The 72089-nt window shown below is 34.7% G+C and overlaps 2 protein-coding genes across 2 annotated transcripts; both read right to left on the reverse strand.

Annotated features, from left to right (window-relative positions):
• Positions 1-22852: 22852 nt before the first annotated feature.
• On the reverse strand, positions 22853-24346 carry LOC139863829 (transcription factor bHLH148-like). Its single transcript, XM_071852430.1, has 2 exons — positions 24228-24346; positions 22853-23831 (listed from the first exon to the last, which is right to left on the reverse strand). The coding sequence occupies exon 2, from the start codon at positions 23775-23777 to the stop codon at positions 23088-23090; it is 690 nt and encodes a 229-aa protein (XP_071708531.1). The 5' UTR covers positions 23778-23831; positions 24228-24346; the 3' UTR covers positions 22853-23087.
• A 2730-nt stretch (positions 24347-27076) lies between these two features.
• Positions 27077-27811, reverse strand: LOC139887950 (uncharacterized). Its single transcript, XM_071870998.1, has one exon. It carries the CDS (start codon positions 27809-27811, stop codon positions 27077-27079), a length of 735 nt encoding a protein of 244 aa, XP_071727099.1.
• Positions 27812-72089: the final 44278 nt, after the last annotated feature.

Here is a 72089-nt window from a genome sequence, read left to right on the forward strand (position 1 = left end):
AAACACTTAATCATGTAATTATCAACTTCATTTAATATATATAATTAATTATGGAAAAGTTCGGGTCACTACAGTATCTACCCGTTAAATAAATTTCGTCCCGAAATTTTAAGCTGTTGAAGGTGTTGACGAATCTTCTGGAAATAGGTGCGGGTATTTCTTCTTCATCTGATCTTCACGCTCCCAGGTGAACTCGGGTCCCCTACGAGCATTTCATTGAACCTTAACAATTGGTATCTTGTTTTGCTTAAGTCTTTTAACCTCACGATCCATTATTTCGACAGGTTCTTCGATGAATTGAAGTTTTTCGTTGATTTGGATTTCGTCTAACGGAATAGTGAGATCTTCTTTAGCAAAATATTTCTTCAAATTCGAGACGTGGAAAGTGTTATGTACAGCCGCGAGTTGTTGAGGTAACTCAAGTCGGTAAGCTACTGGTCCGACACGATCAATAATCTTGAATGGTCCAATATACCTTGGATTTATTTTCCCTCGTTTACCAAAAAGAACAACACCTTTCCAAGGTGCAACTTTAAGCATGACCATCCCTCCAATTTCGAATTCTATATCTTTTCTTTTAATGTCAGCGTAGCTCTTTTGTCGACTTTGGGCGGTTTTCAACCGTTGTTGAATTTGGATGATCTTCTCGGTAGTTTCTTGTATTATCTCCGGTCCCGTAATTTGTCTATCTCCCACTTCACTCCAAAAAATCGGAGACCTGCACTTTCTAGCATAGAGTGCTTCAAACGGCGCCATCTTAATGCTTGAATGGTAGCTGTTGTTGTAGGAAAATTCTGCTAATGGAAGGTGTCGATCCCAACTGTTTCCAAAATCAATAACACATGCTCGTAGCATGTCTTTAAGCATTTGTATCGTCCTTTCGCTCTGCCCATCATTTTGTAGATGATAGGCAGTACTCATGTCTAGACGAGTTCCTAATGCTTGCTGTAATGTCTGCCAGAATCTTGAAATAAATCTGCCATCCCTATCAGAGATAATAGAAATTGGTATTCCATGTCTGGAGATGACTTCCTTCAAATACAGTCGTGCTAACTTCTCCATCTTGTCATCTTTTCTTATTGGCAGGAAGTGTGCTGATTTGGTGAGACGATCAACTATTACCCAAATAGTATCAAAACCACTTGAAGTCCTTGGCAATTTAGTGATGAAATCCATGGTAATGTTTTTCCATTTCCATTCCGGGATTTCGGGTTGTTGAAGTAGACCTGATGGTTTCTGATGCTCCGCTTTGACCTTAGAACACGTCAAACATTCTCCTACGTATTTAGCAACATCGACTTTTATACCCGGCCACCAAAAATGTTTCTTGAGATCCTTGTACATCTTCCCCGTTCCAGGATGTATTGAGTATCTGGTTTTATGAGCTTCTCTAAGTACCATTTCTCTCATATCTCCAAATTTTGGTACCCAAATTCTTTCAGCCCTATACCGGGTTCCATCTTCCCAAATATTAAGATGCTTCTCCGATCCTTTGGGTATTTCATCCTTTAAATTTTCCTCTTTTAAAACTCCTTGTTGCGCCTCCTTTATTTGAGTAGTAAGGTTAGTGCAAATCATTATATTCATAGCTTTTACTCGAATGGGTTCTCTATCCTTTCTGCTCAAGGCGTCGGCTACCACATTTGCCTTCCTCGGGTGGTAACGAATCTCAAAGTCGTAATCATTCAACAATTCAATCCACCTGCGCTGCCTCATGTTCAGTTGTTTCTGATTAAATATGTGTTGAAGACTTTTGTGGTCGGTATATATAATACTTTTGACCCCATATAAGTAGTACCTCCAAGTCTTTAATGCAAAAATAACCACGCCTAATTCCAATTCATGCGTCGTATAATTCTGCTCGTGAATCTTAAATTGTCTAGACGCATAAGCAATTACTTTCGTTCGTTGCATTAATACACAATCGAGACCTTGCTTTAAGGCGTCACAATATATCACAAAATCATCATTCCCTTCAGGTAATGACAATATAGGTACCGTAGTTAACTTTTTCTTCAACAATTGAAACGCTTTCTCTTGTTCATCTTTCCATTCAAATTTCTTCCCTTTATGCGTTAATGCAGTCAAGGGTTTTGCTATTTTGGAAAAATCTTGGATGAATCTTCTGTAGTAACCAGCTAGTCCTAAAAATTGGCGTATATGTTTTGAAGTTTTCGGGGTTTCCCACTTTTCAACGGTTTCAATCTTTGCTGGATCTACCTGAATACCTTCTTTGTTCACTATGTGTCCGAGAAATTGAACTTCTTCCAACCAAAATGCACACTTTGAAAACTTAGCGTACAGTTTTTATTTCCTTAACAACGCTAGCACTTTTCTCAAATGTTCTTCGTGCTCTTGGTCATTCTTTGAGTAAATAAGTATGTCATCGATGAAAACAATGACAAACTTGTCAAGGTATAGTCCACACACTCGGTTCATGAGGTCCATGAACACAGCTGGTGCGTTAGTCAACCCAAATGGCATAACCATAAACTTGTAATGACCGTAACGAGTCCTAAAAGCAGTCTTTGGAATATCATCCTCCTTCACCCGCATTTGATGATACCCAGAACGTAAATCAATCTTTGAATAAACCGACGAGCCTTATAGTTGATCAAATAAGTCGTCGATTCTCGGTAGTGGGTAGCGGTTCTTGATGGTATGTTTGTTCAACTCTCGGTAATCGATACATAACCTAAATGTACCATCTTTCTTCTTGACAAACAAAACTGGAGCTCCCCACGGTGATGTGCTTGGTCGAATGAAACCACGCTCTAAAAGTTCTTGTAATTGGGAAGTTCCTTCATTTCGCTGGGTGCGAGTCTGTATGGAGCATGAGCTATTGGTGCAGCTCCCGGTATAAGGTCTATTTGAAATTCAACGGATCGGTGTGGAGGTAGTCCCGATAATTCTTTCAGAAATATATCGGGAAATTCTTTTGCGACGGGAACATCATTGATGTTCTTTTCTTTGGAATTGACTTTCTCGACGTGTGCTAGCACAGCATAGCAACCTTTTCTTATTAGTTTTTGTGCCTTCAGGTTACTAATAAGATTTAACTTCGCATTGCTCTTTTCTCCGTACACCATTAAGGGTTTTCCTTTTTCTCGTATAATGCAAATTGCATTTTTGTAACAAACGATCTCTGCTTTCACTTCTTTCAACCAGTCCATACCGATTATCACATCAAAACTCCCTAACTCTACCGGTATCAAGTCAATCTTAAATGTTTCGCTAACCAGTTTAATTTCTCGATTCCGACATATATTATCTGCTGTAATTAATTTACCGTTTGCTAATTAGAGTAAAAATTTATTATCCAAGGGCGTTGGTGAGCAACTTAGTTTAGCACAAAAATCTCTACTCATATAGCTTCTATCCGCACCCGAATCAAATAAAACATAAGCAGATTTATTGTCAATGAGAAACGTACCCATAACAAGCTCCGGGTCTTCCTGCGCTTCTGCCGTATTAATATTGAAAACTCTTCCGCGGCCCTGCCCATTAGTATTCCCCTGATTCGGGCAATTTCTACTAAAGTGGCCCGGTTTTCCACATCCAAAACAAACTATGGCGGTGTTATTTGTTCCGACATTATTTGTTCTTTTAGTTCTGTTATGCATTGGTCCGTAGATCTCGCACTTCTTCGCGCTATGATCATTTCTTTTACACCTGTTGCAAAATGTCGTGCAGACCCCCGGGTGATGCTCTTCACATCTTTGGCATGGCTGTTTTTGGTTTTTGTTGCCATTGTTGTTATTGAGATTGTTGTTGGGATTGTTATTGTTGTTGTTGTTGTTGTTATTGTTGTTGGGACGGTTATTGTAGTTTTTGTTGGGACGTTTGTTGAAGTTGTTGTTGCGATTGATGTTGCGGTTGTTGGGATAGTTATTGCGATTGTGGTTGTGATTGTTGTTGTTGTATTGGTGACTCTTGTCATTGGTTTCTTCCCACTTTCTCTTGACTTGTTTCATGTTAGCCTCTTCGGTCGACGGCTCTTTAATCCTTTCTTCGATCTGGTTCACTAATTTGTGAGCCATTCGACTTGCCTTTTGTATGGAGGCGGGCTCGTGTGAACTCACATCTTCTTGAATCCTTTCCGGTAACCCTTTTACAAATGCGTCGATCTTCTCTTCTTCGTCTTCGAACGTTCTGGGACACAATAGGCACAATTCTGTGAATCGTCATTCGTACGTGGTGATATCCAAACCTTGTGTTCGTAATCCTCTAAGCTCTACCTTGAGCTTATTGACCTCGTTTCTGGGACGATACTGCTCGTTCATCAATTGCTTGAATGCTGACCACGGTAGTGCGTAAGCTGCATCTTGTCCTACCTGTTCGAGATAGGTATTCCACCATGTTAATGCAGTACCTGTGAAGGTATACGTAGCGTACTTTACTTTGTATTTTTCAGTACATTTACTTATGGCAAACACCGATTCAACCTTCTCGGTCCACCGTTTCAATCCGATTGGACCTTCGGTTTCATCAAATTTCAAAGGTTTGCAGGCAGTGAATTCTTTGTAGGAGCATCCTACACGATTTCTTGTGGAATTAGTTCCACTACTAGAACCAGAGTTATTGTTGTTATTTTGCATTGCAGCTTGTACTGCGACTATGTTTGCAGCAAGAAAAACACGGAAGTCTTCCTCACTCATGTTCAAGTTCTGATGAGTCTTCGGTGCCATTTCCTTCAAAAATAGCCAAAAGAATTGAGTTAATCATATAGAATTTAAGAATAGTCAATAGTATTTCGTAGCATAATATGAACTTATTTATAAAAGCTTTTTCTTAATATTAGCATTTTATAATTTTAATTCGGGTAGTACCTACCCGTTAAGTTCATACTTAGTAGCTACTATACAATTCAACTACTACGCTTCTATATGAAAAACTTATTACAATAATATTTCGCGTTCGAACTTTTATACAATATTTTACAAACATACAATACCACTATTATACATATAGGATGAAATATAGCACATAATAACTTTGCTACTCGACAGCTATAAAGGCAATTCTAGTTTATACGCAAGTCGTTCAGTAAAAGAATTAAAGACACGTAATTCATAAGTCCAGAAACAAGTCATGCATTCTGGTTTTACTAAGACTATTTCCCATCCTTGGTTTTGTGGAAAATAACCGTTGTGACCATTGACCAGGCAGCATGTTGTAATTTCGTTAAAAGGACGAGGGTTACGTAATGCCCAACAGCCCCGTAACAATCTAAAAACCTTGTTTCTCACCTCAACTACTGAGTCCGTCACTTGTGGGAATGTTTTATTTAAAAGTTGCAACCCAATGTTCTTTTTCTCAATTTGATGAGAAGCGATCATTATTAACCCGTAAGCATAACATGCTTCTTTATGTTACATGTTAGAAGCTCTTTCTAAATATCAGAGTCCTATTTTGGGATATGTTGAGTCAAAGTAGGTTCGTAACCCGTAGCGTAAAATTGCATCTGGGTTTCCCGCACTAAATGCTTTAAAGAAAACTTGGCGTAACTTAAAGTCTCCTCAATGTGATATACCCCATCTTTCAAAGGAAAGCCTTTTATATATTAAGGCATGCCTGGAATGTCTTTCAAACGTTTGACAAACTAATTTTGCCGTAATTAATTGTGCCGATGAATTCTGCCTGACTTTAGACAAGATTTCATCAATCATATCTACTGGTAGGTTTTCTACAATTTTTGATTGTATATCCTTAACGTCCATTTTGTGTTTTTATACTGTAAAATAGACAAGGATTAGATTCGTAAAAGGTAATTAACAAACAATACAAGCAATTTTTACATAGAACATAAAAGTACAAGCACACTATAATACATATAATACACAACATGATTACAACCCTCTAATCTGAATCACTGGTTTCTTCTTCTTCGGACTTGGTTCGTTTTCCTAATTTTCTAGGGATATATGGTGTTCCTCTAATACGAGCCGTCGTTTTCCACAATGGTTTAGAAAAACCTGGTGGTTTAGAGGTTCCCGGGTTATTGTTACAATTTGGAAGATACGGATGTTGCCGATACATATAAAGTTCATCGGGGTTGGAATCAGGTTTCTCTATTTTTACACCTTTTCCCTTATTATTTTCTTTTGCTTTATTAAATTGGGTCGAGGTAATTTCTATAACATCATCGAAATCCTCATCGGGATCCGATTCATCGGAAAATTGGTAATCTTCCCAATATTTTACTTCTTCGGCGGAAACACCATTGACCATTATTAACTTTGGTCCGTTGGTTGAGGATTTTCTTTTATTTAATCGATTTACTGTAGGTATCAATATTTCTTCCTTCGGAACCTCTTCTTCTTCCGGTTCCTCTTCTTCCGGTTCCTCCTCTTCCGGTTCCTCTTCTTCTGATTCCTCCTCTTCCGGTTCCTCTTCGGGAATTTGTGAATCTTCCCAAAATATATTCGACTCTTCATTATTATTAGGTGAGTCGATGAGATTTGTACTAGAGGTAGACATCTATCACACAATATCAAACATGTTAAGAGATTAATATATCACATAATATTTACATGTTACAATTTGTAGTTTTCAACAAAAGTGTTAAGCAATCGTTTTTAAAGAAAACACGGTCGAAGTCTAGACTCACTAATGTATCCTAACAAACTCGATAAGACACACTAATGCAAATTTTTGGTTCTCTAATACCAACGCTCTGATACCAACTGAAATGTCCCGTTCATATTGATTATAAACGTTCCATATTAATTGATTTCGTTGCGAGGTTTTGACTTTTATATGAGACGTTTTTCAAAGACTGCATTCGATTTTAAAACAAAGCATAACCTTTAATTTATTTTTAAAGGTTTAAAAATGATAATAAAAAATATAGCGTTTTCACATGACCATTACATAATGGTTTACAATAATATTACACAATAACATATGTCTTTGAATGCAGTTTTCAAACAATATTATACAAGCATGGACTCCAAATCTTGTCCTTAATTTAGTATGCAACACCGGAAGCTCTTAACAATTACCTGAGAATAAACATGCTTAAAACGTCAACAAAAATGTTGGTGAGTTATAGGTTTAACCAATATATTTATCAATCGTAATAATAGACCACAAAATTTCATATTTTCATTTTTCATAAACATCATCCCATACATAGAGATAAAAATCATACATATGGTGAACACCTGGTAACCGACATTAACAAGATGCATATAAGAATATCCCTATCATTCTGGGACATCCATCGGACATGATATAAAAACTCGAAGTACTAAAGCATCCGCTACAACGGATGGGGTTTGTTGGGCCCAATAGATCTATCTTTAGGATTCGCGTCAATTAGTAGACTGTTTTACTAATTCTTAGGTTACCAAGCAAAAAGGGGCATATTCGGCTTCGATCATTCAACCACAGAAAGTAGTTTCATGTACTTGTATCTATTTCGTAAAACATTTATAAAGCTGCATGTATTCTCATCCCAAAAATATTAGATTTTTAAAAGTGGAACTATAACTCACTTTCACAGATTTTTACTTCGTCGGGAAGCAAGACTTGGCCACGGGTTGATTCACGAACCTATAACAAATATGTACATATATATCAAAGTATGATCAAAATATAATTACAACATTTTTTTATTACGTTTTAATGATTTGAGTGTGTTAAGTCAGCAGTCCTCGTTAGTAACCTACAACTAGTTGTTCACAGTTAGATGTACAGAAATAAAGCAATATATTTTATCTCGAATCAATCCACGACCTCGTGTATACAAGTCTCAGACTAGATCACAACTCAAAGTATATATAATATTTTGAAATCAACCTCAACCCTGTATAGCTAACTCCAACATTACTGCATATAGAGTGTCTATGGTTGTTCTGAAATATATATATATATATATATATATATATATATATATATATATATATATATATATATATATATATATATATATATATATATATATATATATATATATATATATATATATATATATATATATGATATGTCAAAACATTGTATTCGTGTCTATGGTATCCCAAGATTACATAATATATGATAAAATACATGTATAATACAATATGAGTTAGCTAGGATATGATTAATATAGATTTGTTACCAATTTTCACGTAGCTACAACAAGCAAAATTATCCAATCTTGTTTTACCCATAACATCTTCGTTTTAAATCCGGTTTGAGTGATTCAAGTTGCTATGGTTTCATATTGAACTTAAGTTTATGAATCTAAACATAAAAAGTATAATTTTATAGTCAGAAATATAGGTTACAAGTCATTTTTGTAAAGGTAGTCATTTCAGTCAAAAGAACGACGTCTAGATGACCATTTTGGAAAACATACTTCCACTTTGAGTTTAACCATGATTTTTGGATATAGTTTCATGTTCATAAGAAAAATAATTTTCCCAGAAGAACAACTTTTAAATTAAAGTTTATCATAGTTTTTAATTAACTAACCCAAAATAGCCCGCGGTGTTACTACGACGATGTATATCCGGTTTTACGGTGTTTTTCTTGTTTTCGGGTTTTAAATCATTAAGTTAGCATATCATATAGATATAAAACATGTGTTTAGTTGATTTTAAAAGTCAAGTTAGAAGGATTAACTTTTGTTTGCGAACAAGTTTAGAATTAACTAAACTATGTTCTAGTGATTACAAGTTTAAACCTTCGAATAAGGTAGTTTTATATATATGAATCGAATGATGTTATGAACATCATTACTACCTCGGGTTTTGTGGATAAACCTACTATAAATGAGAAAAATAAATCTAGCTTCAAAGGATCCTTGGATGGCTTGAAAGTTCTTGAAGTAGAATCATGACACGAAAACAAGTTCAAGTAAGATTTCCACTCGAAATAAGATTGTTAAAGTTATAGAAATTGAATCAAAGTTTGAATATGAGTATTACCTTGTATTAGAAAGATATCTTACTGTAAATAAGAAAGATTTCTTGAGGTTGGATGATCACTCAAAGTGGATTTTCAAGACTGGAAGTAAGCTAGCAAACTTGGAAGTGTTGTTGGTATGTTCTTGAGTAGTTATTTTATAACTTGGTTTATGTATGGATTTATGAACTAGATTGAGCTAGATTTTGTTGAAGATGATGAAGAACACTTAGAACAAAGGAAGAACACTTGAGAGAGAGTAATTTGATTCAAGAAAATTGAAATGAAAATGTGTTTGTGAGTACTCTAGTTCACGTGAATTAGGGGTTCCATATAGGCTCCATTAGTTTGTAATTTTGTGAGATATTTCATGCTAGATATTAAATGATGGTTCCCACATAGTTAGGTGACTCACATGGGCTGCTAAGAGCTGATAATTGGGGAGTATATACCAATAGTAAATACATTTAGAAGCTGTGTATTGCACGAGTACAAATACGAGTGCATACGAGTAGAATTGTTGATGAAAATTAATGAGGATGTAATTGTAAGAATTTTTGTTAAGTAGAAGTACTTTGATAAGTGTCTTGAAGTCTTTCAAAAGTGTATGAATACATATTAAAAAACTACATGTATATACATTTTAACTGAGTCGTTAAGTCATCGTTAGTCGTTACACGTAAGTGTTGTTTTGAAACCTTTAAGTTAACGATCTTGTTAAATGTTGTTAACCCATTGTTTATTATATCTAATGAGATATTAAATTATTACATTATCATGATATTATGATGTATTAATATATCTTAATATGATATATATACATTTAAATGTCGTTACAACGATAATCGTTACATATATGTCTCGTTTCGAAATCCTTAAGTTAGTAGTCTTGTTTTTACATATGTAGTTCATTGTTAATACACTTAATGATATTATTAATTATCATTTTTATCATGTTAAACATAGTGTTATCATATCTTAATTCAATACATATGTATTTATTTTAATTAAACGTTGTTATAACGATAATCGTTATATATATCGTTTCGAGTTTCTTTATTCAATAGTCTCATTTTTATGTATATAACTCATTGTTAAAATACCTAATGAGATACTTACTTATCATAATATCATGTTAACTATATATATATATATATATATATATATGTATATATATATATATATGCATATATATATATATATATATATATGTATATATATATATATGTATATATATATATGTGTATATATATATATGTATATATATATATGTATATATATATATATATATATATATATATATATATATATATATATATATATATATATATGTCATCATATATTTGTTCCAAGTTTTAACGTTCGTGAATCGCCGGTCAATCTTGGGTGGTCAATTGTCTACATGAAACTCATTTCAATTAATCAAGTTCTAACAAGTTTGATTGCTTAACATGTTGAAAACACTTAATCATGTAAATATCAACTTCATTTAATATATATAATCATGGAAAAGTTCGGGTCACTACATGTGCACCTCGCCAAAGGTGGTCAACCAAAATGCACAACCGTGCCAATTGAACTTATACACAAGTCCATCAAATCCACCTATATGTGAAGTGAGCTCTATAGCCGAGGATCACTTCACCCAACCCGCACCCATCATATACATACATATGCACATAGTATATTAACATATATATATATATGTCATCATATATTTGTTCCAAGTATATATATATACATATATATATATATATATATATATATATATATATATATATATATATATATATATATATATATATATATATATATATATCATCATATATTTGTTCCAAGTTTTAACGTTCGTGAATTGCCGGTCAATCTTGGGTGGTCAATTGTCTACATGAAACTCATTTCAATTAATCAAGTTCTAACAAGTTTGATTGCTTAACATGTTGAAAACACTTAATCATGTAAATATCAACTTCATTTAATATATATAATCATGGAAAAGTTCGGGTCACTACATGTGCACCTCGCCAAAGGTGGTCAACCAAAATGCACAACCGTGCCAATTGAACTTATACACAAATCCATCAAATCCACCTATATGTGAAGTGAGCTCTATAGCCGAGGATCACTTCACCCAACCCGCACCCATCATATACATACATATGCACATAGTATATTAACACTCACATTGAAGTCTTGATGGATGCAATATCACAAATCCGAAATCGCCAATGGAAAGTACCTATTCCATTCATCACATAACAAACAACACAATTAGGGTGGATTACAAACCAACCCAAATTGATACTTAGCGCAATTTCGACCCAATTGCACTTTCAAACACAATCCATGCCCAAACTTACCAATAATCACACTCTAGAGTGATAAGGGTTCCAATAACGCCAATCAAACCCAAACATAAGTGTTAAACACCAATCATTCCCAATTTGACACCTAAACCCTAATTTTGACCCATTTCAAAATTAGTCAACCCAAATACACCCAAATGGGTTCCAACACTTCTATAATCACTAACACTAGTGATTATACACCACTTACAAGCCTTAAACATGGTTAAATCATCAACCAACCCAAAACCCGCCAAGTATCAAATATAACTAGTTTCCATAAACCCACTTCATCATCTAAATGAGTTTTACAACTAACAAGCTCAAAACCCTAATATTGAATCTCAAATCAAACAATGAAACTCGGAGTTAGAACTTACCAATACCAACAAAATGATGCCGTTGATGAGTAGAATAACTTTAACACTTGAGACTTGACCCGAATCAAACTCCTTCTTCTCCAAATGGAGCGCTCTCTCTCTCTAAACTCTCTTCCTCTCTCCAGGGTTTGAAGATGAGAGTGTTTGTGTGTGAAAATGAAGATAAGATTGACCCATGAGTCAGTCTTATCGTTCCAAAACCGTCCATAGGTAAAATTATCAAACTACCCCTTTTTAAATTACAAAATAAAAAGTATGCTGAATCAGGGGTGTGCGCACCGCGCACACTATAATACGCGCCCCGTGCACTTTGGCGTAGTAGACAAGTTTGTTCCCCTCGTTCTTAGCTACGCGACGATACTAGTGGTAAGCTCTAACTTCGAATTTCGTTTTTATGTTCATCATTCAAATTTGGGGCTTTTGATTGTATGATTCATAGATGGAACCCATTTAGTTGTTAATTGAAGATTAACACCAAGATTCGGGCAGGTTTTGGGTTAGTTAATGATTTAACCATGTTTAAGACTTGAGAATGGTGTATAATCACTAGTATTAGTGATTATTGATGTATTGGAGACCTTTAGGGTTCTTGTGGTTGACTAATTTTGACTAGAGTCAAAGTTAGGATTTGTTGATGATTATGACCCGAATATTGATTCGATGAGGTTTATAAACTTAAAATGGATTAAGTTGATGTATAAAACCGAGTTAAACATGTGTTGGTGTCAAAACTTGTAAATGGTGAGATTTTGACTTTATGAGTCAAAATTAGGGTTTATGGGCGATTTTGAGAACGATAAGTGTTTAACACTTGTGTTTGAGTTTAATTGGCATGTTAGGACCATTTTCACTTGCGTTAGTGAATGTTGGTTAGTTTGGGCGCGGTTTGTGCTTGAAAGTGCATTTGGGTCGAAATTGCACTAAGTGTCAAATTGGGTTGGTTTGTAAATCCATCCTAATTGTGTTGTGGTATTTATGATAATGGATTAGGTACTTTCCATTGACGAGTTGCGGATTATTCGGTGGCATTCATCAAGGCGACAAGGTGAGTGTTAATATCCTATGTACATATGTATGTGTAGGATGGGTGCGGGTCGGGTGAAGTGGTTCTCGGTTATAGAGCTCACTTCACATATAGGTGGATTTAATGGAATTTTGTATGAGTCCAATTGGCACGGTTGTGCGTTTTGGTTGACCTCCTTTTGGCGAGGTGTACACTTGTGTGTACGTTATCACATGTATTGTGATATGGATTTGGATAACCTCGATGTGGTGGATTTTATAATCCTGTGACCGTGGGTTTTGTTATTGGAGAAGTGAATCGCGTGTAGTTCGGATTCACGATGACTCGTGTAGTTCGATCATCTTATTGAGGTAGTAATCTAGTGTGGTTTCGGATTACTAAGGCTCGTGTAGTTCGGCCAACCTCGATGTTGTCTTGTTGAATATAGTAATCTCATGTGGTTTCGGATTACTAAGGCTCGTGTAGTTCGGCCAATCTTCATTGTGGTGTTTGGTATTCGGTAATGGGTTAAGTGGTTAACCTTATTCGTTTATATATTGTTATATATATGGTATTCGGTAATGGGTTAAGTGGTTAACCTTATTCGTTTATATATTGTTATATATATATATATATATATATATATATATATATATATATATACACATATATGCATATACATATATACACACACACATATATATATATATATATATATATATATATATATATATATATATATTATTGTATTGTCGTGATGTAGCTAACCCTCTGGGTGTAGCTTCTTGGCGTTGTACACATCTTCGTTGGTGAACTTATGTTTGTTGATGCATTTTTAGCTTGTTGCTTAGTGATCGTACGGTATGCTTAGATTAGCTTGCCTTTATGCTTGGATGCTCCGGTATGCGGTATTTGTTTATTTATGTGGCGTGTCCATTTTATGCATATATATGTATGTAGTATATTTTCACTCACTAAGCGTTTTTCACTCACTAAGCGTTAGCTTACCCTCTCGTTGTTTACATTTTTATAGATTGCATGGAGACGATGGATCGGGTAAGCGTGGGGACTAGTGGACTTGCGTAGTTTGCTTTAGAGGATGTGCTTTTGGATCGATTAGGATTGGATAGCGTATCCCCAATCACCATGCTCGGTCTTTATTTTGTATTAAAAGTCTTGTGGTCGAAAACTTGTATTTGGTACTTTAAGGGGTAATTTGGGCATATGTGGGCTCGGTGTCGTAAAACCCTTTTTATTAATGGAACGTGTTAGTTTTACATATTTGAACATGTGGTTAAAAACGTTTTGTCTAATTTCATCGGGAAGTGGCCAAACATTTTCGCGTATTTAACCTTTTGGGACAGCAGCCTGTCCAGGCCATTTTGCGCGCCGCGCGAAGGCCTGGCGTGCCGCGCCATCAACTGATCAATGAATTTTTTTTTTATTTTGGTATTTTAAGCGGGTTGTTCGTGGTTTGGTTTGGGTTGTTACAAGTGGTATCAGAGCATGGTCTAAGGGATTTAGGTGACTTGAGATAGGTGCCTAGACTTAGACTTTAGTGTGTGCTTAATTTGTTGCGGGACTTGTAGGATTACGGGTTGGAATGGGTTATAGTTAGTGCCTTGTTTGTAGGTAGACTAACGTTTGTATTAGTAATGCGGATATTATTAATATGTTATTGTGTTGTGATGATAATTCTCGCGTGTGCTTATATCGCGTAGAATTTTGTTTGTGTTTGTTTATATCATCGAGCGAGGCGGTTGTTGTACTAACGAGTGGATACGGCGTGTGTGCATAATAAGGACTTGCAAACCTTATTACGAGTGTAAATCGTGTCTAACAAGTGATGTACGACGAGTGTTTAGCAAGATGGGGCGTTGTGGAGTGTGTGTTTTATACGTTCGTGATCTAATCGCTTTGCATTCCTTAAAATGGCGACAGGAAATGGGATCGAGATGAACGACGTGGATTTTAACGCTAGAGTTGCGGCCGCCGTTGTGGACCAAGTGGGTGCGTTACAAGAAGAAATGGATAGGAAGTATTCCGAATTTCGGGGTAGTAGTGGAATGGAGCGTTGTCTTAAGAGCTTCATGAGGACTAAACCCCCAATGTATGACGGGAAACCGGATCCTTTGGTAAGCACAACTTGGATCTCGGATGTCGAAGGGTGTTTTCGTACTATGGAATGCCCTCTCGAGAAGAGGACAAGACTCGCTACTAGTTTGTTGCGGGGTAGGGCGAAGGATTGGTTGGATGGTAAGATTGATCTTGTCGGTGGTGAACCGTTTATGGCATTATCATGGGACGAGTTTAAGAAGGAATTCTTCGAGGAGTTTCGAACTTCAGTCGATTTGTCGGAAATGCGTAATGAGTTGCGAAATTTGCAACAGGGTTCTATGGATTTGAATACTCTCAAGACGACCTTTATGGCGAAGGCTCGTTTTTGCCCGGAGTATTTGGGGAATGATCATTTGTTGATGCAAGATTTCTATCGGACTTTGAATGATGACTTGAAGAATAAAATTAGCCGGGGTCAAGAGAAATCGTTTGCGAAGTTATTCGCCTTGGCTAGAGGTTTCGAGTCGTATTCACGATCCAAGAAGAGTGAACCTGCAAGTGAGAGAAGGGTTGTTTCGTATGATGCTCCGAGTAAGAGGACTAAGGGTCCGAGTGTGAGCACGGGTGGTACACGGACGGGTATATCGGATTCTAGTGCGTCTAGATGTTACAATAGTGGCATGAGGGGTCACAAGTCTTGGGAATGTTTGGTACCAAAGGGTGATGGCATGGTGTGTTTCAATTGTCAAGAGGAAGGACATCGTAAGTCGGAATGTCCCAATTTAGCGGGGGCGGGTGCGGCAAGGAGACGTTAAGGTACGTTTCATTTTATTAAATATGTCCTATGATTATTTATTAAGTGCCGTTTGAATTTGAGTTGATTAAATACCTTGTGTTGTGCATATTGTTGTTATGGGTGACGTTCCTAATGGAAGTACCCTATGGTGACATTGATTGTCGGGTGAACGGTGTAAGACTTGGTGCAACCAAGCATTCCTTAGTATTTGGGAAATGTTTCTACCAAACCATGGAAATGGGTTTTGGTGTTTGATTGTTAAGCGCGTGTTCGCTTTCGTGTTGAAGTTGATGAACCATGAGGTTCGTCGGGTGGATTGGAACCCGAAAGAGATCGAGTGTTTGATCTCGATGTATATTGGTAAAGGAGTCTACGTGACGCGACATTAGGTGCCTCTTTTATACCTACTAGCGTGGTGTTCGACTCCGATTGTGTTGCAGTTACATCGTGCTTAGGGTACCGAAGTGAAACCCTTAGGTGCATGAGTGACTGGGTGAAATTTGACAAACCAAAGCAATTGGATGATTGCGAGGGTATGGTTTGTGTAATTTGCGGTACACTTTTCGTTCGAAGTGTTTAAGGATAGGTTAAGATCCTTGGTATGCTCAAGGTTGGAGCAAGATATGGTGATGGGTCGTGTGAACCCAATTGTTGGTAAAGTCTACCTTTGGTAGCATTGTACAGTTATATGAGTTGTGGATATGGAACGTAGTTCCAAGTGGGGGAGTTACACTCCCGCACGAGGATGCCTTAGGGTGAGATTTCGGATGACGTTTTTAGTAGATTCGAAAATTGTGTTGGGACCTAGTTTTGGTCGGTTTGTGGTAGAGTACAATTTCGGTTAAATTGTACTTATGATATTGGATTTGAATTATCACCGAGGTGGTAATGCGGTAAATCTCGTTGAGAGATAATGGACGTGGTTGACGAGCAAGGTGAAATCCCTCGGTTCAGGGATGTGCGTGATAGATTCTCTTTTAGAGAATTATTGTTTTGTGCCTATGTTTGATATAGGTGGTTCTTGCTCGATTGTATGGATGGCTAGTGGTATCCGTTAGGGTTCACTATAGTGTAGCAGAGAGCGATGTTGCACTACTCGTTGTTCGAGGCCAAAAGTGCGTATGTGATTGATGAAGCATGACCTTCGGGGTCCGCTGACTTCATTATCGGATTACTGATTGGTGGAGCATGACCTTCGGGGTCCGCTGACTTCATCATGAGGGTAGTGTTATAGTGGTGGAGCATGACCTTCGGGGTCCGCTGACTTCATCATGGGAGTACACGATTGGTGGAGCATGACCTTCGGGGTCCGCTGACTTCATCATGGGCGTAGTGTTATATCGGTGAAGCATGGCTTTCGGGGTCCGCTGACTTCATCCGGTGTTGAGATTGGTGAAGCATGACCTTTAGGGTCCGCTGACTTCATCATGGTAGTGGATCGCGTGTGGTTTCGGATTCACGATGACGCGTGTGGTTTCGATCATCTTATTGTGGAAGTGAATCTCGTGTAGTTCGGATTCACAAATGACTCGTGTGGTTTCGGTCATTGTATTGAGGAGTGAGTCTCGTGTAGTTCGGATTCACAAATGACTCGTGTAGTTCGGTCATTCCTCTGGGATAGTGACTCTCGTGTAGTTCGGATTCACTAAGGCTCGTGTAGTTCGGCCAATCCCGATTGTTGTTGAGGTGAAGGTAGTGAGTCGCGTGTGGTTTCGGATTCACTAAGGCGCGTGTTGTTTTCGGCCAGCCTTCGTGTTGTGTGATCTGTCGGTTGTTTTATACACCGATGGTGGGGTCGTAAGGACCATGTGTGATCTATCGGTTGTTTTATACACCGATGGTGGGGTCATGAGGGCCATGATGTTTGATCTATTGGGTGGTTTATACGTCAATGGTGGGGTCGTGAGGACCATGTTATAGGATTAGTGATACGATAGCCGTGTTTCGCTCACATGTTGGTTACGAGTGTGACGATAGTCGATTTCGTACACCTTGGGATTTGCGTTTCCATAGTCGTTTTGGGCGCTATCGGTTCTAGCCGTTGGATTATGGTGTTACGGTAGTTGCATATGGGTCGTATTGCGTACTACAAGGGATGTTTAGTGGTAAGTGTTAACCGTAAGGATTTACTTCTTCTCAGTCTTCGTCGGTTTAGATGGTAGACCTTAAGTTGGTATGTGGTTACTTTAGCATTGTACTTGGTAATGGTATGCTAATGTTGATATCTCGGTTAGAGATTGGATGACTTTTCCCGATGCGAGGGAATGAGCAGGGTTTTAGTGCTCGGATTTGTAGACTTGATAAATAGCGGGTGACGATTTAGTTGTTAAAAGTGATTCATGGGAAAGAATTGTCTAGGAAAGTTCGGATTGGGTTATGATTAAGGACCGTTGAGTGGGTCTGGATTGGTTAAGTGGTGAAGATCACGAGGACGTGATCGATTTTAAGTGGGGGAGAGTTGTAAGACCTGGATTCTGATTCAGCCCAGTCGCGCGCCGCGCGGGGTTATGGCGCGCCGCGCCATATGTCACTGGCAGACCCCTTTTGCTATTTTAGAGTTTTTAAAAGGGCATTTTGGTCTTTTCACATTTGAGCCAGATTTGTGGACTTAACCTCATCCACCCATTTCATTTATTCATTTCTTTTTCCTTTTCTTTTCATTTTCTCTCTAAAACTCAAACACCCCATTTGATTCTAAGGGATTTTTGGAAAGGAAGAAGCGGGTTTTGATCTTTGGCGTAGTAGACAAGTTTGTTCCCCTCGTTCTTAGCAACGCGGCGATACTAGTGGTAAGCTCTAACTCCGAATTTCGTTTTTGTGTTCATCATTCAAATTTGGGGCTTTTGATTGTATGATTCATAGATGGAACCCATTTAGTTGTTAATTGAAGATTAACACCAAGATTCGGGCGGGTTTTGGGTTGGTTAATGATTTAACCATGTTTAAGACTTGTGAATAGTGTATAATCACTAGTATTAGTGATTATTGATGTATTGGAGACCTTTAGGGTTCTTGTGGTTGACTAATTTTGACTAGAGTCAAAGTTAGGGTTTGTTGATGATTATGACCCGAATATTGATTCGATGAGGTTTATAAACTTAAAATGGATTAAGTTGATGTACAAAACCGAGTTAAACATGTGTTGGTGTCAAAACTTGTAAATGGTGAGATTTTGACTTTTTGAGTCAAAACTAGGGTTTATGGGCGATTTTGAGAACGATAAGTGTTTAACACTTTTGTTTGGGTTTAATTGGCATGTTAGGACCATTTTCACTTGCGTTAGTGAATGTTGGTTAGTTTGGGCGCGGTTTGTGCTTGAAAGTGCATTTGGGTCGAAATTGCACTAAGTGTCGAATTGGGTTGGTTTGTAAATCCATCCTAATTGTGTTGTGGTATTTATGATAATGGATTAGGTACTTTCCATTGACGAGTTAAGGATTATTCGGTGGCATTCATCAAGGCGACAAGGTGAGTGTTAATATCCTATGTACATATGTATGTGTAGGATGGGTGCGGGTCGGGTGAAGTGGTTCTCGGTTATAGAGCTCACTTCACATATAGGTGGATTTGATGGACTTTTGTATGAGTCCAATTGGCACGGTTGTGCGTTTTGGTTGACCTCCTTTTGGCGAGGTGTACACTTGTGTGTACGTTATCACATGTATTGTGATATGGATTTGGATAACCCCGATGTGGTGGATTTTATAATCCCGTGACCGTGGGTTTTGTTATTGGAGAAGTGAATCGCGTGTAGTTCGGATTCACGATGACTCGTGTAGTTCGGTCATCTTATTGAGGTAGTAATCTCGTGTGGTTTCGGATTACTAAGGCTCGTGTAGTTCGGCCAACCTCGATGTTGTCTTGTTGAAGATAGTAATCTCGTGTGGTTTCGGATTACTAAGGCTCGTGTAGTTCGGCCAATCTTCATTGTGGTGTTTGGTATTCGGTAATGGGTTAAGGGGTTAACCTTATTCGTTTATATATTGTTATATATATATATATATATATATATATATATATATATATATATATATATATATATATATATATTGTTGTATTGTCGTGATGTAGCTAACCCTCCGGGTGTAGCTTCTTGGCGTTGTTCACATCGTCGTTGGTGAACTTATGTTTGTTGATGCATTTTTAGCTTGTTGCTTAGTGATCGTACGGTATGCTTAGATTAGCTTGCCTTTATGCTTGGATGCTCCGGTATGCGGTATTTGTTTATTTATGTGGCGTGTCCATTTTATGCATATATATGTATGTAGTATATTTTCACTCACTAAGCGTTAGCTTACCCTCTCGGTGTTTACATTTTTATAGATTGCATGGAGACGATGGATCGGGTAAGCGTGGGGACTAGTGGACTTGCGTAGTTTTCTTTAGAGGATGTGCTTTTGGATCGATTAGGATTGGATAGCGTATCTCCAATCACCATGCTCGGTCTTTTTTTGTATTAAAAGTCTTGTGGTCGAAAACTTGTATTTGGTACTTTAAGGGGTAATTTGGGCATATGTGGGCCCGGTGTCGTAAAACCCTTTTTATTAATGGAACGTGTTAGTTTTACATATTTGAACATGTGGTTAAAAGCGTTTTGTCTAATTTCATCGGGAAGTGGCCAAACATTTTCGCGTATTTAACTTTTTGGGACAGCAGCCTGTCCAGGCCATTTTGCGCGCCGCGCGAAGGCCTGGCGCGCCGCGCCATCAACTGATCAATGAATTTTTTTTTTATTTTGGTATTTTAAGCGGGTTGTTCATGGTTTGGTTTGGGTTGTTACAGGAAGCCATCGTGATTTGACCGGATGCTATGCTCATCATTTACAACTATTTCATAGCAAGTTGAAAATGTTAAATTTGATGATCCAAGTATCTAGTAACTAAAACAAACGTAAATTAGGTAAGCAAATAATCAAAGTGACACCTGATATGTTCTCTAAGGCATGGAATATGAAAAATCCATGATAAAAATGACTTGTTCTTGTTATGTTCAGCTCCTTCACATAAAACATTACATATATGACAAATTTTTAGGCATATTTTTGTGAATATCCAATGAGACAAAAGTGAAACATATGCTTAGATGTGTCTTTGTCTATTACTTAGCCACTAGCCAGGTGGTGATTGTGGTAGTGATATATGGTTTAATTTTGTGAGAGTGACCCCAGTAATTAAGGGCAAAAGAACCCATAATAAGGCCACACACATTATTTTTAAGGGGCACATGATGCCCACACAACCGTACACCTTGGCCTCTCAATGCATTGTGGGGTTCATCAACAACCCACGTGAGCTTTATACTCCAAATATCTAGGCCCATATGAATTGTCTGTGTGAAATCAAAATTATCCAATTTTTTTTTTTTTTTACTATAAAAGCACCGGATAAAATGACTGTAAGTTGATATGTATGCATGTCATGTTACTAGTAGTTTAGGTAGAAACTACTCCGTAATTAAGTGTTAATGTCCTATGTATACATAATTAATGACACAAGATGAACAAATAAGATTGGATGATTGATGTATCATGAAATAAAAAAGTGTTATTTTTTATTAGAACGACAAAAACACGCTCATTTACAAAATAGTTCACTACAAAACTCGAATTTAAAATATCATAGTTGAGTTACTAGATATTTACTATTTACTAAACATAATTAAGTAGTTTATGTGTACAACTAAAGCTAACATATATGGGGTCATATATATTACTAGCTTTTTATATAGAAATAAAAAATCCATTGAAAAAACAAAAAGAAAAAAAGGAAGAAAACTGATAAATATTTTTAGAAACAGTAAAGATGAGAAGAAAGAAAAGATGCAGATGGTAATAAAAGGTCCATGAATACCACTACCCATATCTCTGACTAAGGAAACTTGGATTCATAGTCTCACAGACCATACATAAATGCTTCACGATCTATATTTTGCTACGAAACACCATCTGCACTCCTAACTACCATCCAAGAAACAAAACAAAACAAATTTTATTAACAAATCCATTTGCCTTTGTAAAAATTTACAAATCCATTTTCCTTTCGAAAATATTTTTAAATCCATTTATATCTCCTATCTTTATAATCAATCCTTCTATAATATCAGTGTATATACATGGCTGGAATCCAAGGGCGGATGTACCATAGTGTAGCACAAGCTACCACTGAAATACACAATGAAGTGAAATTTTTTTTTGACTTTTTTTGGATAGTGTAAACTTTTTTGAGTTTTTAACTAGTGACACCCGTGACTACGGTTCCTAGATCCGACAGTGCTGGAATCTAAAGATGTAATCTTTTTCATTTTCATTCATGTCCATATGAAAATGAAAAATGAAATTGAAATTAAAATGCAACAAACACACTAATAAACTTAATTAGTATTGTCGGGTTACACTAGTTAATTTGATGAATAACATGGATGACGACTAAGGAAGTCGAAGAATATTCCTACTCGGATTCGCAATCTTAGTAGACTCTTTTGAGTATTTGTGATTTTAGATTGGCGTTAGACGCGTTTGAGAGATTTACTTAGCCTTGATACATCTTGTTGCATGGAATTTATATGGAATTTATAGTAATCTAAATCTAATTGAGATATGGATATTTTGGATGTGATTTTTGAGGATTTTTTGTTTGGAGTTTTTTCAAAAAAAAATCTAATAACGAATCTAAAATCAAGTGTAACAGATATAAAAAGAAATTCAAAGCTAACTTAACAAGAAGCAAAAACTACATAGCCTAAATTACCGGTCTAGCCAACAGGGCAAAAAACTACACAACCTAAAGAATATCCGGGTGTTTTTTTTTTTTGAAATTTTAAGCTAAGTTGTCTAGTTTCGTTAAATTGCTTACATTTTTCTAGTCTTATATAACTGAATTTTTTTAATGATAACTCTAACGCTCGTCAATATGTACATAGAAATTATTTATTATTTTTAAAATGTCTTATATAACTGGATTTTTTTAATGATAACTCTAACGCTCGTCAATATGTACATAGCAATTATTTATTATTTTTAAAATGGTACTCCGTAACTAACAAGTTATGCGATACTTTAAAGCATGTTAACGACACTTTTGAAGTTGTAGAAAAATCCTATTCTATTTATATCATAATACTCTTACTAGGTAATAAAAAATATGAGATTTAATCTTCACTTAAAAGTATATATAATTAACATAATGAACAGATCGTGTAGAAGTGTAGACGTAACTTATGATACTCATTATACGCATGATTACTTTTGTATTTGTAGAATTTATAAACCAACAACAATCAAATACTTGCCAACAATTCAACAACGTTAAAATCAAAGCCTTTTCCAATACACATAATCATCCGATGCCATTTAATTTATTCATGTAACACTTCAAAAAAGTGATTTGTTGTTGTAAATAACATCTATCTATAGTCTATAATATTCCATAAGTAGTTTTTAACAAGTTCAATTATATACAAAACATTAACAATTTTAAAATAAAATAACAAATGAAAGAAGAGAATGTATTTGAACAGTGACGTACTCAGACGGTAAAAAGTTAAAAAGTAAAAAAAAAAAATTAAAATAAGATAAACAAAAGACACATCATTCAAACGCAAGAGTGACTGTATCAATATCATAAGTTCGGTGATGGCCGGCTAAAACTCAGCTGACTTAAATTCCCGGCAGCGGTGCCGGATATAGAACTAGAACCACCGGATAAAAGCTCAACAAGAGCAGCCATAGCTTTAACCTGCATCTCAAGAGCAGGTATATAATCACTTGCTTCTTCTAATACAACCGGTAACGGCTGTTTCCGGCAACCGGGAACTAAACCGCCTAAAACACGTGCTTTCCGTTGAACCGCCGGTAAATTCTTCGTTTTCAACCTCAATACACTAACTCTAGGTTTTTTCAACCGGCTGTTACCGGTTGCCGTTGCAATCACACCTCTCTGTCTTCTGTTACGCTTCATAAATTTCAATTTCAATTTATTCGTTAAAATCGCCCGGCTCCACCGCGTACGGCCTTTTGCTGTTACCGCAAGTACTCTGTCCGCCACGTCACGTACCGCGCGTCGAGATTTCACTCCGGTGCCTGTACGGACGTGACGAAGAGCTTGTAGTAACTTTGAACTGTAAATTTGTTGTTGAACTTCCGATTTCCATGGCGCGATTTGATGATCATTTTGATTATTGATTTGATCTCTATTCGAATTAGTACAATGCTTTTGAAGTTTCTTCCGTTTTCGTCGTTTTGATGAATCACGTGATGTATCACGTGGATTGCTTGTTACCGGATTCGGTATCAACGTTGACGACGCCATTAACAGAAATCGGTTACCTAATTTGTTATAATCAGATCGGATATCAATCAATTCCTGTATATTCAAATTAAATCATGTCAGAAACACGAATAATCAATCATTCGAATCATCAGCGAACATATAGATTCCTACCGCTTTATATGTATATATTTGTATATACGTATATAACATTAATCAATCAATTCACCTCTTATATATATCTCAAATATCTACCTCTAATATATCTATCTATAACTATACGCCTGTCAGTTAAGAACAACTCTTATATACATATAAATTGATATAATCAACATGTAGAATTTAATTATGTATGTAGAAGACGGAAATAATCAATTAATATCGGAAAATTGAATGGAACATCTTCAGATCCTAGCAAATCAAATTCAAAATTAAAAGACATGCACACAGAGGAATTGAGAAATTAAAAATAGAATTTGAAGAGAATATTACCTGGAATTGAAATTGAGTAGTGAAATGAATGGATTTAAGAATGAATTATACAGATGGAAGAAAGAGAGAGATACAAAGAGAAGGGGTTGTGGGATATAAAGGAAGCGGGTGAGTAGGATTTTCACATGGGAGCATGCCTTGGCCAGTTCTTTTAAAATCTAATTTTCATTTTTATTTTCATTTTCATTTTCATTTTCATTTTCATTTTTATTTGTATATTCAATATTCAATATTCAATTTATTTTATTGTTATTATTATTTTAAAATCTAATAATTGGCATGGAATATCGGGCGAAAACCCGAACCATATTACAGGGATCCGAACCTTAAACCATCTCAAGAGGCAGGGAGTCGAACCTAGTTCCTGAATATGGTCGGTAAAACCTCTCATGAGGCAACTCAGTTTATCGGAATAAATTCTACGAGTATTTGTAAGGAAAGGGGATTCGACTTCTTGAGATCTTTCCCCCAACACCTATGCATTGAGGTGAAACAATTTTATTATTTTATTTATTTATTTATTTATTTTTTTATACAAATGTTCAATTCAATTCAATTATACTCCTCCCACGTTCGTTGCTTTACGTAATGGGTCCCGTTTTCTTTTGTTTTTTATTGGTAGTGCTGGTATGGACCCCATTGACTATTAGGTTTGCCTAAACCTCATGTGGCTTCCTTTGATACCCCGCCAAAACGACCATTATCTTTATCGTTATACAATTATTATACAAACACACAATTATTGATAATTGTTTGTAAAACAAGCTCGATGAGTTTGGATAGTTTTGTGTAAAAGTTGAAATTCGAATAGTGTAGATCGGTTTTTTTAGATAAATTTAAGATTTGATTTAAGCAATGAGAGTATTTTGTTGTAAGATGTTTAAATGTTTTTGAATACTATGTGTATTTTAAAAAATTTCACATAAATAGAAGGAATGGAGACAATTCAAAGGGTAATATGGTGTTTAGAGGGATGTGGAAAAATATAACTGAATTAACAGACACACATGAAAACATTTTTATTTTCTTGACGCAAATGCTGAACTCCGTTATATATTACGGTAAATAATATTGGTTCATATCAATTCATAAATCATCACTCGATGTCTTAAAATCTTGGTTTAGTAAAATTATAGATAACGCTAAACGTTTAAATTCATCAACATTGCACTAAACTTGGCGCAGAACAGAAATCCGATCTGATCCGTTAGTCATGTAGTACAAGTGTACCATATTCGTAGTATGATCTCCAATAAGTAATACACAAAATTTGCATGTGAAACATGTTTGTTTTGAAAAAAAGCGAAAATTATTTGATAATAGTATGAACTTGTAAACTACCTTATATGCCCGATATACCCGATATAGAGTAACACATGTAACTAAAACACACTTTTATATATTTTTAGGGTAAATTATGTCGATAATTCTTGTGCTTTACATGATATTACATCAAGTGTCTTTATCTCTTGTAAATTACACCGATTGTCCCCGATTGATTTGGTTGTACACGTTGATCGTCCCTGTGATTTTTATGAAATTAAACAAATCATCACTTTCTTTTAAAAATTAAACTGGTCATTATTGAGTTATTTAAGAGTGTACTTTGATGATCAATGACTAATTCAAAATGTATTTTAATAAGAGGGACGATCAACAAACGTTTTAAGTAAACCAGAGACCATCAACGTACAATTGTAGCAGTGTTGCAAAAAACGGTCGTCACAACGGATGTTTCAATGAATTTGCTAGTGTACTGTCGCAACGGAACTAAACACGGGTAAAAACGTCAACGGTTAAACAACAGTTAACAATGGTAAAAAAAACTGTCAACAACGGTGTTAAAATGGTCAACAACGGTAAAAGTCGGCCGAGATGGAGTCAAGACGGATGTTAACTAAGGTTGACTTTTTTATATAATTCAAACATAAACGTTTCAAGCTGAAGGTAAAATGTATATATATATATATATATATATATATATATATATATATATATATATATATATATATATATATATAAATTTTTTTTTTTTTTTTTTTTTTTGTAAACAAGGAAACCCTCCTATGTACATTTTTTTGGGTAAAATGTATATTTAAAGTATTGAACATGTTTGAAATACTCTTTCTTAAATGTTTATGTTTAAAATATTTATTTTTGAAATATTATGTGCAATGTATTTGTTTTGAATTTGAAATTTTTATGTTTGAAATATATATAAAAAATCAATGTTAGTTAACATTCGTCTCGAAGCCGTCTTGATCGTTGCAACGCTCCAGGGTTCTGACTGTCTCGTCCCTTCTCTTATCTATTTTGAGATTGATTTTTAGGTAAGCCGTAGAGGTTCAATATAATTTTCAAAAGATAAAGATGATGATATAATTTTTTGAAAATCGATCAATATAACTGTTAAAAGATAAAAACATTTGATTAGGATAGTCGTTGTAATTCCCTCTATTATTTATTACCCCATAATAATTCAATATACGTAAATTGAATATCGAGAGACCAAATTGATGGTCACATGGATATTAGTTTATATATTAACCCAATCAATTGTAGCAATAGCTGTGGATCTCGATGATATCATATGAGACACAAAAGATGGGGGCTTCGGTCTCATCGCGTTCTTCTAACCTGTGAAAATGTAAATATTCTCATTCTGTTTTAAAATTACCATCTCACTTCTAATTTTGAAGTCTTTTCTTTTTTTCTTTTTTAAAAAGCAAATTATATTGATAACACGAATAATACAACGAATGTTACATCGGGGTTAGTACTATCCCCTTTCACGAATGAAACAGAAATTCTCAATGTGGTGCAAAGGTCGCACCCAAAGAGAACGAGAACTAAACTAGATCAAGATAAACAGAGGGATTGGTTAACCATACAAGCCAATCTAATGTTCTTCCTTTGAGTCGATGTGAAATCCATTCAAAAGACTTAACTTTGATTTCGTTGAAGGAAACCGGAACACCCCAACCTTTATTTTGAAAGACCGTCATGTTGCGATTCCTCCATATCGTATAAACACACACCCATTGGACGGCTTGCCACACCTTAAAACCACACGAAGCCGGAGTACCATCATGTGTTTTGCCACTACACAGCTCGTTGAAACAAGGATTAATCCCATCTAGCTTCCACCACCGATAAACCCGTGCCCAAACCTCCGCAGCATATTTATATTGCAAGAAAGTGTGCTCCACCGAATCGATATTATCGTCACAAATGGGGCACCTAACACTATTAAGATCACTGCTGCTTTTATCTAACTCGACTCGAACGGGTAGCCTTTTCTTTAAAAGACGCCACACTAATATCTCAATTTTTTTAGGAACCAAATTATTTCTCAACGTTTCAGGGGAAGCCAAACCCGCGGACTGTAGCAGCTTTTTATCAATCAGTGACGCAAGCTTCTTAACATTGAATTGTCCATTTGAAGCAAGCTCCCAACTCCACCTGTCCGATGTACTATTGCTGTGATGAAACCCTGCAGCAGCCGCTGAAATAATACTGATCAAGGATTGCAGCTCACCGTTGTTACGACCCAAAAGTTCTCTAGCCCAGGCCCACAAAAACATCAGCTCATTCGTTCGGATACCCGAGACCCTGTCTTTAATTGTCGCGTTCAGTATAGTCTCCAGCCTGAATAATCTTGGAAATAAGTTGCATAACTTGTCAGTCCCGCTGTAGTGACCCGAACTTTTCCATGTTATTATATATTAAATGAAATTGTTATTTACATGATTAAGTGTTTCCAACATGTTAAGCAATCAACCTTGTTAAGACTTGATTAATTGAAATAGGTTTCATATAGTCAATTGACCACCCCCAAGTTGACCGGTGATTCACGAACGTTTAAACTTGTAAAAACTATATGATGACATATATATGATTATATATATAGTTAACATGATATTATGATAAGTAAGTATCTCATTAGGTATTTTAACAATGAGTTATATACATAAAATTGAGTTTATTGAATTAAGAAACTCGAAACGATATATATAACGATTATCGTTATAACAACGTCTTACTAAATACATATGAATCATATTAAGATATTGATACACTATGTTTAATCATGATAAATGATAAGTAAACATGTCATTAAGTGTATTAACAATGAACTACATATGTAAAAACAAGACTACTAACTTAATGATTTCGAAACGAGACATATATGTAACGATTATCGTTGTAACAACATTTAACTGTATATATATCATACTAAGATATATTAATATATCATAATATCATGATAATGTAATAATTTAACATCTCTTTAGATATAATAAACAATGGGTTAACAACATTTAACAAGATCGTTAACCTAAAGGTTTCAAAACAACATTTACATGTAACGACTAACGATGACTTAACGACTCAGTTAAAATGTATATACATGTAGTGTTTTAATATGTATCCATACACTTTTGAAAGACTTCAAGACACTTTTCAAAATACTTCTACTTAACAAAAATGCTTACAATTACATCCTCGTTCAGTTTCATCAACAATTCTACTCGTACAATACACAGCTTTTAGATGTATGTACTATTGGTATATACACTCCAATGATCAGCTCTTAGCAGCCCATGTGAGTCACCTAACATATGTGGGAACCATCATTTGGCAACTAGCATGAAATATCTCATAAAATTACAAAAATATTAGTAATCATTCATGACTTATTTACATGTAAACAAAATTACACATCCTTTATATCTAATCCATATACCAACGACCAAAAACACCTACAAACACTTTCATTCTTCAATTTTCTTCATCTAATTGATCTCTCTCAAGTTCTATCATCAAGTTCTAAGTGTTCTTCATAAATTCTATAAGTTCTAGTTTCATAAAATCAAGAATACTTCCAAGTTTGCTAGCTTACTTCCAATCTTGTAAAGTGATCATCCAACCTCAAGAAATCTTTCTTATTTACAGTAAGATATCTTTCTAATACAAGGTAATACTCATATTCAAACTTTGATTCAATTTCTATAACTATAACAATCTTATTTCGAGTGGAAATCTTACTTGAACTTGTTTTCGTGTCATGATTCTGCTTCAAGAACTTTCAAGCCATCCAAGGATCCTTTGAAGCTAGATCTATTTTTCTCATTTCCAGTAGGTTTATCCACAAAACCTGAGGTAGTAATGATGTTCATAACATCATTCGATTCATATATATAAAACTACCTTATTCGAAGGTTTAAACTTGAAATCACTAGAACATAGTTTAGTTAATTCTAAACTTGTTCGCAAACAAAAGTTAATCCTTCTAACTTGACTTTTAAAATCAACTAAACACATTTTCTATATCTATATGATATGCTAACTTAATGATTTAAAACCTGGAATCACGAAAAACACCGTAAAACCGGACATACGCCGTCGTAGTAACACCGCGGGCTGTTTTGGGTTTGATAATTAAAAACTATGATAAACTTTGATTTAAAAGTTGTTCTTCTGAGAAAATGATTTTTCTTATGAACATGAAACTATATCCAAAAATCATGGTTAAACTCAAAGTGGAAGTATGTTTTTCAAAATGGTCATCAAGACGTCGTTCTTTCGACTGAAATGACTACCTCTTACAAAAATGACTTGTAACTTATATTTCTGACTATAAACCTATACTTTTTCTGTTTATATTCATAAAATAGAGTTCAATATGAAACCATAGCAATTTGATTCACTCAAAACGGATTTAAAACGAAGAAGTTATGGGTAAAAGAAGATTGGATAATTTTTCTTGTTGTAGCTACGTGAAAATTGGTAACAAATCTATATTAATCATATCCTAGCTAACTTATATTGTATTATATATGTATTCTAATATATTATGTAATCTTGGGATACCATAGACACGTATTCAAATGTTTTGACATAACATATCGACCCATATATATATATATTATTTGGAACAACCATAGACACTCTATATGCAGTATTGTTTGAGTTAGCTATACAGGGTTGAGGTTGATTCCAAAAATATATATACTTTGAGTTGTGATCTAGCCTGAGATGTGTATACACTGGGTCGTGGTTTGATTCAAGATAATATATATCAATTTATTTCTGTACATCTAACTCTGGACAACTAGTTGTAGGTTACTAACGAGGACAGCTGACTTAATAAACTTAAAACATTAAAATGTATTAAAAATGTTGTAAATATATCTTGAACATACTTTAATATATATGTACATATTTGTTATAGCTTCGTGAATCGACCAGTGGCCAAGTCTTACTTCCTGACGAAGTAAAAATCTGTGAAAGTGAGTTATAGTCTCACTTTTAAAATCTAATATTTTTTGGATGAGAATACATGCAGCTTTATAAATGTTTTACAAAATAGACACAAGTACATGAAATTACTTTCTATGGTTGAACGATCGAAGCCGAATATGCCCCTTTTAATTGGTAACCTAAGAATTAGTAAACCAGTCTACTAATTGACGCGAATCCTAAAGATAGATCTATTGGGCCCAACAAACCCCATCCGTTGTAGCGGATGCTTTAGTACTTCGATGTTGTTTTATCATGTCCGATGGATGTCCCGGAATGATAGGGGATATTCTTATATGCATCTTGTTAATGTCGGTTACCAGGTGTTCAAACTATATGAATTATTTTTATCTCTATGTATGGGATGTGTATTGAAATATGAAATCTTGTGGTCTATTATTATGATTTGATAATATATAGGTTAAACATATAACTCACCAACATTTTTATTGACGTTTTAAGCATGTTTATTCTCAGGTGATTATTAAGAGCTTTCGCTGTTGCATACTAAAATAAGGACAAGATTTGGAGTCCATGCTTGTATGATATTATGTAAAAACTGCATTCAAGAAACTTATTTTTGATGTAATATATTCTTATTGTAAACCATTATGTAATGGTCGTGTGTAAACGGTATATTTTAGATTATCATTATTTGATAATCTACGTAATGCTTTTTAAACCTTTATAGATAAAATAAAAGTTATGGTTGTTTTAAAAATGAATGCAGTCTTTGAAAAACGTCTCATATAGAGGTCAAAACCTCGCAACGAAATCAATTAATATGGAACGTTTATAATCAATATGAACGGGACATTTCAGTTGGTATCCGAGCGTTGGTCTTAGAGAACCAAAAATTTGTATTAGTGTGTCTTATCGAGTTTGTTAAGATACATTAGTGAGTCTGGACTTCGACCGTGTTTTCTTTAAAAATGATTGCTTAACACTTTTGTTGGAAACTATATATTATTAACATGTAAATATTATGTGATATATTAACCTCTTAATGTGTTTGATATTGTGTGATAGATGTCTACCACTAGTACAAATCCCATCGATTCACCTAATAATAATGAAGAGTCGAATATATTTTGGGAAGATTCACAAATTCCCGAAGAGGAATCGGAAGAAGAGGAACCGGAAGAGGAGGAACCGGAAGAGGAGGAACCGGAAGAAGAGGAGGTTCCGGAGGAAGAAATATTGATACCTATAGTAAATCGATTAAATAAAAGAAAATCCTCAACCAACGGACCAAAGTTAATAATGGTCAATGGTGTTTCCGCCGAGGAAGCAAAATATTGGGAAGATTATCAATTTTTCGATGAATCGGATCCCGATGAGGATTCCGATGATGTTATAGAAATTACCTCGACCCAATTTAATAAAGCGAAAGAAAATAATAAGGGAAAACGTATAAAAATAGAGAAACCCGATTCCAACCCCGATGAACTTTATATGTATCGGCAACATCCGTATTTCCTAAAATGTAACAATGACCCGAGAACCTCTAAACCACCAGGTTTTTCTAAACCATTGTGGAAAACGACGGATCGTATTAGAGGAACACCATATATTCCTAGAAAATTAGGAAAACGAACCAAGTCCAAAGAAGAAGAAACCAGTGATTCAGATTAGAGGGTTGTAATCATGTTGTGTATTATCTGTATTGTAGTGTGCTTGTACTTTTATGTTCTATGTAAAAATTGCTTGTATTGTTTGTTAATTATCTTTTACGAATCTAATCCTTGTCTATTTTACAGTATAAAAACAAAATGGACGTTAAGGGTAGATAATCGAATATTTTAAAAGATCTACCAGAGGATATGATTGAGGAAATCTTGTCTAGAGTCGGTCAGAATTCATCATCACATTTAGTTATAGAGAAATTAACTTGTCAAACATTTGAAAGACTTTCCAGAAATGCCTTAGTTTATAAAAGGCTTTCCTTTGATAGGTGGGGTATATCACATTGGAAAGACCGTAAGTTACGCCGTATTTTCTTTAAAGCGTTAAATGCGGGAAACCCAAATGCAATTTTACCTTACGGGTTAAGAACCTATTTTGACTCAACATATCCCAACATACGATTTCGTGAGTTAGAAAGAACTTCTAACATGCAACATAAAGAAGCATGTTATACTTACGGGTTAGTGATGTTCGCTTCTTACCAAAGTGATAAAAAGAACATCGGATTACAACTTTTAAATAAAACCTTCCCACAAGTGACGGATTCAGTAGTTGGGGTGAGAAACAAGGTTTTTAGATTATTACGGGGCTGTTGGACATTACGAAACCCTCGTCCTTTTGACGACATTACAACATGCTGCCTAGCCAATGGTCATAACGGTTACTTTCCACAAGATCAAGGATGGGAAGTCGTCTTAGTAAAACCTGAATGCATGACTTGTTTCTGGACTTATGAATTACGTGTCTTTATTTCTTTTGCTGAACAACTTGCGTATTAACTAGAATTGCCTTCATAGCTGCCGAGTAGCAAAGTTATTATTTGCTATATTTTATCCTATATGTATAATAGCAGTATTTTAAGTTTGTAAAATATTGTATAAAGTTTGAACGCGAAATATTATTGTAAAAAGTTTTTCATGTAGAATCGTAGTAGTTGAATTGTATAATAGCTACTAAGTATGAACTTAACGGGTAGGTACTACCCGAATTAAAACTATAAAATGCTAATATGAAGAAAAAGCTTTTATAAATAATTTCATATTATGCTATGAAATACTATTGACTAATCTTAAATTCTATTTGATTAACTCAATTCTTTTAGCTATTTTTGAAGAAAATGACACCGGCGACTCGTCCGAACTTGAACATGAGTGAGGAAGACTTCTGTGTTTTCCTTGCTGCGAACATAGCCGCAGTGCAGGCGGCGATGCAAACTAACAATAACTCTGGATCTAGCAGTGGAACTAATTCCGCAAGAAATCGTGTAGGATGCTCCTACAAAGAATTCACTGCCTGCAAACCTTTAGAATTTTATGGAACCGAAGGACCAATTAGATTGTAATGGTGGACCGAGAAGGTCGAATCGGTGTTTGCCATAAGTAAGTGTACTGAAGAGGATAAAGTTAAGTACGCTACGCATACCTTCACAGCAGTGTTGTAAATCTCCTTATTTCTCCCCGAGATCTCTCCGAGATCTCATTTTTGGAAAGCCGCCGAGACGAGATGTCCATCTCCCGAGATTTCTCGGTCAACGGGGTCACATTTGGTCAAAGCCACGATTTCTCAAAATTTCTCCCTTATTTCTCGAATTTTCTCATAAAATCTCATAAGTGGTCGGATTTTCTCGCTCATTTCTTGGATTTTCTTGTAAAATCTTATAAAAATGTATATAAATATACATATATTGATTTATTTGTATATATTTATATTTTAAAAACTAAAAAGTCAATGTAAGTCAACGTCCGAGATCTCCCCGAGATTTTTTTGAGATGCCGAGATCTCCTAAAAAATGTCCAAACGAGATCTCCCAGAGATCCGAGATCTCCAACCTTGCTTCACAGGTACGACGTTAACATGGTGAAATACCTATCTCGAGCAGGTAGGACAAGATGCTGCTTACGCACTACCATGGTCAGCATTCAAGCAATTAATGAACGAGCAGTATCGTCCCAGAAACGAGGTCAATAAGCTCAAGGTAGAGCTTAGAGGATTACAAACGCAAGGTTTTGATATCACCACGTACGAACGATGATTCACAGAATTGTGCCTATTATGTCCCAGAACGTTCGAAAACGAAGAAGAGAAGATCGGCGCATTTGTAAAAGGGTTACCGGAAAGAATTCAAGAAGATGTGAGTTCACACGAGCCCGCCTCCATACAAAAGGCTAGTCGAATGGCTCACAAATTAGTGAACCAGATCGAAGGAAGGATTAAAGAGCAGACGACCGAAGAGGCTAACATGAAACAAGTCAAGAGAAAGTGGGAAGAAACCAATGACAAGAGTCACCAATACAACAACAACAATCACAACCACAATCGCAATAACTATCCGAATAACCGCAACATCAATCGCAATAACATCTACAACAAACGTCCCAACAACAACTACAATAACCGTCCCAACAACAATAACAACAATAACAACATCATCAACAATAACAATCCCAACAACAATCCCAATAACAACAATGGCAACAAAAACCAAAAACAACCATGCCAAAGATGTGAAGAGCATCACCTGGGGTTCTGCATGACATTTTGCAACAGGTGTAAAAGAAATGGTCATAGCGCTAAGAAGTGCGAAATCTACGGACCAATGCATAACAGAACTAAAGGAATAAATAATTTCAGAACCAATAACACCGCCATAGTTTGTTTTGGATGTAGAAAACCGGGCCACTTTAATAGAAATTTCCTGAATCAGGGGAATACTAATGGGCAGGGCCGCGGAAGAGTTTTCAATATTAATACGGCAGAAGCGCAGGAAGACCCGGAGTTTGTTACGGGTACGTTTCTCATTAACAATAAATCTGCTTATGTTTTATTTGATTTGGGTGCAGATAGAAGCTATATGAGAAGAGATTTTTGTGCTAAACTAATTTGTTCACCGACGCCCTTGGATAATAAATTTTTACTCGAATTAGTAAACGGTAAATTAATTACAGCAGATAATATATGTCGGAATCGAGAAATTAAACTGGTTAGCGAAACATTTAAGATTGACTTGATACCAGTAGAGTTAGGGAGTTTTGATGTGATAATCGGTATGGACTGGTTGAAAGAAGTGAAAGTAGAGATCGTTTGTTACAAAAATGCAATTCGCGTTATACGAGAAAAAGGAAAACCCTTAATGGTGTACGGAGAAAAGAGCAACGCGAAGTTAAATCTTATTAGTAACCTGAAGGCACAAAAACTAACAAGAAAAGGTTGCTATGCTGTGCTAGCACACGTCGAGAAAATCAATTCTGAAGAAAAGAACATCAATGATGTTCCCGTCGCAAAAGAATTTTCTGATGTATTTCCGAAAGAATTACCAGGACTACCTCCACACCGGTCCATTGAATTTCAAATAGACCTTGTACCGGGAGCTGCACCAATAGCTCGTGCTCCATACAGACTCGTACCCAGTGAAATGAAGGAATTTCAGAGCCAATTACAAGAACTTTAAGAGCGTGGTTTCATTCGACCAAGCACGTCACCGTGGGGAGCTCCTGTTCTGTTTGTCAAGAAGAAATATGGTACATTCAGGTTGTGTATCGACTACCGAGAGTTGAACAAACTTACCATCAAGAACCGCTACCCACTACCGAGAATCGACGACTTATTTGATCAACTACAAGGCTCGTCGGTTTATTCGAAGATTGATTTACGTTCTGGGTATCATCAAATGCGGGTGAAGGAGGATGATATTCCAAAGACTTCTTTTAGGACGCGTTACGGTCATTACGAGTTTATGGTTATGCCCTTTGGGTTGACTAACGCACCAGCTGTGTTCATGGACCTCATGAACTGAGTGTGTGGACCATATCTTGACAAGTTTGTCATTGTTTTCATCGATGACATACTTATTTACTCGAAGAATGATCAAGAGCACGAAGAACATTTGAGAAAAGTGCTAGAGTTGTTGAGAGAAGAAAAACTGTACGCTAAGTTTTCAAAGTGTGCATTTTGGTTGGAAGAAGTTCAATTCCTCGGTCATATAGTGAACAAAGAAGGTATTCAGGTGGATTCAGCAAAGATTGAAACCGTTGATGTGACGATCGCTCCAAATCCATATGGACAATACGTCATTCATTGATTTCATTGCGAGGTATTTGACCTCTATATGATACGTTTTATAAACATTGCATTCTTTTGAAAAGGCACACCATAAATGAATATTTAAATCAAAGATTTTCGACATCTGATGATTTCTACATATAGACAATCACCGTAAATAATAGTTTACAATAGTACTTCCGTTGACAATGCAGTCAAAATAAGATACATGGTGATGATTTGGTGAATGCAACGTTTCCTTGAAAAGTATGTCATGTAAGACTCCATGCACATAGCTTGTCTAACATATAAGCAACAGCGGAAGACTTCTAGTAAACCTGAGAATAAACATGCTAACAAGTGTCAACACAAAGGTTGGTGAGTTCATAGTTTTATTGTTTCGTATAATCTGTATGTAAAGGTGAATCACAAGATTTTAGTTGTTTCATCCAGAAACGTTTATCAATAGATTTTATAAAAATGGATCACAAGATTTCAGTTGTTTCATCCAGAAACGTTTATCAATAGATTCTACATAACAGAGCACCCTGGTAACTAAACTTTAACGTTATAATGATAAATACCCCATTCGTTTTAATACACGCAAACCAACGTGTCCTAAACTCAAATAACACACGTCCGTTAAAAGGCTAGCGCTCTAGCTCGGACGGGGATGTCAAGCCCTATGGATCCATATACTATTATTCGCGCCCACCAGTCCACATCCTATGTACTGGCAGTTACTAGTTACCAAAGCTAAGGGATTTTCGGTTTAAATTCAGTGTAGAATTAAGTATGTACTTGTATCCATTGCGTTTAAAATAAATTGCATGTATTCTCAGCCCAAAAATGTATATTGCAAAAGCAATTAAAAAGGGAGCAAATGAAACTCACGCATATAAATATTGTATATCGGTTAACAAAGCAATTGCATGTATTCTCAGCCCAAAAATGTAGAGAGTAAAAGGGATCTTATGAAACTCACCTTAGCAGCATATAAAGTCGTTCACCAAAATGTGATCGAAACTCGGATTACCAAATAACCGTAGATCTCAACGTATCAGTATTGAGATTCAATATTGTAGAAAAGTACGTAGACGTAACGGAGATGATAAACACTAGGTTTGATTCATAAATATACCCCCCGAACATTACCCATAACCTCCTTGGCAATAACCCATAATTTCCTTAGCTCTAGCTTTCTTGTAAATTTATTTTAAAAGTGACACGCTCATAACCTCGTCGTAGTATTTTATGTATAATACTAATAATATTACTAATAATAATTAGATTAATAATAATATTAATCTTAATAATAATAATAATAATAATAATAATAATAATAATAATAATATTAAATAAAATAAATAAATATCTACGGAGTAATTAAAATAAGATCAGAAACAGAAATGATCGGGTATTTATAGTTGTGGCCTGTCCCTGGTGTCCATGCGATCGCATAGCTGGGAAGGCTATATCCCATGCGATCGCATGGGCCGGCTGTCCAGCACACAATCCTTTTGTTTTCTTGCTTGTCGACATATTTTAATATTAATATAATATATATAATTTATATAATTAATTATATATTATATTAAATTCATGTGCATAGTTGATTTGTAATTTTTGTCCCGAAAAGTCGTACGTCGTCACTCGACTTATGTCCCGGTTCCGGTTTTTCGAACGCCCTTTCGTACGCTGAGAAAACTAGTTCTTTTCGTTTCGTGACTCTTACATTTGTCAAAATATAGTCTTAAAACATCCATAAACTATACCACTGTAGCAAAGTTACTGTAGCAAAGTCAATTTTTACTGTAGCAATTCACCGTAGCAAAGTCAATTTTTACTGTAGCAATTTCATTGTAGCAAATAGTGATTTTCGAAAACACTGTAGCATTTTGGGTACTGTAGCAATTTGAAAATACTGTAGTAAATTAGTGTTTTACTGGTTCGTCTTAAATGCTTTAGTTAACTTATCTAAATATCAATCGAATCAATAAACGAATGTTACTATCGTTTACTAAATAACTTGAAATTATATATATGTATATATCTTTTTAATATACATAAATCAATTTTTAAATACACATTGGAAGTTATTTATAAATAAATTTTAATAATAAATATTTCAACTTATCATATATATTCAAATAGATATTTAAACCAATAAGTTTAATGTACGGTATCAAATAATTAATACATTGTTACCTTTTCAAGTTATAGTATATATGTATCTATTTACATATAATTGTTCGCGAATCGTCGAAAACAACCGAAGGGTATTTAAATATATAAAAGTAGTTCAAAAATTTTGAGATTCAGTTTTACAGACTTTGCTTATCGTGTCGGAAATGTTAATCATACAAAGATTAAGTTTAAATTTGGTCAGAAATTTCCGGGTCATCACAGTTGAAAAGTGGGAAACCTGGAAAACTCCGAAACACATACACCAATTTTTAGGGCTAGCTGGTTATTACAGGAGATTCATCCAAGATTTTTCCAAAATAGCAAAACCCTTGACTGCATTAACGCATAAAGGGAGGAAATTTGAATGGAAGGATGAACAAGAAAAAGTGTTTCAATTGTTAAAGAAAAAGTTAACTACGGCACCTATATTGTCATTACCTGAAGGAAATGATGATTTTGTGATATATTGTGACTGCTCAAAGCAAGGTCTCGGTTGTGTATTAATGCAACGAACGAAAGTAATTGCTTATGCGACTAGACAATTGAAGATTCACGAGAAGAATTATACGATGCATGATTTGGAATTAAGCGCGGTTGTTTTTGTATTAAAGACTTGGAGGCACTACTTATATGGGGTCAAAAGTATTATATATACCGACCACAAAAGTCTTCAACACATATTTAACTAGAAACAACTGAACATGAGGCAGCGCAGGTGGATTGAATTGTTGAATGATTATGACTTTGAGATTCGTTACCACCCGGGGAAGGCGAATGTGGTAGCCGACGCATTGAGTAGAAAGGACAGAGAACCCATTCGAGTAAAAGCTATGAATATAATGATTCACAATAACCTTACTACTCAAATAAAGGAAGCGTAACAAGGAGTTTTAAAAGAGGGAAATTTAAAGGATGAAATACCCAAAGGATCGGAGAAGCATCTTAATATTCAAGAATACGGAACCCGGTATAGGGCTGAAAGGATTTGGGTACCAAAATTTGGAGATATGAGAGAAATGGTACTTAGAGAAGCTCATAAAACCAGATACTCAATACATCCTGGAACGGGGAAGATGTACAAGGATCTCAAGAAATATTTTTGGTGGCCGGGTATGATAGCCGATGTTGCTAAATGCGTAGGAGAATGTTTGACATGTTCTAAGGTCAAAGCTGAGCATCAGAAACCATCAGGTCTACTTCAACAACCCAAAATTCCGGAATGGAAATGGGAAAACATTACCATGGATTTCATCACTAAATTGCCAAGGACTGCAAGTGGTTTGATACTATTTGGGTAATAGTTGATCATCTCACCAAATCAGCACACTTCCTGCCAATAAGAAAAGATGACAAGATGGAGAAGTTAGCACGATTGTATTTGAAGGAAGTCATCTCCAGACATGGAATACCAATCTCTATTATCTCTGATAGGGATGACAGATTTATTTCAAGATTCTGGCAGACATTACAGCAAGCATTAGGAACTCGTCTAGACATGAGTACTGCTTATCATCTATAAACTGATGGGCAGAGCGAAAGTACGATACAAACGCTTAAAGACATGCTACGAGCATGTGTTATTGATTTAGGAAATAGTTGGGATCGACACCTTCCGTTAGCAGAATTTTCCTACAACAATAGTTACCATTCAATCATTGAGATGGCGCCGTTTGAAGCACTCTATGGTAGAAAGAACAGGTCTATGATTTATTGGAGTGAAGTGGGGGATAGACAGATTACGAGTCCGGAGATAATACAAGAAACTACAGAGAAGATCTTCCAAATTCAACAACGGTTGAAAACCGCCCAAAGTCGACAAAAGAGCTACACTGACATTAAAAGAAAATATATAGAATTCAAAATTAGAGAGATGGTCATGCTTAAAGTTGCACCTTGGAAAGGTGTTGTTCGATTTGGTAAATGAGGGAAATTAAATCCAAGGTATATTGGACCATTCAAGATTATTGATCGTGTCGGAGCAGTAGCTTACCGACTTGAGTTACCTCAACAACTCGCGGCTGTACATAACACTTTCCACGTCTCGAATTTGAAGAAATGTTTTGCTAAAGAAGAACTCACTATTCCATTAGACGAAATCCAAATCAATGAAAAATTTCAATTCATCGAAGAACCCGTCGAAATAATGGATCGTGAGGTTAAAAGACTTAAGCAAAACAAGATACCAATTGTTAAGGTTCGATGGAATGCTCGTAGAGGACATGAGTTCACTTGGGAATGAGAAGATTAGATGAAAAAGAAATACCCGCACCTATTTCCAGAAGATACATCAACACCTCCAACTGCTTAAAATTTCGAGACGAAATTTATTTAACGGGTAGGTACTGTAGTGACCTGAACTTTTCCATGTTATTATATATTAAATGAAATTGTTATTTACATGATTAAGTGTTTCTAACATGTTAAGCAATCAAACTTGTTAAGACTTGATTAATTGAAATAGGTTTCATATAGTCAATTGACCACCCAAGTTGACCGGTGATTCACGAACGTTAAAACTTGTAACATGATATTATGATAAGTAAGTATCTCATTAGGTATTTTAACAATGAGTTATATATATAAAATTGAGTTTATTGAATTAAGAAACTCGAAACGATATATATAACGATTATCGTTATAACAACGTCTTACTAAATACATATGAATCATATTAAGATATTGATACACTATGTTTAATCATTATAAATGATAAGTAAATATGTCATTAAGTGTATTAACAATGAACTACATATGTAAAAACAAGACTACTAACTTAATGATTTCGAAACGAGACATATATGTAACAATTATCGTTGTAACAACATTTAACTGTATATATATCATACTAAGATATATTAATATATCATAATATCATGATAATGTAATAATTTAACATCTCTTTAGATATAATAAACAATGGGTTAACAACATTTAACAAGATCGTTAACCTAAAGGTTTCAAAACAACATTTACATGTAACGACTAACGATTACTTAACGACTCAGTTAAAATGTATATATATGTAGTGTTTTAATATATATTCATACACTTTTGAAAGACTTAAATACACTTATCAAAATACTTCTACTTAACAAAAATGCTTACAATTACATCCTCGTTCAGTTTCATCAACAATTCTACTCGTATGCACCCGTATTCGTACTCGTACAATACACAGCTTTTAGATGTATGTACTATTGGTATATACACTCCAATGATCAGCTTTTAGCAGTACATGTGAGTCACCGAACACATGTGGGAACCATCATTTGGCAACTAGCATGAAATATCTCATAAAATTACAAAAATATTAGTAATCATTCATGACTTATTTACATGTAAACAAAATTACACATCCTTTATATCTAATCCATATACCAACGACCAAAAACACCTACAAACACTTTAATTCTTCAATTTTATTCATCTAATTGATCTCTCTCAAGTTCTATCTTCAAGTTCTAAGTGTTCTTCATAAATTCTATAAGTTCTAGTTTCATAAAATCAAGAATACTTCTAAGTTTGCTAGCTTACTTCGAATCTTGTAAAGTTATCATCCAACCTCAAGAAATCTTTCTTATTTATAGTAAGATATCTTTCTAATACAAGGTAATACACCTATTCAAACTTTGATTCAATTTCTATAACTATAACAATCTTATTTCGAGTGGAAATCTTACTTGAACTTGTTTTCGTGTCATGATTCTGCTTCAAGAACTTTCAAGCCATCCAAGGATCCTTTGAAGCTAGATCTATTTTTCTCATTTCCGGTAGGTTTATCCACAAAACCTGAGGTAGTAATGATGTTCATAACATCATTCGATTCATATATATAAAACTACCTTATTCGAAGGTTTAAACTTGAAATCACTAGAACATAGTTTAGTTAATTCTAAACTTGTTCGCAAACAAAAGTTAATCCTTCTAATTTGACTTTTAAAATCAACTAAACACATGTTCTATATCTATATGATATGCTTACTTAATGATTTAAAACCTGGAATCACGAAAAACACCGTAAAACCGGACATACGCCGTCGTAGTAACACCGCGGGCTGTTTTGGGTTTGATAATTAAAAACTATGATAAACTTTGATTTAAAAGTTGTTCTTCTGGGAAAATGATTTTTCTTATGAACATGAAACTATATCCAAAAATCATGGTTAAACTCAAAGTGGAAGTATGTTTTTCAAAATGGTCATCAAGACGTCGTTCTTTCGACTGAAATGACTACCTCTTACAAAAACGACTTGTAACTTATATTTCTGACTATAAACCTATACTTCTTTTGTTTAGATTCATAAAATAGAGTTCAATATGAAACCATAGCAATTTGATTCACTCAAAACGGATTTAAAACGAAGAAGTTATGGGTAAAAGAAGATTGGATAATTTTTCTTGCTGTAGCTACGTGAAAATTGGTAACAAATCTATATTAATCATATCATAGCTAAATTATATTGTATTATACATGTTAATATATTATGTAATCTTGGGATACCATAGACACGTATTCAAATGTTTTGACATATCATATTGATCCATATATATATATATTATTTGGAACAACCATAGACACTCTATATGCAGTATTGTTTGAGTTAGCTATACAGGGTTGAGGTTGATTCCAAAAATATATATACTTTGAGTTGTGATCTAGCCTGAGACGTGTATACACTGGGTCGTGGTTTGATTCAAGATAATATATATCAATTTATTTCTGTACATCTAACTCTAGACAACTAGTTGTAGGTTACTAACGAGGACAGCTGACTTAATAAACTTAAAACATTAAAATGTATTAAAAATGTTGTAAATATATTTTGAACATACTTTGATATATATGTACATATTTGTTATAGCTTCGTGAATCGACCAGTGGCCAAGTCTTATTTCCTGACGAAGTAAAAATCTGTGAAAGTGAGTTATAGTCTCACTTTTAAAACTAATATTTTTTGGATGAGAATACATGCAGCTTTATAAATGTTTTACAAAATAGACACAAGTACATGAAACTACTTTCTATGGTTGAACGATCGAAGCCGAATATGCCCCTTTTACTTGGTAACCTAAGAATTAGTAAACCAGTCTACTAATTGACGCGAATCCTAAAGATAGATCTATTGGGCCCAACAAACCCCATCCGTTGTAGCGGATGCTTTAGTACTTCGATGTTGTTTTATCATGTCCGATGGATGTCCCGGAATGATAGGGGATATTCTTATATGCATCTTGTTAATGTCGGTTACCAGGTGTTCAAACTATATGAATTATTTTTATCTCTATGTATGGGATGTGTATTGAAATATGAAATCTTGTGGTCTATTATTATGATTTGATAATATATAGGTTAAACCTATAACTCACCAACATTTTTGTTGACGTTTTAAGCATGTTTATTCTCAGGTGATTATTAAGAGCTTCCACTGTTGCATACTAAAATAAGGACAAGATTTGGAGTCCATGCTTGTATGATATTATGTAAAAACTGCATTCAAGAAACTTATTTTTGATGTAATATATTCTTATTGTAACCATTATGTAATGGTCGTGTGTAAACGGTATATTTTAGATTATCATTATTTGATAATCTACGTAATGCTTTTTAAACCTTTATAGATAAAATAAAGGTTATGGTTGTTTTAAAAATGAATGCAGTTTTTGAAAAACGTCTCATATAGAGGTCAAAAACTCGCAACGAAATCAATTAATATGGAATGTTTATAATCAATATGAACGGGACATTTCACCCGCACCAATGCTCGCGCCAAAAAAGTGTAGACCCGCCATCACCTATTGCTTTCTTGACGAATATCTGAAAGGAATCTGTAATTCATCGATATGAAACCCCGCACGAATAATATTATTCCAAATGCCTACGGTTGGGATGCGAGCAAGCTCACGCCCCTCCTGAAGGCCACCGTCAATTCCATAAATGCTACGAATAAGTTTAACCCATAGACAATTGGATTCGGCTTCGATATTAAACCTCCACCACCACTTGCCTAGAAGGGCTAAATTTTTTCCCTTAAGTTAACCAATGTTTAACCCCCCCCCCCCCCCCCCCCCCCCCCCCGCCCCATATTTAGAAAGAGTACAATCCCATTTAACCCAAGACATTTTAGAACCCGAAGTGTCCCCACCCCAAAAAAAAGTTCTTCTTACACACTCATGATATTTATGCACACAAGGTGGAGCACTGTAGATGGAGAAGAAGTACAACGGTAGACTATTAAGGACCGACTTAATGAGGACAAGTCTTCCACCATACGACATCGAACGCATTTTTCAAACCGAGAGACGAGATTTGAACTTTTCAATAACCGGATTCCAATCATCTAATTTCTTCATCTTCGCGCCAATGGGAAGACCTAAATATACAAAAGGGAGTTTCCCCGCCCGACATCCCATTTGAGAAGCTAAGTTTTCAACCTCATCATGCCCGACCCCATAGAGACAACTCTTATTGAAATTGACTTTAACACCCGAGGAGAGTTCGAAGCACTTAAGAATGTAGATAAGGTTACGCGCGTTTGATCTAGACCATTCACAAAAAAAGATGGTATATCCGCATACTGAAGATGTGAAATTAGGACTTTGTCGGAACCTACTTCCACACCCTTGAAAAGACCCTTATCCACCGCTGCTTTTGATAAAATGTTAAGACCCTCTGCCGCGATTATGAAAAGAAAGGAGGATAGCGGGTCACCTTGCCGGACGCCCTACCCATAGAGAACTCACGTGTTGGGACCCATTAATGAGGATCGAGATCGTAGCCGTGCTAAGACAAGATAAAATCCATTTACACCATTTTTCCCGAAACCCATACTCCTCATGACCTCAATAAGAAAGTCCAAGTTTAAGCTATCGAAAGCTTTCTCGAAATCCACTTTAAAGATGATCCCTTTCTGCCGAGAAGATTTTAAAAACTCTAGCGTTTTGTTTGCAATGAGCACCCCATCCAAGATGAACCTTTGTTTAAGAAACGCACTCTGCTCTGAACCAATAAACTTAGGGATTACCTTCCTTAGTCTCAAGGAGAGCAATTTTGCAACGATTTTGTAGTAACTCCCAATAAGACTAATAGGCCGATAATCACTAAGACCAAGTGAATCTGCCTTTTTCGGGATCAATGTGACAAAAGAAGCGTTGCATTCGCGAGAGAATTCACCCTTTTCCCAAAACCATGTGACTGCCTCAATAACATCAACCCGAATGATATCCCAAAATTTCTTGAAAAAACGAATGTTAAAACCATCCGGCCCGGGAGCTTTCGATGAACCACAATCACCAATCTCCTCTAAGATCTCTGCTTCAGTTATAGGAACTTCCAGGCTAGCTGCTTCCTCGGTAGATAATGTTGGCTAGCTTAGGTCTTCGAGGCTCGGCCTTTCAAACATGTTGTTTTCGAAAACCCCTTTATAATGATTATATGCTGCTTCTTTTATGTCCAAAGGATTTTCATTCCACACCCCATCAATGTTTAACCCTCGAATGTTGTCTTTGTTATGTCTCATTTTAATCACCGAATGAAAGAACTTCGAGTTTTCATCACCCTCGGTTACCCATTTTACCCGTGCCTTTTGCTTTAGCATGTTCGTTTTTGTTCTCTCTTTTTGTAACCAATCCTTCCTTGCATTGACCCATTGCTTGACCTCCTCCGTATTCAAAGGACCTGATTCTGCCTTAATTTCTAGTTTAAGCGCGATATCCTTGTGAAACTCTATCTCACTATCAATGTTGCCAAACCTTGTTTTACTTTTCATTAAGAGCCTGCTTAGTCTTTTTAAGCTTGTTCCTAAGTAAGCAATCTTTCCTGTACCCCCCCTTCATAATCTTCATTCCATATACCCTTAATAAATTCGGCTACCCCCTCCATTTCCAACCATTCATCAAAAACCTTGATAGGTTTCGACCCGAAATTTTGGTCATCATCTTTTAGCACAATAAGACAATGGTCTTAGTGTTTCCTTTTTGAGAGCTATCATAGATAAATTCTTCCACAACTCAAAGAAACTAGCATTCATTAGAAACCTATCAATTTTACTAAACTTAAAACCAACATCACTTACTCGTGTGATTTTCCTTCCACCTAAGGGGATATCAATCAGCTCGCAATTGTCTATGAACTCGTTGAATTGCTTAGCCCGAATTTCTATGAAGTTACAGCTCGATATATCCCCCTCTTCGCGTACCTCGTTGAAATCCCCACCAATGACCCATGGATCATTCCCATCCCCAACAATCTCAGTGAGCTTGTCCCAACATATCCTTTTGTTCGCATCACTATGTGGACCGTAAATGTTGATGATATTGCAACCCGAACCTGAGCTTTTCCAAACACCTCGAACCCCAATGCAAAAGTCAAACACAAAAGAGTCAGTGGCATCAAAAATTTTAGAATCCCAGATAATTATCAGCCCACCCGATTTACCCACTTTAGGTTTCTGAATAAATTCACAGTCACATGAACATAAAAATGGATATCGACATTTTACACAAAAATGATTTCGTACGTTTATTTAACCATTGGACTTTATCCCACGCTTCACCAACCAACGGTAATTTAAAAAAAAAACTTGAAACCTATTATGAGTATATATACTTTTATTTTTCTAAAACATTTTACGATATAATGATTCCCATTATTTTAACCTTTTAACAAAATGATTCTTAATTATATTTAGTTTTGGAAAACAAAATTATCATATTTATTTGATTTATTTTCAAACGTACAAAACGTTTTTAGTTTAAAAAGAACTTTATCATTAAAATATTTTATAAGATAATTTGTTTATTTTGAAAGAACTGAATTAAAGCTTTGTACTATAAATTTGCAAATATTTTTATTGTTTCAAAAAGGTAAAAGTATCACTAAATAATAATTTCGAAAAGATTTTAAATCATATAATAAACTTTGAAATATAATTATTTTTGAAAAAATAAATATTATATTATTAAATAAATATTTTAATAATATGTACAAATTTATAATTTTTAAATAAAGATATATATATATATATATATATATATATATATATATATATATATATATATATATATATATATATATATATATATGTTTTACAAAGTGATTAAATATAATATTAACTAGATATAAAACATTTTAGTTTCAAAGAATACTATCATATATATATATATATATATATATATATATATATATATATACATATATATATATATATATATATATATATATATATATATATATACCTTTATCAATAATTAGACTTAAATTGCCAATAAACTATATCACACTAAATGTAACTTGAACGTTCGAGTGTTTTGGTCATTTGCTTCATTAAATCATCGTCTTGTTATATATATATATATATATATATATATATATATATATATATATATATATATATATATATATATATATATATGTGTATATATATATATATATGTGTGTATATATATATATATGTATATATATATATATATATGTATATATATATATATATATATATATGTGTATATATATATATATATGTATATATATATATATATATATGTATATATATATATATATATGTGTATATATATATATATATGTATATATATATATATATATATGTGTATATATATATATATATGTATATATATATATATATGTATATATATATATATATATATATATATATGTATATATATATATGTATATATATATATATATATATATATATATATATATATATATATATATATATATATATATATAATAAGACGATGATTTAATGAAGCAAATGACCAAAACACTCGAACGTTCAAGTTACATTTAGTGTGATATAGTTTATTGGCAATTTAAGTCTAATTATTGATAAAGGTACAGATCACGAAATGTAAAGTGCTAGTTTTCTAAGCGTACGAAACGTCGTTCAAAAAACCGGAACTGGGACATTAGTCGAGTGACAACATACGAGTCATTGGAACAAATGTTACAAGTTAACTATGCACGTGAATATAATATATTCTATAATTAATAATATAAATTAAATATATATTAAATATATATATATATATAACCGTCGGCAGGATAAAACAAACTCGATGGTGAGCTGTTCAGGATCAGGCCGCGATCGCGAGCCATTTCACCTTGACTACTCCGCGATCGCGGAGTTTAGGGGTCCAGGTCTTGGGCTATAAAGCTCGAACGCATTTTTCGATTCATTCATTCATTTATCTTTCGATCACTCTCTATATATTATTATTATTATTATTATTTATTATTATTATTATTATTATTATTATTATTACTATTACTATTATTATTATTATTATTATTATTATTATTATTATTATTATTAATATTATTATTAATCTTATTATTATTAGTAGTAGTAGTAGTATTATTAGTATTATACATAAAATACTACGACAGAGTGATGTTCGGGTTATTTCAAACGGGTTTTTCATGCGGGTTAAGCTAAGGAAATTATGGGTTATAGCTAAGCAGGTTATGGGTATGGTTCGGGGGTATAGCTCGTGAGGCCAACCTAGCGTTTATCGTTCCGTTGCGTCTACATACCTTCCTGCAATATTGAATCACAATATTGATACGTTCGTGAATCCGAGGCCAACCCCCTGCACTTGTTCAGTGTCGTCATTTGCATTATTGCTACGAAATACAGTGAACTTTTAGACGTTTCTCATCAATAATTTGAACCACTTTAATTGTACTTTGTACTTTTGAGCTTTTTGGTTGTTTGCGTCTTCAATTAGTCGAATCTGTCTTTTGTCATCACCTTTTATTATTTAAACAAATATCACTTGTAAATAGAACAATTGCAACTAAAAGCTTGTCTTTCTTGAGGGATAATGCTATGAAATATATGTTCGTTTTTAGCATTATCAAATATTCCCACACTTGAGCGTTGCTTGTCCTCAAGCAATATAGTCTTGAAATAAAAATACTAGAATCACTTCTTTATTCTTCACACTTTGTACATCAGTGATTTTTATACGGCGGTATGAACAATGGTAGTAACGATGTGGTTTACAGTCCCACATGACTATGAAAATTTAGATCCTTTAGAAAATTGAATCTTTATGAAAACATTTGATCTTTTGAAATTTCAATCTAGCTTTTACCCTAGATAAGTTTTCCGGAATAACCCTTCACCGGTGTTTGCAAATTGTTTTTGTGGGTTTGGTAGGTTTCAGATTTGAAAATTTTAGCTCAAAACTTGCGGTTTTGTGTCACCCACTTGCTAACCTTGTATTGGGAAAGCAACATGTCCAGTTTACTTGCTCCGTATATTACCTTTCGGTAAACTACCGTCCGGTTGTAAAGGAAAGCGTTGAACAAGCAACTGTTGAGGCAATGTCCCGTGACATGCTTTTAATTATAGTCTATATCGTGTCGAATGCAATTACTATCCTTTGTAGGAGCAATAGTAAAGATCACCCTATAGTTTTTTGGTCTGGCACAAGGTCCTGTCTTTGACCATACTGTGCAATCACTGTTCTTACAGTTGACACCCGATTTAGTTCAGGTGACCTAATGAATTCCAGGTGAATTCCTAGGATTTTACGTTCAATGGTAATGAAGGCAATGAAAATGGGTTTTCAGAAAACAAATCGGTTTGTAATTTTGATCAAAATATTTTCTCGTTCAAGCTCGAGTTTAGATATCATCGAATTCCATGAGTTTGTAATTCTCAATCTTTAAAAGTCAATCTCAAGGATTGAGTAATATCAGTCTTAAAAGCTGATTTTTGATCTTTAAGGAGATTATCCTTTCTGGGGATCTGATTCATTAGTCTTATAAGCTAATTTGCTCGGTGCCCCCCATTATACGAGACAGATCCTCTCATGGTTAGGATAAGTCTGACCACTTGGCGACCCTATTTGATGATGAGGTCCGTGAATTTCCAGCTAATTTTCGAGAAAATTTTTCAAGGTTTTTCGTAGACTCTACAACTGGTCTGGACGACAACTTCCTGACATAAATCAAGAAGTGCGTGTCTTTTTCGAAAGACTTTACTTCCTTTTAATGATGAAATTGATTCATCATGTAGATCCATCTTTCTTTCAAATATATTACAATTTACCGGGTAAAACGGTTAATTTTTTCCAAAACAAAAGTATCTTAAATTATTTGTACAAAAATATGTGATATATGTTCTAAATAACTTGGTAAATTTTTTCCCACACTTGGCTTTTATTTTCCTTTCTTTGCCTTTTTATTGTCCTCTATTCCATTTTAAATGAATTCTAACATTTTGGGTTGTTTATCAATTTATGTCCTTTCCGAGGTAACAATAATTTCGGTGTTAACACCTAGTTTTATCGTTCATAAATATGTATAAACATGATTTTGAGTTCATTTAATTGAAAATTTTAAATTTTTTTACTAGAATTGGGTAGTCAGTAAATAAGACTAGGGCTGTTCTTTATTATCAGAGAGCACTAGATTCTAATACAACTACTGCGTTACTAGTATTCTTAATGGTAACCAAGTGTTTAAATTAAAATTTTAAAAATCCGAAAGAATTTAACCCCTTCCTGCAAGAAATCAGTAACAATTTAAATTATCGAGGGTGATTATAGTAGAAAAATGATTAAATTTTACCAAAGTTTCCAAACATATTGGCGTTTTTTTGTTGAATGATAAATGGTGCACATCATTTGTTCATTCCGTCTTGTTGTTACATCACATTTGTTTTTCGTTTTGTCGTCAAAATTAGTAGCTTTTGCTGAACTTAATGCCAGTCTTTGAAAATGCGCTGTTTTACCCTGTTCTGTACAATTGATAATATACATACATACAAATAATAACAAGCATGGTAATTTGAAATGGGACTTAACATCCCACTTTCAAATTAAATATGAAATATTAGTACAATATAATAAAAATATTAAACATTACATTAAAAATATCACAATATTATATGTTTTAAACATAAGTAAATAGAAATAATAAAAGATAAAAATCACCAACTGGAACTATATCAATCTGGATAGGGGTTCCAGTTCATTTCATCGGGCGGGTTCCATGGTTGGTTATAGGTGTACTGATAGGCCTGGTTAGGGTCGTAGAGAGTAAATGGTGGTCGCATATCGGGTTGATGTGGAGGATAGTAAGCAGGTCAGGTTGGTACGTAGTTATTTGGTACCTGAGGTGATAGCTGGCTCATGATCTGATGCTGATGATAGTGCCATCTATCATGTTGTCGTTGCCTAGAATGCTCGTATACATTCTCGGCTTGCCACCGCTCATACCGACTATGTCTATCCTGGTTTGTCATTTCTACCTCATCTATACGCTGGTAGACGTCAGTCATAGCCTCCCTAATGACATCCCTAATGTCATCCGGTTCCTCCATTTCCTCATCTGAACCTCTCTCTACCTGTAGATGACGGCCATCATATGGTATTGCCTGATTGCGTTTGCTCTTTAATACCTTAGCACCCTGATAGACCTTCAATCCTAAAGGATCAACCTGTTCCCTACACACCATCAGTGGACCCCCTTGGTCCCTATCTACACCCAAATACTCTCCAATGAGAGTAACAAAAATACCTCCTCCTATTATTCCCCTGTCCTGTATTCCTGCTAATACTTTGGACAGATAAAAACCAACACAGTAGGGGATATTAACAAAGCTTCTAGTGTTTCGAATACACTTAAGGTAAAATAAGTCGTGTAAGGTCATCTTTTCCTTGTTTTTACCTCTTTGTGTAATCGAATTAGCTAAAAATCTATGTATAATACGTAGCTCTGCTTTGTTAATATCTAAGTAGGAGTGTCTTCCTCCTAGCGAAAAAACATTATAATTTAACATACGCCTCCAGATGGCGTTTGCGTCAAAATTCCTATCTGCCTGCTCCCCATGATAAATCAAATTTGTACAATCGGGTAGTAGTAATTCACCAGGAGTGTAAATCTGTAAAGCCCGTGCCATGTCCAACATGGACATCCTGTACATCCTACGGCCAAGTAAAAATCTAAGAAAACTTCTATCATCTAACCTATCTACATCCGCATTAAGTGAAACAGTACTCATAAGCTCAATGCACCACTCTTTATATACATGCCTACGAATGGTGAATAAACGTTCCCAATCGGGAAAAGAAGAGCTGCCATACCTTTGGATCAGATGTTGCCTAACTGAGTTAACTAGTTGGACCCTTTCCAAAGGCTCTCAATCGATTACCCTCGGCACTTCTACATTTTTCGGTATCAGTTTAAATTTGTTACTTTGATACGTCGGGTAATCTCTACAACTTCGATCAAATCTCAAATTAGGATGCAACTGTTCTTCATGAATCGTTGGGTGTGCTATTATCGGATGAATCGGAAATTGTACGTAGGCATTAACATATTCTTGCTGCGGATCATAATATGGTACGTGTTGATCAGGTTGTTGTTGTTCCTGTTGTTGCTCCTGTTCAGGTTCTGGTTCATATTGTAGCTCATATTGCATTTCTGGTTCAGGTTCTAGAGCAGGTTGTTTAGATGATGATGATGCACCATCAGTATCGGTATTTCTCTACAAAACACATTAAACACAAAATTTGTGCATCCAAATATGCATTAGTGTTAGCAAAATAACAACTTGAAACAATTACAATAACATGTTCAATCAAAATTAAACTTATACACATTTTCACAATTTTAATAATTCTCCACTTTTCCAAATAAGCATATATGAAAATGTTTACAAAGTTCATAAGTATTCAACTCAAATAACATGTTAAAATAACCATTACTAGCAATTAAACAAGTTTCAAATGACATTTACATCAATTTAATCAAGTTCATGAATTTTAGACCTAAAAATTCCACTTTAATTCTCAAAAATCATATTTAGGATCAAAGTTTGGATCATTTAGCTACCTAAACATGTTACATTACTTAATTTAGCAATAATTCATGACAAAAATCGGCCATAACCTGTTTATATCAAAAAGTCCCAAATTGCTCAAGAACACAAACCCTAGATTTCTAAAATTTTTGAAGTTTTTGGCTTCAATTCATGTTAAATAGCATCAATCTAGGTTATACATGCATAATATACTAACAATTTAACTCTAATTACACTAGAAATTGACAAAATCAAATTAGGTAAAATATTGATAATTATCACAAAAACTAAGAAATTTAAGAGTTTAGGGGTGTAATTTTTACCTTCTTGCTAAAAAATCTGAACCTAGGCATGATTGTAGCGAAGTTTTGTGAGAAATTTGGAGTAATTTGGTGAAAAAATGGTGATTTGAGGAGCGTATGTGTGTGTATGCTCGTATATATGTGTGTGTTGTGTTATGAAGACAGAGAGCAGTCGCTGGGTTTTTGATACCTGACAAGCATTTGGTCTCCATGCGAACGCATGGATTCCAAGTGCAAACCCCATGGGATCGCATGGGGTGCAGGTTTTTTTTTTTGTTTTAATAAAAACCTTTACTTAATAAAACATAAATTAATAAATTTTAAAAATTTGTTTCTTTTAAGATTGAGGGCGTTTCGGATCGTTGTCCTAGTCCGTCTCTCAACAAAGTTTTAAAATTTGTTACTTTTTAAGCGTCGTTTTAAAAGCAAAGATTTTTGAATTTTTTAATATTTTTGGCATACTTTAATTCAATAAGATTAAAAATAATGATAATAAAAGTTCTCGTCCCGCCCTCGGGTAAAGCAATTTCGGTTCAACGACCTAGTTTTCAACTCACGACGAATTTTTAGATATCAAATTTTTAACTTAATGAAATAAAGTACATTTTGTTTTTAAATTCACACCAAACTTAAATTTAAAATGCATAAAATTAAAAATTTATATTATTAATATTTTTATACATACAAACTTATATTATTAATTTTTAAAATATTTACAAACTTAAATATATTGATTTTAAAAAGTTTACAATATTAATTTAATATTTATATATTAATTTTATAAACATGGTAAAAAATAAAATTAAAAATCTTTTTGGTCTTTTATCCCACTTTAATCAATCAAATATTATCAAAAATATACGCCCCTCTTTTCGGTAAAGTAATTTCGGTTCTATAACCTATTTTTACTCCTGACGAATTTTTGAAATATTTTGGGTTGATTGATTAAAAATATTTATACCTTAAGAATAAACAGTAAATTTCGCAGTGATGTAATAAATTTTTGTATGATATCAATAATTTTGGTTATGCGTACCTAATTTTATTGAATACTAATTTAATACTTTATAGCGAACGATTCAGCGTTTATTATCAAAAGGTTAAAAGCAATAAAAATAAAAATAAAAACTTTACATACTTACCTGTGAGAAAGAATTCTCAGAGACCTGCTTTAGCTGACTCATAGGAGAGTCGTGTGATTTGATTTTCCATAGCTACGTAAGCGTAACCTCGATTCTTCAATATCTTTTCTTCTAAACATATAAACGGTCCTTCTCTGCGTAGAGTAACAAATTCAGTATTTGAATATGTTTGATTATTTGAACATTTACCTTCGTGTGACCATTTTCCGCATTTATAACATCTTTCAAGGTGTCGTGCTCTTCTTTTTGTTGCGGATTTTGATTTGCCTTTACCAAAATGTATCTTATGATGATCTTTTCTGAGTTCTTTTCTTACTCCGTCCATTTTTTCTCTTATGAATGATACCAGTTCACTCGGAAATGTGTCATTATTACGTTTAGTAATCATAGCGTGTAGCATTAGACCATGGTTCAGATCAAAGGAATTCTTCATCTCGGAAAACCTAAAAAAATAAAAATTCAGAATGGAGGGAGAAGACTAGTTCTTTAGGGTCTGCTAGGGAAAGACCATTTGGATTCCATCTCGGAAACTACACGAAAACAGAATATCTAACTCTAACAGAAATATATATTATCCTTAAAAGACTTGATTCTCCCCACACTTAGTTAGCTGTGGTTTCGAAATTGTGATTAACTTCGTTTTCAATTGGACTATCAACAACTTGTATATCTCTGACTTTTACTTTAAGCCAATTGTTGATTTCCTCTGTAACTTTCACAAATTCAACTAACATTGCCTTTTCTTTAGGCGACAAATTGGATACTAATCGATTACATAACTTAAAGTTCCCCTTAATCCTAGCATCTTGAATCCGTTTATAAAGTTTCTTCGTTGAACTGTTAAAAACGGGTTCATCTAATTTCGTATTAACAACGGGGTTCTTTATTATTAGGTCATCATTGGTTGTTGCTTCATCTTCCCCACACTTAGGCATTTTTATTGGTTCAACAATTTTGGTTGGTGGAGATCTAAATTTTCGGTTCACAGAGGTGATCAATTTGTCACCATCCCTAAGTGTCATTCTACCTTCTCTTACATCAATGAATGCCTCGGTGGTTGCTAAAAATGGGCGACCTAAAATTAGAGAAATATCAAGGTCTTCCTCCATATTAATAACTATGAAATTTTCAACAAAGGTCAAACTTCCCACTTTAACAAGTAAATTATTTGCTATTCCAACCGGGTGTTTAATGGTTTGATCAAATAATTGAACACCTATTCTGGTTGGTCTTAATTTACCCACACCTAATCTTTTATATAAGGAAAGAGGCATAACATTTGCACTTGCTCCTAAATCTGCGAGTCCATTATACATAGCATAATCATTAAGCAAGCAAGAAATGATAAATTCACCTGGGTCTCCTACTTTAGTAAGTAGAGTTGGTTTGTTACCCTTTTCCAAGTGATCTTTTATTGGTTCTTTCACTTCTACTTGAACTTCTTGTTCACATTTTTCTTCGTTTCTTGGAATGGGAGGTTTGTATAAGAATTCTTCTTCATCACTCTAATTTGAAGCTTCTCCGTCTTCTAATTTTGATTTTTCATATGTTGTTGATAGCATATTTATGTTTTCATTCTGAGAGTTTTCTTGGGTGGTGAAATTATGATTGACTTCATTGTCAACTTCCATCGGACCATGTATGTAATGTTTAACTCTGTGACCATTAACCTTAAATTCAATTCCATTTGAATTTATTAACTCTATTGTTCCGTATGGGAAAACTCTTTTAACTATGAATGGTCCAGACCATCTTGATTTCAATTTTCCAGGAAATAGCTTGAATCGTGAATTGAAAAGAAGAACTCTGTCTCCTTCTTTAAATTCTTTTGAACTTCTGATTCTTTTATCATGTCATTTCTTCGTTCTTTCTTTATAGATTAACGAATTTTCATACGCTTCATGTCTTAATTCTTCTAATTCATTTAGTTGACTTAACCGTAGACGTCCAGCTTCATGTAAATCAAAATTACATGTCTTCAAAGCCCAAAATGCTTTGTGTTCAATTTCTACTGGAAGATGACATGCTTTTCCGTAAACGAGTTTAAAAGGTGTGGTGCCAATTGGAGTTTTGTAGGCTGTTCTAAAATCCCAGAGTGCATCCTCCAATTTCATGGACCATTCCTTCGGATTTGATCCTACGGTTTTCTCTAGAATACGTTTTAAAGCTCGGTTGGTATTTTCAACTTGTCCACTTGTATGTGGATGATAAGCGGTTGAGATTTTATGAGTTACTCCATATCTTTTGAGAACTTTCTCAAGTTGATTATTACAAAAATGAGTACCCCGATCACTTATTAAAGCTTTCGGTGTTCCGAACCTTGCAAAAAGACGTTTTAAGAAGTTGACTACAACTCGTGCATCATTAGTTGGGAGTGCTTGTGCTTCCGCCCATTTAGATACATAATCAATGGCAACGAGAATGTAGAGATTATTATGAGATTTTGGAAATGGACCCATAAAGTCAATACCCCAAACGTCAAATACTTCACATACTTGAATGATATTTTGTGGCATTTCATCACGTTGACTTATTTTTCCGGCCCTTTGACAAACATCACAGGATTTTCAAAGAAGGTGTACGTCTTTGAAAATTGTAGGCCAATAGAATCCAGCATCGTAAACTTTTCTTGCTGTGAGTTGAGGCCCATAATGCCCTCCTGTTGGTCCTGTGTGACAATGGTTTAAGATTTGACTAGCTTCATCTTCGAATACGCATCGGCGTATTATTCCATCGGGACAACTTTTAAACAAATGTGGATCTTCCCAGAAATAGTGTTTTATATCACTAAAGAATTTCTTTCGTTTTTGGTACCACAACCCTTTTTCAAGGAATCCACATACTAAGTAGTTTGCATAGTCTGCAAATCATGGAATTTCACTATAATCGATCTTCAAAAGATATTCATCAGGAAAGTTGTCTTGTATGGCCGATTCATTTAGAACTTCTAATTCAGGATTTTCAAGACGAGAAAGATGATCAGCGGTGAGATTTTCTGCTCCCTTTTTGTCTCGAATTTCAATATCGAACTCTTGTAAGAGTAAGATCCAATGGATTAATCGTGGTTTAGCATCTTGTTTCGAAAATAGATATCTAAGAGCAGAATGGTCGGTATAGACTACCGTTTTAGCTAGAACGAGATATGAACGAAATTTTTCAAAAGCAAAGACAATAGCAAGGAGTTCTTTTTCAGTAGTTGTGTAATTCGTTTGTGCTCCTTGTAAGGTCTTACTAGCGTAATAGATAGGTTGAAATTGTTTTTCAATCCTTTGTCCTAAAACGGCTCCCATTGCAAAATCACTTGCATCGCACATGTAGTGACCCGAACTTTTCCATGTTTATATATATTAATTGAGATTGATATTTACATGATTAAATGTTTCCAACATGTTAAGCAATCAAACTTGTTAAGACTTGATTAATTGAAATAGGTTTCATATAGACAATTGACCACCCAAGTTGACCGGTGATTCACGAACGTTAAAACTTGTAAAAAACTATATGATGACATATATATGGTTATATGTATAGTTAACATGATATTATGATAAGTAAACATATCATTAATTATATTAACAATGAACTACATATGTAAAAACAAGACTACTAACTTAATGATTTTGAAACGAGACATATATGTAACGTTTATCGTTGTAACGACATTTAATGTATATATATCATATTAAGAGATATTCGTACATCATAATATCATGATAATATAATAATTTAAAATCTCTTTTGATATTATAAACATTGGGTTAACAACATTTAACAAGATCGTTAACCTAAAGGTTTCAAAACAACACTTACATGTAACGACTAACGATGACTTAACGACTCAGTTAAAATGTATATACATGTAGTGTTTTAATATGTATTTATACACTTTTGAAAGACTTCAATACACTTATCAAAATACTTCTACTTAACAAAAATGCTTACAATTACATTCTCGTTCAGTTTCATCAACAATTCTACTCGTATGCACCCGTATTCGTACTCGTACAATACACAGCTTTTAGATGTATGTACTATTGGTATATACACTCCAATGATCAGCTCTTAGCAGCCCATGTGAGTCACCTAACACATGTGGGAACCATCATTTGGCAACTAGCATGAAATATCTCATAAGATTACAAAAATATGAGTAATCATTCATGACTTATTTACATGAAAACAAAATTACATATCCTTTATATCTAATCCATACACCAACGACCAAAAACACCTACAAACACTTTCATTCTTCAATTTTCTTCATCTAATTGAACTCTCTCAAGTTCTATCTTCAAGTTCTAAGTGTTCTTCATAAATTCCAAAAGTTCTAGTTTCATAAAATCAAGAATACTTTCAAGTTTGCTAGCTCACTTCCAATCTTGTAAGGTGATCATCCAACCTCAAGAAATCTTTGTTTCTTACAGTAGGTTATCATTCTAATACAAGGTAATAATCATATTCAAACTTTGGTTCAATTTCTATAACTATAACAATCTTATTTCAAGTGATGATCTTACTTGAACTTGTTTTCGTGTCATGATTTTGCTTCAAGAACTTTGAGCCATCCAAGGATCCATTGAAGCTAGATCCATTTTTCTCTTTTCCAGTAGGTTCATCCAAGGAACTTAAGGTAGTAATGATGTTCATAACATCATTCGATTCATACATATAAAGCTATCTTATTCGAAGGTTTAAACTTGTAATCACTAGAACATAGTTTAGTTAATTCTAAACTTGTTCGCAAACAAAAGTTAATCCTTCTAACTTGACTTTTAAAATCAACTAAACACATGTTCTATATCTATATGATATGCTAACTTAATGATTTAAAACCTGGAAACACGAAAAACACCGTAAAACCGGATTTACGCCGTCATAGTAACACCGCGGGCTATTTTGGGTTAGTTAATTAAAAACTATGATAAACTTTGATTTAAAAGTTGTTATTCTGAGAAAATAATTTTTATTATGAACATGAAACTATATCCAAAAATTATGGTTAAACTCAAAGTGGAAGTATGTTTTCTAAAATGGTCATCTAGACGTCGTTCTTTCGACTGAAATGACTACCTTTACAAAAACGACTTGTAACTTATTTTTCCGACTAGAAACCTATACTTTTTTTGTTTAGATTCATAAAATAGAGTTCAATATGAAACCATAGCAATTTGATTCACTCAAAACGGATTTAAAATGAAGAAGTTATGGGTAAAACAAGATTGGATAATTTTTCTCATTTTAGCTACGTGAAAATTGGTAACAAATCTATTCCAACCATAACTTAATCAACTTGTATTATATATTATGTAATCTTGAGATACCATAGACACGTATACAATGTTTCGACCTATCATGTCGACACATCTATATATATTTCGGAACAACCATAGACACTCTATATGTGAATGTTGGAGTTAGCTATACAGGGTTGAGGTTGATTCCAAAATATATATAGTTTGAGTTGTGATCAATACTGAGATACGTATACACTGGGTCGTGGATTGATTCAAGATAATATTTATCGATTTATTTCTGTACATCTAACTGTGGACAACTAGTTGTAGGTTACTAACGAGGACAGCTGACTTAATAAACTTAAAACATCAAAATATATTAAAAGTGTTGTAAATATATTTTGAACATACTTTGATATATATGTATATATTGTTATAGGTTCGTGAATCAACCAGTGGCCAAGTCTTACTTCCCGACGAAGTAAAAATCTGTGAAAGTGAGTTATAGTCCCACTTTTAAAATCTAATATTTTTGGGATGAGAATACATGCAGGTTTTATAAATGATTTACAAAATAGACACAAGTACGTGAAACTACATTCTATGGTTGAATTATCGAAATCGAATATGCCCCTTTTTATTAAGTCTGGTAATCTAAGAATTAGGGAACAGACACCCTAATTGACGCGAATCCTAAAGATAGATCTATTGGGCCTAACAAACCCCATCCAAAGTACCGGATGCTTTAGTACTTCGAAATTTATATCATATCCGAAGGGTGTCCCGGAATGATGGGGATATTCTTATATATGCATCTTGTTATTGTCGGTTACCAGGTGTTCACCATATGAATGATTTTTATCTCTATGTATGGGATGTGTATTGAAATATGAAATCTTGTGGTCTATTGTTACGATTTGATATATATAGGTTAAACCTATAACTCACCAACATTTTTGTTGACGTTTTAAGCATGTTTATTCTCAGGTGATTATTAAGAGCTTCCGCTGTCGCATACTTAAATAAGGACAAGATTTGGAGTCCATGCTTGTATGATATTGTGTAAAAACTGCATTCAAGGAACTTATTTTGTTGTAACATATTTGTATTGTAAACCATTATGTAATGGTCGTGTGTAAACAGGATATTTTAGATTATCATTATTTGATAATCTACGTAAAGCTTTTTAAACCTTTATTGATGAAATAAAGGTTATGGTTTGTTTAAAAATGAATGCAGTCTTTGAAAAACGTCTCATATAGAGGTCAAAACCTCGCAACGAAATCAATTAATATGGAACGTTTTTAATCAATAAGAACGGGACATTTCAGTTGGTATCAGAGCGTTGGTCTTAGAGAACCAGAAAATTTGCATTAGTGTGTCTTATCGAGTTTGTTAGGATGCATTAGTGAGTCTGGACTTCGACCGTGTTTTCTTTAAAAATGATTGCTTAACATTTTTGTTGGAAACTATATATTTTTAACATATGAATATTATGTGATATATTAATCTCTTAACGTGTTTGATATTATGTGATAGATGTCTACCTCTAGAACAAGTCCCATTGACTCACCTAATAATAATGAAGAGTCAAATGTAAATTGGAATGATTTGTGGACTGATTCACAAGTTCCCGAAGAGGAACCGGAAGAAGAGTCGGAACCGGAAGAAGAATCGGAACCAGAAGAAGAATCGGAACCGGATGAAGAAATAGAACCGGTGGGGGAAATAATAAAACGGTTAAGTAAAAGAAAATCCTCAACCAACCGACCAAAGTTAATTATGGTCAATGGTGTTTCCGCCAAGGAAGCAAAATATTGGGAGGATTACCAATTCTCCGATGAATCGGATTCCGACGAGAATTCCGATGATGTTATAGAAATTACCCCAACTGAATTTAAAAAGGCAAAAGAAAATAATAAGGGAAAGGGCATAAAAATAGAGAAATCTAATTCCAACCCCGATGAACTTTATATGTATCGTCAACCCCCGAAGTCCTTAAGTTGTAACAATGACCCGAGAACCTCTAAACCACCAGGTTTTTCTAAACCAATGTGGACAACGACGGCTTGTATTAGGGGAACATCATATATCCCTAGAAACTTGGCAAAACGAACCAAAACCGAAGAAGAAGAAACGAGCGAGTCGGAATAAGATAGTTGTATTCGTGTGGTGTAATATATGGAATATAGTGTTCTTATGCTTTATGATATATGTAAAAATTGCTTGTATTAATAAGTATTTTTTTATGAATCTAACTCTTGTCTATTTTACAGTTTAAAAACACAAAATGGATAGACAACCCAATATTTTAAGAGACCTACCCGGAGACATGATTGATGAAATCTTGTCTAGAGTCGGCCAGAATTCTTCGGCACAACTATTTAAGGCGAGATCAGTTTGTAAGACATTCGAAGAACGTTCCAAGAATGTCTTGGTTTATAAGAGACTTTCGTTTGAAAGATGGGGGATATCACATTGGGAAACCCATAAGTTACGATGTGTTTACTTTGACGCATATATTGCGGGGAACCCAAATGCTATTTTACGCAACGGGTTAAGAAATTATTTTGACTCAATATATCCGAATATTGGACTTCGTGATTTAGAAAAAGCGGCTAACATGCAACATAAAGAAGCATGTTATGCTTACGGATTAGTAATGTTCGCTTCTCACCAAAGTGAGAACAAGAACATCGGGCTACAACTATTAAACAAAACGTTTCCACAAGTGACGGAGTCGGTAATTGGGGTAAGAAATGAGGTTTTTAGATTATTACGGGACTGTTGGACATTACGTAACCCTCATCCCTTTGATGACGTTACAACACGCTGTCTTATCAACGGCCATAACGGTTATGTTGCACAAGACCAAGGATGGGAAGTAGTCCTAGTAAAACCAGAATGCATGACTTGTTTCTGGACGTATGAATTACGTGTCTTTATTGCCTTTGCTGAACGACTTGTGTACTAGCTAGAATTGTCTTCACAACTATCTTGTATCAAAGTTATTGTGTGCTATATTTCATGCTTTATGTAAAATAAGCGGTATTGTAAGTTTGTAAAATATTGTATAAAAGTTTGAACGCGAAATATTATTATAATCAGTTTTTCATATAGAATTGTAGTAGTTGAATTGTATATTAGCTACTAAGTATGAACTTAACGGGTAGGTACTACCCGAATTTAAACTTATAAAACGCTAATATGAAGAAAAAGCTTTTATAAATGAGTTCATATTATGCTACGAAATACTATTAACTACTCTTAATATTTTGTATGATTAACTTGTTCCATTTAACTATTTTGAAGGAAATGGCACCGACTACTCGACACACCGTGAATATGAATGAAGAGGAATTCCGTACTTTTCTAGCTTCAAACATAGCCGCAGTACAGGCTGCGCTACATACCAACAATAACCTTGGATCTAGCAGTACAGGAAATCGTGTAGGATGCACCTACAAAGAATTCACTGCCTGCAAACCTTTGGAATTTGATGGAACCGAAGGACCGATCGGATTGAAACGGTGGACCGAGAAGGTTGAATCGGTGTTTGCCATAAGTAAGTGTACTGAAGAGGACAAAGTGAAGTACGATACGCATACCTTCACAGGTTCTGCGTTAACATGGTGGAATACCTATCTAGAGCAAGTGGGACAAGATGATGCGTACGCACTACCGTGGTCAGCATTCAAGCACTTGATGAACGAGAAGTACCGTCCCAGAACCGAGGTCAATAAGCTCAAGACAGAACTTAGAGGGTTACGAACCCAAGGATTTGATATTACCACGTACGAAAGACGATTCACAGAATTGTGCCTATTGTGTCCGGGAGCATTCGAAGATGAGGAAGAGAAGATCGACGCGTTTGTGAAAGGATTACCGGAAAGAATCCAAGAAGATATAAGTTCACACGAGCCCGCCTCCATACAACAGGCATGTAGAATGGCTCACAAACTAGTGAACCAGATTGAAGAAAGAATTAAAGAACAGACTGCTGAAGAGGCCAATGTGAAGCAAGTCAAAAGAAAGTGGGAGGAAAACGGTGATAAGAATCACCAATACAACAACAACAGCAATTACAACAATAATCGCAACAATTATCCCAACAATCGCAACATCAATCGCAACTACAACAAACGGCCCAACAACAACAACAACAACAACAACAGCAACTACAACAATCATCCCAACAACAATAATAACCGCAACAACAACAACAATCAGAAGCAACTATGCCAAAGGTGTGAAAAGAATCACTCGGGGTTCTGCACCAAATTTTGCAACAAGTGTAAAAGAAATGGTCATAGCGTGGCGAAGTGTGAGGTCTACGGACCAGGGGTTAATAGAACGAAAGGAACAAATGGTGTCGGAACGAGTAATGGCGGAGCAAGTAGTGTCGGAGCAAGTTATGCCAATGTAGTTTGTTATAAATGTGGAAAACCAGGCCACATTATTAGAAATTGCCCGAACCAGGAGAACACGAATGGACAAGGCCGCGGAAGAGTTTTCAATATTAATGCGGCAGAGGCACAGGAAGACCCGGAGCTTGTTACGGGTACGTTTCTTATTGACAATAAATCTGCTTACGTTTTATTTGATTCGGGTGCGGATAGAAGCTATATGAGTAGAGATTTTTGTGCTAAATTAAGTTGTCCATTGACGCCTTTGGATAGTAAATTTTTACTCGAATTAGCAAATGGTAAATTAATTTCAGCAGATAATATATGTCGGAATCGAGAAATTAAACTGGTTAGCGAAACATTTAAGATTGATTTGATACCAGTAGAGTTAGGGAGTTTTGATGTGATAATCGGTATGGACTGGTTGAAAGAAGTGAAAGCGGAGATCGTTTGTTACAAAAATGCAATTCGCATTATACGAGAAAAAGGAAAACCCTTAATGGTGTACGGAGAAAAGGGCAACACGAAGCTACATCTTATTAGTAATTTGAAGGCACAAAAACTAATAAGAAAAGGTTGCTATGCTGTTCTAGCACACGTCGAGAAAGTACAAACTGAAGAAAAGAGCATCAATGATGTTCCCATTGCAAAAGAATTTCCCGATGTATTTCCGAAAGAATTACCGGGATTACCCCCACATCGATCCGTTGAATTTCAAATAGATCTTGTACCAGGAGCTGCACCAATAGCTCGTGCTCCTTACAGACTCGCACCCAGCGAGATGAAAGAACTGCAAAGCCAATTACAAGAACTTTTAGAGCGTGGTTTCATTCGACCAAGCACATCACCGTGGGGAGCTCCTGTTTTGTTTGTCAAGAAGAAAGATGGTACATTCAGGTTGTGTATCGACTACCGAGAGTTGAACAAACTTACCATCAAGAACCGCTACCCACTACCGAGAATCGACGACTTATTTGATCAACTACAAGGCTCGTCTGTTTATTCAAAGATTGACTTACGTTCCGGGTATCATCAAATGCGGGTGAAAGAAGATGATATTCCAAAGACTGCTTTCAGAAAACGTTACGGTCATTACGAGTTTATGGTCATGCCGTTTGGTTTAACTAATGCACCAGCTGTGTTCATGGACCTTATGAACCGAGTGTGTGGACCATACCTTGACAAGTTTGTCATTGTTTTCATTGATGACATACTTATTTACTCAATGAATGACCAAGAACACGGTGAACATTTGAGAAAGGTGTTAGAAGTATTGAGGAAGGAAGAATTGTACGCTAAGTTTTCAAAGTGTGCATTTTGGTTGGAAGAAGTTCAATTCCTCGGTCACATAGTGAATAAAGAAGGTATTAAGGTGGATCCGGCAAAGATAGAAACTGTTGAAAAGTGGGAAACCCCGAAAACTCCGAAACACATACGCCAGTTTTTAGGACTAGCTGGTTACTACAGAAGGTTCATCCAAGACTTTTCCAGAATAGCAAAACCCTTGACTGCATTAACGCATAAAGGGAAGAAATTTGAATGGAATGATGAACAAGAGAAAGCGTTTCAGTTATTGAAGAAAAAGCTAACTACGGCACCTATATTGTCATTGCCTGAAGGGAATGATGATTTTGTGATTTATTGTGACGCATCAAAGCAAGGTCTCGGTTGTGTATTAATGCAACGAACGAAGGTGATTGCTTATGCGTCTAGACAATTGAAGATTCACGAACAAAATTATACGACGCATGATTTGGAATTAGGCGCGGTTGTTTTTGCATTAAAGACTTGGAGGCACTACTTATATGGGGTCAAAAGTATTATATATACCGACCACAAAAGTCTTCAACACATATTTAATCAGAAACAACTGAATATGAGGCAGCGTAGGTGGATTGAATTATTGAATGATTACGATTTTGAGATTCATTACCACCCGGGGAAGGCAAATGTGGTAGCCGATGCCTTGAGCAGGAAGGATAGAGAACCCATTCGAGTAAAATCTATGAATATAATGATTCATAATAACATTACTACTCAAATAAAGGAGGCGCAACAAGGAGTTTTAAAAGAGGGAAATTTAAAGGATGAAATACCCAAAGGATCGGAGAAGCATCTTAATATTCGGGAAGACGGAACCCGGTATAGGGCTGAAAGGATTTGGGTACCAAAATTTGGAGATATGAGAGAAATGGTACTTAGAGAAGCTCATAAAACCAGATACTCAATACATCTTGGAACGGGGAAGATGTACAAGGATCTCAAGAAACATTTTTGGTGGCCGGGTATGAAAGCCGATGTTGCTAAATACGTAGGAGAATGTTTGACGTGTTCTAAGGTCAAAGCTGAGCATCAGAAACCATCAGGTCTACTTCAACAACCCGAAATCCCGGAATGGAAATGGGAAAACATTACCATGGATTTCATCACTAAATTGCCAAGGACTGCAAGTGGTTTTGATACTATTTGGGTAATAGTTGATCGTCTCACCAAATCAGCACACTTCCTACCAATAAGAGAAGATGACAAGATGGAGAAGTTAGCACGACTGTATTTGAAGGAAGTCGTCTCCAGACATGGAATACCAATCTCTATTATCTCTGATAGGGATGGCAGATTTATTTCAAGATTCTGGCAGACATTACAGCAAGCATTAGGAACTCGTCTAGACATGAGTACTGCCTATCATCCACAAACTGATGGGCAGAGCGAAAGGACGATACAAACGCTTGAAGACATGCTACGAGCATGTGTTATTGATTTCGGAAACAGTTGGGATCGACATCTACCGTTAGCAGAATTTTCCTACAACAACAGCTACCATTCAAGCATTGAGATGGCGCCGTTTGAAGCACTTTATGGTAGAAAGTGCAGGTCTCCGATTTGTTGGAGTGAGGTGGGGGATAGACAGATTACGGGTCCGGAGATTATACAAGAAACTACCGAGAAGATCATCCAAATTCAACAACGGTTGAAAACCGCCCAAAGTCGACAAAAGAGCTACGCTGACATTAAAAGAAAAGATATAGAATTTGAAATTGGAGAGATGGTCATGCTTAAAGTTTCACCTTGGAAAGGCGTTGTTCGATTTGGTAAACGAGGGAAATTAAATCCAAGGTATATTGGACCATTCAAGATTATTGATCGTGTCGGACCAGTAGCTTACCGACTTGAGTTACCTCAACAACTCGCGGCTGTACATAACACTTTCCACGTCTCGAATTTGAAGAAATGTTTTGCTAAAGAAGATCTCACTATTCCGTTAGATGAAATCCAAATCAACGAAAAACTTCAATTCATCGAAGAACCCGTCGAAATAATGGATCGTGAGGTTAAAAGACTTAAGCAAAACAAGATACCAATTGTTAAGGTTCGATGGAATGCTCGTAGAGGACCCGAGTTCACCTGGGAGCGTGAAGATCAGATGAAGAAGAAATACCCGCATCTATTTCCAGAAGATTCGTCAACACCTTCAACAGCTTAAAATTTCGGGACGAAATTTATTTAACGGGTAGGTACTGTAGTGACCCGAACTTTTCCATGTTTATATATATTAATTGAGATTGATATTTACATGATTAAATGTTTCCAACATGTTAAGCAATCAAACTTGTTAAGACTTGATTAATTGAAATAGGTTTCATATAGACAATTGACCACCCAAGTTGACCGGTGATTCACGAACGTTAAAACTTTTAAAAAACTATATGATGACATATATATGGTTATATGTATAGTTAACATGATATTATGATAAGTAAACATATCATTAATTATATTAACAATGAACTACATATGTAAAAACAAGACTACTAACTTAATGATTTTGAAACGAGACATATATGTAACGTTTATCGTTGTAACGACATTTAATGTATATATATCATATTAAGAGATATTCGTACATCATAATATCATGATAATATAATAATTTAAAATCTCTTTTGATATTATAAACATTGGGTTAACAACATTTAACAAGATCGTTAACCTAAAGGTTTCAAAACAACACTTACATGTAACGACTAACGATGACTTAACGACTCAGTTAAAATGTATATACATGTAGTGTTTTAATATGTATTTATACACTTTTGAAAGACTTCAATACACTTATCAAAATACTTCTACTTAACAAAAATGCTTACAATTACATTCTCGTTCAGTTTCATCAACAATTCTACTCGTATGCACCCGTATTCGTACTCGTACAATACACAGCTTTTAGATGTATGTACTATTGGTATATACACTCCAATGATCAGCTCTTAGCAGCCCATGTGAGTCACCTAACACATGTGGGAACCATCATTTGGCAACTAGCATGAAATATCTCATAAGATTACAAAAATATGAGTAATCATTCATGACTTATTTACATGAAAACAAAATTACATATCCTTTATATCTAATCCATACACCAACGACCAAAAACACCTACAAACACTTTCATTCTTCAATTTTCTTCATCTAATTGAACTCTCTCAAGTTCTATCTTCAAGTTCTAAGTGTTCTTCATAAATTCCAAAAGTTCTAGTTTCATAAAATCAAGAATACTTTCAAGTTTGCTAGCTCACTTCCAATCTTGTAAGGTGATCATCCAACCTCAAGAAATCTTTGTTTCTTACAGTAGGTTATCATTCTAATACAAGGTAATAATCATATTCAAACTTTGGTTCAATTTCTATAACTATAACAATCTTATTTCAAGTGATGATCTTACTTGAACTTGTTTTCGTGTCATGATTTTGCTTCAAGAACTTTGAGCCATCCAAGGATCCATTGAAGCTAGATCCATTTTTCTCTTTTCCAGTAGGTTCATCCAAGGAACTTAAGGTAGTAATGATGTTCATAACATCATTCGATTCATACATATAAAGCTATCTTATTCGAAGGTTTAAACTTGTAATCACTAGAACATAGTTTAGTTAATTCTAAACTTGTTCGCAAACAAAAGTTAATCCTTCTAACTTGACTTTTAAAATCAACTAAACACATGTTCTATATCTATATGATATGCTAACTTAATGATTTAAAACCTGGAAACACGAAAAACACCGTAAAACCGGATTTACGCCGTCATAGTAACACCGCGGGCTATTTTGGGTTAGTTAATTAAAAACTATGATAAACTTTGATTTAAAAGTTGTTATTCTGAGAAAATGATTTTTATTATGAACATGAAACTATATCCAAAAATTATGGTTAAACTCAAAGTGGAAGTATGTTTTCTAAAATGGTCATCTAGACGTCGTTCTTTCGACTGAAATGACTACCTTTACAAAAACGAATTGTAACTTATTTTTCCGACTAGAAACCTATACTTTTTTTGTTTAGATTCATAAAATAGAGTTCAATATGAAACCATAGCAATTTGATTCACTCAAAACGGATTTAAAATGAAGAAGTTATGGGTAAAACAAGATTGGATAATTTTTCTCATTTTAGCTACGTGAAAATTGGTAACAAATCTATTCCAACCATAACTTAATCAACTTGTATTATATATTATGTAATCTTGAGATACCATAGACACGTATACAATGTTTCGACCTATCATGTCGACACATCTATATATATTTCGGAACAACCATAGACACTCTATATGTGAATGTTGGAGTTAGCTATACAGGGTTGAGGTTGATTCCAAAATATATATAGTTTGAGTTGTGATCAATACTGAGATACGTATACACTGGGTCGTGGATTGATTCAAGATAATATTTATCGATTTATTTCTGTACATCTAACTGTGGACAACTAGTTGTAGGTTACTAACGAGGACAGCTGACTTAATAAACTTAAAACATCAAAATATATTAAAAGTGTTGTAAATATATTTTGAACATACTTTGATATATATGTATATATTGTTATAGGTTCGTGAATCAACCAGTGGCCAAGTCTTACTTCCCGACGAAGTAAAAATCTGTGAAAGTGAGTTATAGTCCCACTTTTAAAATCTAATATTTTTGGGATGAGAATACATGCAGGTTTTATAAATGATTTACAAAATAGACACAAGTACGTGAAACTACATTCTATGGTTGAATTATCGAAATCGAATATGCCCCTTTTTATTAAGTCTGGTAATCTAAGAATTAGGGAACAGACACCCTAATTGACGCGAATCCTAAAGATAGATCTATTGGGCCTAACAAACCCCATCCAAAGTACCGGATGCTTTAGTACTTCGAAATTTATATCATATCCGAAGGGTGTCCCGGAATGATGGGGATATTCTTATATATGCATCTTGTTATTGTCGGTTACCAGGTGTTCACCATATGAATGATTTTTATCTCTATGTATGGGATGTGTATTGAAATATGAAATCTTGTGGTCTATTGTTACGATTTGATATATATAGGTTAAACCTATAACTCACCAACATTTTTGTTGACGTTTTAAGCATGTTTATTCTCAGGTGATTATTAAGAGCTTCCGCTGTCGCATACTTAAATAAGGACAAGATTTGGAGTCCATGCTTGTATGATATTGTGTAAAAACTGCATTCAAGGAACTTATTTTGTTGTAACATATTTGTATTGTAAACCATTATGTAATGGTCGTGTGTAAACAGGATATTTTAGATTATCATTATTTGATAATCTACATAAAGCTTTTTAAACCTTTATTGATGAAATAAAGGTTATGGTTTGTTTAAAAATGAATGCAGTCTTTGAAAAACGTCTCATATAGAGGTCAAAACCTCGCAACGAAATCAATTAATATGGAACGTTTTTAATCAATAAGAACGGGACATTTCAGCACATGGGTTCAAATGGTAGATTCCAATTTGGAGTTATCATGATCGGCGCATTAGTGAGTTTTTCTTTAAGAATATTAAAATATTTGAAGCATTCATCTGAAAAGATGAATGGAGCATCCTTTTCTAGGAGTTTATTCATAGGAGTGGCAATTTTAGAAAAATCTTTTATGAAACGTCGGTAAAAACCGGCATGCCCTAGAAAACTCCTAACTCCTCTAACATTGGTGGGATGTAGAAGTTTAGCAATTACATCTACTTTAGCTTTATCTACTTCAATTCCTTCCTTTGAAATTTTATGACCAAGAACGATGCCTTCTTTAACCATGAAATGCCATTTCTCCCAATTAAGTACTAGATTTGATTGTTCGCATCTAATAAGCATTCGTTCAAGATTAACTAGACATGATTCAAATGTATCACCGAAGACTGAAAAGTCATCCATGAAAACTTCCTTGCATTCTTCTATCATGTCGTGAAAAATCACCATCATGCACCTTTGAAAGGTTGCAGGGGCGTTGCAAAGTCCAAATGGCATGCGTTTGTAAGCAAAAGTACCATAAGGGCACGTGAATGTAGTTTTCTCTTGATCCTCGGGTGCTATTAGAATTTGAAAATATCCGGAAAAACCGTCAAGAAAACAATAATAACTATTCCCGGCTAATCTTTCCAACATTTTATCAATGAAAGGTAAGGGAAAGTGATCTTTTCTGGTGGCGTCATTTAATTTTCTATAATCAATACAGACACGCCATCCTGTTACAGTCCTAGTAGGAATAAGCTCATTTTTCTCATTTGTGATGACAGTCATGCCACCCTTCTTAGGTACACATTGAACTGGGCTTACCCATGGACTATCAGAGATTGGATAAATTAAACCTGCATCTAGCAGTTTAATAATTTCTTTTTTAACAACATCTTGCATATTAGGATTTAGTCTTCGTTGGCGTTGCACATACGT

This window comes from Rutidosis leptorrhynchoides, chromosome 1 (assembly GCF_046630445.1).
Source record: "Rutidosis leptorrhynchoides isolate AG116_Rl617_1_P2 chromosome 1, CSIRO_AGI_Rlap_v1, whole genome shotgun sequence".
Classification (NCBI taxonomy): Eukaryota; Viridiplantae; Streptophyta; class Magnoliopsida; order Asterales; family Asteraceae; genus Rutidosis; species Rutidosis leptorrhynchoides.

Excerpts from the sequence above, each read along its gene's own strand:
- LOC139887950 (XM_071870998.1), bottom strand. The coding sequence starts at position 27,811 with ATGTTTTTGTGGGCCTGGGCTAGAGAACTTTTGGGTCGTAACAACGGT.
- LOC139863829 (XM_071852430.1), bottom strand. The coding sequence starts at position 23,777 with ATGGCGTCGTCAACGTTGATACCGAATCCGGTAACAAGCAATCCACGT.